This window comes from Hevea brasiliensis, chromosome 9 (genome assembly GCF_030052815.1).
Source record: "Hevea brasiliensis isolate MT/VB/25A 57/8 chromosome 9, ASM3005281v1, whole genome shotgun sequence".
NCBI classification, from domain to species: domain Eukaryota; kingdom Viridiplantae; phylum Streptophyta; class Magnoliopsida; order Malpighiales; family Euphorbiaceae; genus Hevea; species Hevea brasiliensis.
In genome coordinates, this window is record NC_079501.1 from 90,570,924 (window position 1) to 90,643,012 (window position 72,089).

Below are 72,089 nucleotides of genomic sequence, written 5' to 3' on the forward strand. Positions count from 1 at the left end.
ATAAAAAAGGAAAGTAAGTGATTTATTTTTTTTATATTTTGATTAAAGAAAAAGTTAGTGAAAAAATGATTACATTTTTATTATTATGTTCAGATTAAATAAATAAAATTATATTAAAAGATAACTATTGAAAGAAAATAATGATATAGAGTAAAAAAATAAAATTTAATATTATTTTCCACTATTTTCTGAGTATTTTTCACAAAAATTTTCACAATTTTTTTCCCTTTTCCTCCTTATATAAAGAGGAATTGGATTTTAAATTTTTTATTATTCCTTTTTCCTTCTAACAAAATAAGGAAATTATTTTTTTTCCTTTTTCCTTTCATTTTATTCTCTTTTTTCACCCTTTAGAATTTAGAATAAGGTTTAAGTGATTTATTTATTTTCAATATTATGATGAATATAAAATAAGGAGAAAAAATTATTATATTTTTATTATTATATCATATTAAATAAATAAAATTATATTAAAAAATAATATTTAAAGAAAATAAGGGCATAAAAAAAAATTAACATTACTTTTTACTCTCTTCACCCAATTGAGACAAAAAATAAAATTGCTCAAATCATCACAATATTTTCATTCTTTTCTTTTTATAAAACAAGAAAATTAAACTTCTAATTTTTATTTTTTCTTTTTTCCTTTCAACAAAATAAATTCTTATTATTTTCTTCTTATTTTATTTCTTTGTAAAATAGGTGCTTATACTTTGTTTGGATAGAAATAGAAATAATGTAGCAAGACCTTTTTTTTTATAACTTTTTATTATTTTCGAGAAAAAAATTTAAAAGTTTTAAAATGAAAGCCTTCTCAATTCGTCTATTTGATAATTAAAAAAATTTTTTTTTTGAAAATCTATAAAAATTATATCTAAAAAGAAATCATCGAATATCAAACACAAATTCAAAATTTTAAAATTTTAAAAAATCTCCTTAACTTTTTAATACTTGCTCCCAAACAGATCCTAATGAGGCTGTGTGCGAACCAGCTTTGCTACGAACGGAGAGAGGAAGTGGAAAAAAAAAGCACAAAGATTTTCCAGTGAATTTCTTTATCTTCTAAAACACTCCGTCATTTCCAATGCATTAGCAGCAGCAGCAGTTTTTCGACGAAGAGATTGTCTTCACCGTAAACAATCAACCAAGAGAAACGTACGAGATCTTCATAGAAAACTGTTCAGGTACCTTTTTTTTTTGGGTTTCAGATTCCGGAATCCAAATCCTGGAGTTTGTTTTCTAGTCGATGATGTTAGGGTTTTGATTTGATGTTTCTTAGGGTTTGACTTTATTTTTTGTATTAAATCTTATTTAGGGTTTTGCTTTTTAGGCGTTAAATTTTACTTATTTAAAGTGAAAAAAGTTCGGTTTTAATGTCAGAGCCAAGGTATACATTAGTTTTAGTGTATAATTTCTTTTATATGTATGGCATTGCATGGTACTGGTAGGGGTGGTGGAGAGGGATGTTATTGAAGGCTAATGAAGGGAATGTAAAATAAGATTTAGGCGGAGTTTGTTTCTTGGAAAATATCTTGTATGTGCATTTTCTGAAAAAGAAAAATCTTATTTTCTGATTTTTAGTTGCAATGTTGAAAAACAAAGGAAATTTATTTTAGTGTTTGGAGGACACTGGAAAATGTTAATTTTCTTTCAATTTATAATACTATAAAAATATTTAGACAATAAAAACTTCATTTATTTTTATTTTTTATTGTTGAATATGAGAAAAGAAATTACATATAATGGTGAATTATGACAGCCACCACTGATCGCTGCCGTTGGTCAAGGACGACTGGCGATGTTGGTAGACTAATTGGGTATTCGTTTATTTTATGCATTTATAAATTTCTTTCTTCACATTTTTAATAAGTTTGTTAAAGTCTAAAGAGGCCCTTTTCCTGTGAATTATTTTCTGTTAACCAGTTTTTTTGTGTCCCAAATGCTATAAAATGCAAAAAATATTTCCCAAGAAAATATTTTTTTTCCGAAACAAGAAGCCTTAGTGAAAAATGGGTGTGAGGAGGTTGATGAATACCAACTTCCATTAACCTTATCTACTTCCAACAAGGTTAGAAAGCTAAATTCTGTTTAAATATCACCCTTTACTCTTCCTCAAATCCGCTTTAATTCACAGTGTAAATAAAGAGATAATGGAGAAGAAATTATTACTTTTTAGCTATACTTCTATAAATCTTAGTTTGGAGAGAATGAAATCCACTGTAGCTTTTATTTCCAAATATAAATGTCTTAGTTTTTTCATATTTTCTTTCTGCTGTTGATTCCTTTCTTACCTGACTAACTGTTCTCTTCATTCTGGGTTTGTTGCATTTCATTTTAGCCCTTTACATGTTTTAATTTTCAGCTTCTTAGTTTGTCCAGTATTTAGGTTTATCCTGATTTTCCACAGTTACTTACCTTCAATCGTATGTAGTTGCCCTTGTTTGATGTATTTTACCATCAATTTTTTACATAATTTGCTATGTCATTTTGATTTTGATGGAAGGTGGTTGTGGCAGAAAGTCTTTATGCAAAATCTGAAGGCAAAATGGTTTTGGAAACAAATCGTCTGGTGAATGGGGATTCAGAGATGAGTCTTCACAAACAAAGTCATGGAGTTTCACGTAATGGCATTATTGGAAGACATGAAAGCTTAGGTTCTAATGGAACTCGTGCTAGTTGTAGTTATGATGAAATTTCTGGTGATGAAGATATCCTAACAACACCCTCCAGAGACATGAATGGCACTATGGATGTGGACACATTTCCTGATGTTGTTGTATCAGTAAGTAGAATATGCCACATTGATTTCTTAACATGTTGAAGAAATGTAATTGCCTGGGACAGTAACTAATAACTTCCATTATATCCCAATTTGTAATGTGACTTTGTCACAGAGAAAGACAAAGCAGAGAGAAATGACTTCTCAAGATATGTACAACAACCAAGACTTGTTTGATGATGACGATGATGACAGTGATTGGGAGCCTCTACAAAAGCGTGTGCATATCATGAAGTGGTTTTGTACCAACTGCACGATGGTTAATCTCAATGATGTTGTTCATTGTGATGTATGTTTAAATTTTGTTTTTTTTATTGGGACGCTAGTTTCAATATTCTGACACTTTTTGTCTATTTTGATGGTTCATTATATTTTTTGTTGCTTGTAAATCTGTATCTGCAGCAACTCAGTTCTGTGATATGATGATTTCTGTGAGTGATTTGGTGCAATCTCTTCCATGCAGATATGTGGAGAACATAAAGAATCTGGTATCTTGAGGCATGGATTTCTTGCTTCGCCATTTTCACAAGATGCAGGTGTTACTGAGGTCCAGACACAAGTGAAGGGGAGAAACAAAGGTGGTTATCATGCTTGTCTCATCGGAATGAAGAATTTTTTGCAAAGCAATTGTCTAAATGAAAATATTTTTTGTGGCCTATTCTGCATTACTAAAAATAATCAATATTATAGTTAATGGTTGCTGCATCTTTATTCAAATCAACATATCCTGTTAAAAGCATCTACATTTATTCTCTGCCCTTGATAAAAGTTAACAAAGTGATGATATTGCATGGGTTTGATATACTGTTGGAGGTTCTGGCCTACAAGCAATTTCTCTAATCTTGATTTAGTTGTACAGCACTAAATGCCCATAGTGAAATATCTAATTGATTCAAATATGTGTGGACATTATCTGAATGTAAGGGTGTAGCATTTGTTTTGAAAACTGAAACTGCAGTTTTTATCTAACTTAAATGTGTATTAACTAGTAAATGCCTAGATGTATTTTTTTCAGCTGCCCACTATCCTTACTTTGTTACTGTCAAAGAAACTGGTTGATTTTTCCTCTTCAGAAAGGCATTTGTTTTAACCTTAAAATTTGTTGAATGGATTTCTGGGATGAATGTGTATTTATTATTGTCCAATTCCGTGAACTTTTACTTACTGACTCTTGAAGCTCCTTAACATTTATGTGCTTAGTTGATTTTGAGCTAAAGGAATTACCCTAGAAGGGTGACCTGGAATGGCAGCTTTGTAGGCAACTTGAACAGGACACGGTATTCAAATTTCCAGAGCAGGTTTTGTTAACCTAGCTCTGATGCCATGTTATTGAGAGAAGAAAATTTGATTCTCATTTTTCTAAAGTGAATATATATATATATATATATATATATATATATATATATATATAATTAGGAATCCTTTGCAATTTAGGAATCCTCTTCTAATACAATTCTACAGGCTTTCTATAATAATTTTAATTTAACTTATTTGTACAAATTTGGAGATTCTATTGATGTTCAGTTTAAGTTGGACTGTGTGTCAAATATGCTAATATGTAGCTTATTGTTTGTTAATTAATTATACATATTTAACGGACTTCTCTGCAGTTTCTTGGCATTTGAAGGAATGTTTTATTGCCATTCTTTAATCTATGAATAGACATTCTTGTTGAAAAGGCAGTCTATGTTACAACAGGGTGAATTGATACTCATCTTAAAAAGGCCTCCATTTTACAATATAACATTTGCATTGAATTATGTTGAAGGAATTAATACTTACTTTAAGCTGATCCCATTGAGATAGCCTAATTTGGCTGGAGATTGTTTTCTGGTATGATAACGTGCCAGCAACCCTAATTTTTCCCCTTTTTTTGTAGACACTTATGTACAATATTCATCCTCAAACAGTTGCACAGCAGTTGGTTTTGATGAAAGAATGTTGCTACATTCAGAAGTATGGTGCTTTTCTTTTACTTACTTTGTTCAGATTGCTCTTTTAGACATGCATGTTTGTGTGCAGGAAATTGTTGCGATTTGCTTTGCTAGTTGTTCATGTAATTTCATTGCTTTGTTTTGGTGATTGCTATGTTAAAGTAGATTGAAATGAAGTCACATCCGCATCCAGAAAGACCTGATCGCCTGCGAGCTATAGCTGCTAGCCTTGCCACTGCTGGTATTTACACTCCCCATGATTTCTCCTTTTGGACCAACATATTGCTGAGTCATTTATTCATTTTGCCTAACAATTTTGCCTCCTATACCATCTATGATAAGCTTGATGACAATTGTGAATGTTTGCAGGTATATTTCCTGGAAGATGCTACCCAATTCCTGCAAGAGAAATTACGCAACAAGAACTTCAGATGGTGAGTGGTCACATTTTCTTTCAGGTATTATATGAGCTATTTACACTGGCATGCTGATGTTATCTCTGTGTATTGTCTCAGAGGCTTGTTGTCTAAAAGTTTATAAAGGGCAATTGATGGCTACAGGCTTGCTCATACCAATCTCCTTGGTTGTGCAATGTCTAAAATATTGTGCTTGAGCTGTTTTTTTTTTTTTTTTGGCACTTTATACCTTTCTTTTTTTCTTGGGATGTGGTGCTGCCATGTATTAGTTGCTTGATCTACTGGTTTGTCCTTTTCTCTGATAAAGAAAAGGTATTATAAGGTCTTGAAACAATTTTAATACCTTTTATAATTTCATTTTGGTATCTCTAGGTTCATTCCTTGGAGCATGTTCAGGCTGTAGAACTTACAAGCCGTATTTTCTCTAGGTATGCCGGTGTTTTCTTTCATATCTCTGAATGTATCTTATGAGTCTGCATTTGTGCATTTGATTAAGGACTGCTTTGTTCAGGCTTGAAGTCAGATAGGTTTTATTCAAGCTTAGGTTGGAATTTGGGAAGCTTACTGCCTTGAGTTCAATCAAAAGCTTCGGATTCATGCAGTGTGTCAAAACAGCTACATGCGTACAATTTTTTGGGTCGAACCTTATTTTATTGAAATATTTGGTCAAAGACCAAAGCACAATAATTTTGTGTGGATGACTTCAACATGCCTATTAATCGAGTCCGTAATGAGAGTATTAGAGAAAATGTAGGAGTGGTGCCAATTGATGACAAGTTGAGAGAAAAGGGGATTGAGGTGATTTAGTCATGTGGAGCGTAGACATACGGAGGCTCCAGTTAGACAAGTTGAGCACATTATGTTAAAGGATAGAAAGAAAAAAGGGGTAGACCTAAATTGACTTGGAGGAGAGTAGTACAACATGACTTGGAAGCATTACACATTTCTGAGGCTTTAACCCAAAATCTTTTAGAGTAGAGAAAGCGAATCCATATAGTCGACCCCAAATTTTTGGGATAAAGGCTTAGTTGAGTTGAGTTGAGTTGCTGTTGCAAGATATTACACATATATGAATGTCAAAGCTTTTCTGAACCTATTAAACAAACATAAAGTGGGATAAAGTAATGTGAACTATTTTCCCCTAGTTCATGTGCTAATCAAGCAAAATTTGGCCCTTCTTAAACCTGGTTCATCAATAAAAGGAGCCTTGATAATCTTGGCTTCTGTAGCAAATAATCAAGTTCAAACTAAGTGGCTAATGAAGCTGAGCTTGTTTGCATATCTAGATCACATATATCAAAGGCCGAGTAAATATTGAAAGTGTCATATCATGTAATAGAAGTTGCTAGTTATAGAGAATACCTTTTCTGTATGGAGCAGCATTTGAGTGTCTGCTTTCTATATCTAGAGATCTATTGTCGCTGATTCTCTCTTTATTGGAGTCTATTGTGTAATGTGACGACAATACTTGTTGGAGTAAATAAGGTGCCAGTGTGCCATTATTTGTAATCGGAAACTTTCTGGGTTTAGTCTCGGTGTTTGATGATGTAGTTTATATGGAGTGAAAGGTGCCTTTGAAGGAGTTGAGATGCTTATTCCTTGAAAAATGAGTTTTTCAAGTTGTTATATTTCATGGTGTAGATGTCACTTCTTTCTGCTCAGGCTTCCTTCTTTTATTTTTAAATTTGTTATGGATTATTTCTTTTTTACTCTGTTTTGTTTGTCTTTTCTTCCTCTCACCCCTGGGGTGTTTTTGTGTTTCTTTCCTACTATTTTTATTCTGTCTAGAAGTCTGTCAAAAGATTGTGTCTTTCTGGTTTCCTTTAAAAAAAACAAAAAACCCTTCTAGGGCAGTATTTATACTTGACTTGAAGTCTCTAAACAGGACACAACATGCTTATTTTATTTTAACTTTATGGATGTTGATTATGTGATGGTTGATTCTTGGTGGTTTGTTTTTTATGGGCAGCTACTTCACTCCTGACACATATGCTAATGAGCATTCAGCTTGTGCTGCTAGGCTTGCAGCAGGATTGTGTGCTGATCTTGCTTCAGCAATTTTTTCTGGACCTGCCAAAAATGGTTTTGCTTTGGTATGAAGGTTTACATATTATGCAAGTTATTCAGTATTACGAAGGTAATGCAAGGAACTATACTGAGTTTTCTTTTGTATTTTTATTGTTACTTATTCTTGAATCAGGTTCGACCTCCTGGCCATCATGCTGGTATAAAACAAGCAATGGGATTCTGCCTCCACAATAATGCAGCAATTGCTGCATTAGCTGCTCAGGTCGCTGGTGCCAAGAAAGTGCTAATAGTCGACTGGGTAATGTCCTGTTAACTATGATTCTCGTTTTTAGTTGATTATTGAATGTCTCATGCTTGTGAAAAGTGAACTTCTCCCTGCCGCCTGCCCTTTTTAATTTGTTAATCTTTCTTATGATTATTATAGGATGTTCATCATGGAAATGGCACTCAAGAAATATTTGAGCAGAACAAATCGGTGAGCTTCATAATGACAAAATGTTGTGTGTGTATCAATCACTGAAACGCTACTCATGATAAAATGGTTTGTTAGAGGAGGTGAAATAGTGTAGGCCTTCGTCACTTTTGTGACTGAAATGAATAAAAAAAAAAAGAAGCTAATTCTAGTGTTGTACATCATACTTTTAGTAAATTTTCACAATTTTATCATTGGATCACATATATGAAGGGTTATGAAATATTCAGTTAGAACTTTGTTTTAGTAGTGCAAATTATTATATGACTAAACATAATTTAAGCTTTTCAAGCATGCTTTTGGCCCAATCTATCTTCTTTGCTGTTAAAAGGTTTTGTGTTGCTGTAAATAAGTCCTTTCTTTGTTAAGTTTAATTTTTGTTTTGATGAGCTATATCCTATAGGTATTGTACATATCCTTGCATAGACACGAGGGAGGAAAGTTTTATCCTGGCACTGGAGCAGTTAATGAGGTATTTTAGCTATTTTATTTTCTCGTCTTAATATGGTAGATGAATGCTCCTATTTAGAGGTGTAAATTTTATGAGTTTTGCTTCTTCTCTTCATATGGGTCCAAGATTTAGTGTTTGGCTGTGTCTTTGTACTAAGCCTGTTTGAAGAGCATTGCCATACTTTCTAAGATACTGAATTCATGAATGTTTGATTTAGCTTTTCACATAATTATAACTGAAAATACTTGTCCGTGGTCATTGGTATATTCCATATTTTGTCTGTTGCAACCATGATAATTGATTCTGGAAAACACATTCAACTTCATGTATTCGTATTTTAGCTACAGCTTAATATTTAGCTATTGTAATGGAAAGAAAATAGTGGAAGTCTGATTTTTTGCAATTTGATACAATTTATATCACTGTTTCATAAAATGCAAAGTGTCATTTTCCTTTGTCTAGAAGGCCCTTTGGAGGGGCGATGAATATTCTATTGGCTGAAATTGTGAGATTGATCGTGTTTACTAGAGAATCTTTAGACTGTTTCACATAACAAATAACAAAAACTCCATTGATTCTTCTGCAGTGGGATGTGGAAATTGACACTGCACTTAAAATAAGTGTTGAGTTATAATCAATAAAGTGGGTTACTTGAATTCCTGGCCTTAGTAAGGTGAAAATATATTAAAGGGACCAACATTTTATACACGTTACAGGTATGAATGAAAGGGATCTGCATTGTGTTGCACTCCCCCTCTACTCTATGCCCCCTGGATGTGGGCCACCTTTTTCTCTCCTCTGTTTATTTGATAGAGGTAACATTTTATCACTATTATTGCTGGGAGTTCAGCTGTTTGTCTTAGATAAGCCGGCCTTGGTAGGTCCAGCATTCTACATGCCAAAAACCACAGAAAATTTCTGCAAATGTGGAAGGATGCCAGGAGTTGAAATTTCGTTGTCAAAACTTTGAAGTCTTTAAGACCATAGTAGGTGCCATCTGGTGAAATTTGTGGTATTTTTCCTTGAATGGGTATGATGAGAGAACAAAGTGATTTATTTTGGAGGCCCAAAATTGATGATCCTAAAATGGTTTGATTTCTGAGTGAAGAAACTGCTGAGTTAGCTTTCACTATCTAGATCAGGGCCATGCCATATATTGGTTTGATGAACTAAGCCTCCTCTCATGACTATAAGAAAATTATAATTGCTTCCTGGTTAACATGAATTGATGCATCGGTATTCTATTCTTCATGAAATGGGTGCAACATGTCTAAAATGGGAAATGATGTCATATGACCAATGTTGGAAGTTGGATGCATACATAATATCTTAAATATGCTTGCACTTGCTTGTTCATGTGGGCAAAATAAATATAATTTTAGGTGTCTTTTTCAATGCTGTAAATTATGTAGCTGTATGCATCAAGTTAATGACTAAAAAAATCCAAAACTGTACCTTTTCTTCATTTGCAGGCTTTTAAAATAAGCAAAAGTCTCATAGTAACAATTATACCCTATATCAAATTTTGTTTCCTCTCTACACTGTATGCTAATGATGGCGTGGTAGCTAACTAAAGTTGATTTGAACACACACACGCACTCTCTCTCTCTCTCTCTCTCTCTCTCTCTCTCTCTCTCTCTCTAATGTTAATTAAGATCTCTGGTTACATAAAATATTAAAAGAATATAAACAAGAAAAAATAATATTAAATTGAAACTATTAAAATATATAGAAATTATCTATAATATATATAAAAGTTGGGGGGTGGTGGGAATAATTGGATTGCCAAAAATATCCATGGTTGAATTTGATAATATGACAAATTGCCCTCTATTTTGATCGACTTAAAAATAATATAAAAATTTATTATTTAAAAGTCTTTAATTTGATTGATAAAATTTGTTTTCTATTTAAATTCAAATTGCCAAAAAATAATATAGAAATTTATTATTTATCTATAATATATATGAAAGTGGGAAGGGGGATCTTGACAAATTGCCTTCTATTTTGATTGGCTTAAAAATAATATAAAAAAATTTATTATTGTTTAAAAGTCTTTAATTTGAGTGGTAAAATTGATTTTGTATTTAAATTCAAATCGCTAGAAAATGATATGGAAATTTATTATTATTTAAAAATCATTTATTTGATTGTTTAAGTTGATTTTCTATATTCTATTTTATCAAGGCATATAATTCTATTAAGAATTTTTTTTAATTTAATTAAAAATTAAATTAGTTAATATATTTTAATGAATTTATAGGTTATAAATGAATGCGTACAGGGTACTATGTTAATAAAACTCTAGGGAAAAGGATGGGAATATATAGAAATTGGAAAACATGCTATATGGAAATTGGGCAGCAATGCTTCTGCCCTATAATAATCTAATCGAGAGATATATCTTTTATATGTCATAGTACAAGTAATTTTTAGTCAATATCAGAGTAGTTAAGGAAATTTTTAAAAAATGCATAAGCTTGATTAGTAATATTATTAAAATTTAAGTTTAGAAAACATAAAATACTTTATTTCTTTTATAAATTTTTAAATTTTGAAAAAAATGAAATTCTTCAATTGATTTATAGTAGTAAATTATTTATGCAATATTTTGATATTTCTTGAATAAATAGTAGTAATCTCATTAATTTTCTTGTATTATTATTAAGTATTTATCTTAGTTGTTAGTCTAATATAATTGAGATGTTTTTGAGCTTTATTCATCAAATGGGTAAATACTTAAATTAAGTTAAAGAAAAGGTTAAATTGTTTAGATTTAATTCCTTATCCTAGGACTGAGATTGGGAACTTTGATTGTTAGCTTAGATTGTAAACTTACATACCAAGAAATAAGATTGTAAACTTACCATTTAATTTATGAGAATCAATTTGAAGAGTTAATTTCATGGTTATTTATTTTTCTTAAATTTTATCTTGCCAAAGCTTAAATTTATACTTAGTAAAAATTATTAAAGCCTAAAAGTTTCCTTGATATTATTTTTTTAATTATTTATGCATTTACCTAAAAATGATTAAAAAATAGCTAAAAATTAGAAAAAAAAAAAAAAAACAAGAGCTCACCTTTTAATCTTCTTCACTTCAAAACTGCCTTGTCTATTTGATGATCCATGTTCTTGAGATAAAAATTTGTAGAAAAATGAATGATTTCACTTGGGTTGGTTGTGGAGAAAGTTAAGAGAAAATGGCTTAGTTGCCTAGGGAGAAAATGAAAAGCTGCTAAAATGAAATAGCCAAGAGAACTTTTTGTCCAACAAAAAGTTCTCTCTACTGCATTTCACATGAAAAAGGTTAAAAAAAAAAAAAAGGCTAAGAATTCTGAGTTGGAAAAGTAATGGCTGTTATGACTATTACTTAACGGACGGTAACAGCTGTTACCTTTAAATAATGATTGTAATGGCCTTTACAGTTACAAATTTAAAAATCCATTAAATAATGGTGGTAACGTTAAGCCGAAAAACCTTACCTAACGATTGTTATTCGTGGTAGTGTTAGATTGAATGTGATACAAATAAAACATCTTAATTGGAACGAGTCATCTAGGTTGAAAAACCTACTAGCTACTATCTGGTAGTGGTTATATTTATTTATTTGTTGGCATTAAGGATTTGAATCCAACAAGAGAAAAAGCAATAATGAAGTGAGTTTCTTTTTTAGATATGGAAGGAATGAGACAAAGCGGGGGGGAAAAAGATTATTAGAAATATCTCATTAAACTAACAGTCTGCAATTTCATATATTAAAATTGATGTTAGAGTTTCGTATTAAGCATTATTAACTCAATAATTAGTACTACATGGTTGTATAGGAAATGAAGAATTTTGATAATTATTAGTGATGCCTTAAACTACAAATTATCCTCTATTTTGATTAGCTGAAAAGTAACAGTGGAATCGATTATTATTTAAAAAAATCTTTAATTTAATTGGTTAGATTGGTTTCCTACGTAAATTCAAATCCTATATTATTAACGAATATGATTCTATTAAGAATTTTTTTTGTAATTTTTGAAAATTAAATTAATCAATATATGTTAAGTAAAATAAGAATCCTATTAAAAGTTTTTTCTAATTTACTTAAATGCTTTATGTTACCGTGTATTACAATTTGTAAATGTATTACTTAATGAATAATATGAATATTTAAAGTTGTATATAAAATTGAGCTTAAAAATAGTATGTTATGGAAGTATTGAGTTAGTTGCTTTTGCTTGGATAGAGTTTTTCTATTGTGGAAATAAAGGCTATTGATTTTCGTCATCTTTTTGTTGAGGTAATATTTCATGGTGCCTTTGATATGTTTTTATTAATTTTAAGGTTTATTATTAATTAGCATAAAATTTTTCTGAAATTGCATATAGAGAAAATTAAATTATGAATACGTAAAACGTGCAATGCATGTAAATAATATTGGTCTACATAAAAGTGGGAAAAAGAGAGGAATGATGAAATGAATAAAAAAGGACGTAATTATTTTGTATTATTTACAATGTTGCAGTTTTTTTTTAAAGAGTACAATATTACAAATTCTAATACTATTCAAATTCTAATTATGATAATTATCTTATTACCACTAATAAAGAAAAAAAGGCAAGACATTTCATCGAATGGTTAACTTGCAATAGCAGAAGTTTTTGCTTATCAAAAACACTGCACTTTCGCTTCTCGTGCTTTAGCAACCAAAACAGAATGTGAGCACTATTATCATACCTTTGGCTTCTGAAACGTCACCGTTCCCTATGACAATCAATTTTTTCCTTCTTTGCTGGCCTGAAAGCTTTTTATTATTATGTGTACAAAACAAAGGAATTATCATTAATTCTTCCAGATTCACTATCATTAATTTCATTACTGTGATTCCCTATTTTTTCATTATTGTATAGTAAAAAAAATTTTAAATTATATAAATAGTAGAAATAAAGAGGATAGTTTAAAAAATAGTCTTTTATTTTGAGTAATAAACTAAACGTATAAAAAAATTTTAAAATATGGACAATGTTATTTATAAGTAAAATACGGTCATGATAATTTGGTATCTTGACAATGAAGGATTAAATTTAATTGGCTACTAAATATCAATATAATGGTTTTAAACAGCCGTTATTTACAGGTTTTTCAAGGGGTTGTTACCCTTTACCTTGTTATTTAAAGACAGATGCTGAATTGTATTGGTAATAGGCATTACCACCGTTACATAATGGGAACGGTTATTATTTATCGTTTAGTAATGGTAACGACCATTGTCTCACTAATTTAACTGATAAAAAAACACATGGATGCTGTGTTTTCTTTAGTTTTTTTCATTCTCGGTGTGTTAAAGCCTTCTAACTATTATTTCTATAGCATTTTCTCTTAAAATTTTACCTAAACTTTCCTTTCTTTCTACAATCTCTTCCTTATTCTTTTTTAAGATAAGATCATCATAAATATTTCTATTCTCCATTACTTCTTATAAATGGTGAGTATTATTTGTTCTTTTTTGCATATTTGTTGAAGAAAATTTTGTTTGAAGTTAGTTTTGTTGTTAAATTTATAATATGAAGCAGTGGTTTGCTTGATCTATGTTTGTGTTTTTTTTTTTTAATTTGAATTATTTTTCAGAATGAATTTTACTAAAATGCATTGTTAACAACAACAAACTTGATGTATTTATGCTTGTGTCTAACAATATTTACTCATTTTATGAATTTGTAAATTTTTCAAAAAAAAAAATTGCGTAGCGCGAAGCCGTTACTGTTATGTTACGGCCGCTATAGGCTTGTTTCCATTATCCATAACCGTGACCGTGAACGTGGCTGCAATTGCGATTTAAAACTAATATTATATATATATATATATATATATGGAGACAGAGACAGAGAGAGAAAGGCACACACAGATACACACACATATAGAAATTAAAGCACGAGTATCTAACCGTGACCGCGAACGTGGCTGCAATTGCGATTTAAAACTAATATTTTATATATATATATATATATATATATATATATATATATATATATATATAAATGGAGACACAGAGAGAGAGAGAGAGGCACACACAGACACACACATAGAAATTAAAGCACGAGTATCTACAATGAGTATTAATGTGCAACGCGTGTTAAAAAAAAACTAGTTTTTTAGAATGTATTTGAATTAAATTACTTTGTTGTGGTTATTGCTTAAATTATTTGATTTAATTATTTTAATAAATATAATTAATTAATCAATATAAACATTTCACGTCATTAAGGCATAGGGATGAAGCGTAAGATATAAAGGATTGTTGAAATTGTTGCCAATGTTAAAGTTCATGGCTGTTATTGATAATTTTTAAGTGGCCACAATTGAATAATTGTATATAGTTTTTTTTTTTTTTGTCATTTACCATTTTTTATTGCATATTAACCCTTGATGCATTTTTACATCCCTTGGTCTGTTTTTTTAATCTGTTTTTACATTCCTGAAAATTGTTGAAGCATTGTTCAATGTAAACACCAATAGATGATGTTTTGATTCCCTTTTAGCATGTGGTTTAGATTAGGAAGAATGTTTGCAGATGACATTTTATTTTTTCAATTTTTTACTTTTTCTTTTGCAGATCGGTACTGAAGGTGCAGCAGGATATTGTGTAAATATTCCATGGAGTCGTGGAGGGGTTGGCGATAATGATTACATTTTTGCATTTCAGCATGTTGTGCTACCTATAGGTTAATATCTCACGTTATTCATGCATCTGCTTTCATTTTGGTGGGGATGGTGGGCAGCATGCAGTATTGGTTTTGTAATATGAAGGCCTTCGAGTTAACTATATGTCGATGTGAAATATTGAAGGTCTGCATGTTGATGTGGGTGGGTTGAGTGGTGGTCAACTGCCTATTATCATAGCTCACCAGTGTTTTGGGAAGTACTTTTTATTTTAAAATTTACAGAGGGCATTGCATGCTATCAATACTGTTTTGTTAAAGCTGCTGGTTGGTGCTCATGTCCATCTTTTCTTTTGTTGTTCTTCTTCTTCTTGTTTTTCTTCTTCTCATCCTCTTCTCTTCTCTTCTCTCTCTCTTTTGTTAATATTAATGTCATTGCTGTGTGGTCTTGCCTTTTGGAATGGTCTTCAACTTGTAGTTGCTGCTGCTCTGGGATAGGATAAAGTGGTTGAAATGGGAGAAACTGGAAGTTTTAAATGCTTCTAATAAATTGCGTACTGCTTCTGTTTATCAATCTGTAATGTTCCTTGTGTCGCTTTGCTATAAATTTATGGTGCTTTAACCATATTAATGCAGCTGCTGAATTTGCGCCTGATTTCACCATCATATCTGCTGGATTTGATGCAGCAAGGGGTGATCCTTTGGGCTGTTGTGATGTAAAGACTTTCCCTTTTACCTAATTGATTTTTTATACTTTCATAGTACATCATTTAATCAAGCATCGCTACTGCCAAAGCTATTTGATTGTTTCCGTTGTGTTATCTTGTCAAAATGTCCAATGACTGTTAATTGTATAACTTGACCAGTTGTGGATGTAGTCCTTTCAAAACACTAGACTTTTTTGCCAATTCTACTTTTTTGGAATTTCTTTTACGTATACTTTTGTATCTTTTGTTACATAGACATCTTAGCAATGTTGTTGCAGGTAACTCCAGCTGGCTATGCACAGATGACTCATATGTTGTATACTATCTGCAGGGGAAAGCTGCTCGTAATTCTTGAGGGCGGGTCTGTTTGTTTGCACTTTTTTTGGCCCTTATATTTCTTATCAATTTATTTGTTTGTCCTTTTTTTTTTAAAAAAAAAAATCTTTGGTTGAGTCCGCATTGATAATAAACTTTTGGTTGCAGCTATAATCTACGCTCCATATCATCTTCTGCTACTGCAGTGATTAAGGTGAATCCTTGTATATCTTAAATACACAAACTCACTGTGCTTGGAACATTGCCCATTGGGCACTAGATAATAGTGCTGGTCTGATCCATTTCTCTCTCAATATGAATCATACTGATATTACAAGATTAGAGTTGTTTTCACTTGATGGGTGGGGATTGTTTTGAGAATTCTCCTGTACTATTGTCCCAATTGTGCTTTCAGTACCATTCTTTTCTTAGACTTTCTGTTGTCTAATTCTTCCTGGCTTGGTTTTTGCCAAAAAAAGGTACTGCTGGGTGAAAGCTCTGAATTCGAATTAGGCAATACTGTCCCTTCTAAAGCTGGCTTGCAAACTGTTCTGGAAGTCTTGAAGATTCAGATGCACCATTGGTCTTCTCTGGAGTCTAGTTTTGCAAAATTGCAGTCGCAATGGGAAGCATACTGTTCTGAGAATAAAAGTGAGAAGTTCCCAGTCCTTACTATCAACTTTTCAGTTAGAGTTAAATGGTTGATGGTTTAAATTTACACTTCTCTTCTCTTGGGTGCTTTGAAAATGTAAAGAAGAAATTGATCTTCAATTCAGAAATATATTTATGTCTGAAATTAATCTTTCTTGACCTTTTCCTGCAGAAGAACAAATTAAAAAGAGACGGAAGACTGCAGCACCAATATGGTGGAAATGGGGGAGAAAGAGCTTATTGTATCATTTACTTAGCGGGAATCTTCGTGTAAGATCAACAGCGGCTGTCTAGATCAATCTTCTCCTTGCTCATCCCTTTCTTGTCCTTCACTTTTGTGAATTTTTGTATCAGTAGTTGCAATATACAACTTGTTTAGGATACTGCGTCTAACTTGTACCATCTCCTTTTTGTTGCTTTGGTTAAAGAATCAATGGTTCCATTTATTTATTTATGGGTGAATTACCTTAGGGTTTGTCGTTAGTTGCCCAACTCGTTCTGTATTTTGACAATTACATAAAAAAACTTTTTAACTTTTATTTTTATCTTTATTTTTCATAACGGTTATATTTTTCCTCCATTTCTCTCTTCATCTCTATCCCCTACCTGTCTTCCTCTCCCTCTGTCTCCCTTGTCTTCATCTTCATCTAGACACGTTCTTCACTCAGCTGATCTCTTAACTGAAGCATTTCTCTTTCTTTTTCCATCTCCTCTCTAACTTTGGCAGATTCTCTTTTCAATTCCTGGATCTTACTCTGCCTCCTCTAATGCCTGCCTAACTAATCACGAACTTGTTTTCTTCAGCCGGAACGTTCAAAGCCACTCCCTGCATTGTTCAACTATTCTTTGCAAGGTAAATCGGTCTTGGCTTGAAAGTCTAAATGATAAGTCAACGACGGCGATACTTTGAATATTTGGTATTTGCTTGTTTTTTTCTTTGATTTTCTTTACTTGTGAGTGTTCTTTGAATCTCCAGTACTTTTAAGATGCTTTGCTTTCTTTTTTCCCCCTCTTCCCCTATGATTTTTGTACTGTGATGTTTATCAGATGAGTAATTTATGCACATGGGATTTTGTAATATTCTTTGTTCAAGCTCTTGTGGTATTAGTGGATGAAAGTTTGCGTAAACAGTTATGAATATTTTATAAAAGTTATTAAATTTTAATTTTTTTCATAAAAATTATTAAATTTTAATTTAATTTTATAAAAGTTATTGTGTCTAAAAATTAAAAATTTTTAAGTTAATTTATTAATTATTTTACAGATAAATTTATTTTATTTTATTAGTTTTTAAAAAAAAAAGAAAAAGAAAATAGGATGTTTAAAAATGCATATATTTCTCTCTTTTCTTTGTTTCTTATCCATTAACAATTATTAATTAATTTTATTTATAAAATAATTATCAGAATAATAGATTAATTTGAAAATTTTTAATTTTCAGTTAGAGTGATTTTTATGAAATTAAATTGAAGCTCGTAAAGTTTATAGAAGAAATTAAAGTTTAATAACTGATATAAAAACACTCGTAAAATTAAAATTGAGTGATCATGCGTGATAAATACCATTTTTGATCAAAATGAGAGGTTTATTTTACTGTGTTGTATAATTTTACTTGTGACTTGCATGTATGAATACATTGAAACATGCAATTTTTGTTAATGGATGGTTGTTGCCCATTCATGTGCCAAAAAAGGGTCAGATTGCCATTCAATTTCTTGGATCTGATGTGGAGCTGTAATAAGAAAATCAACAGATGACCACCAACTTACTATTAAAGGCACCCCACCATCTCTTCCTCTTACAATATGCAAATTATGTTTGATGTTATTTGGCATTGCGGTAGTTGAGTAGAAAGAACCAGAGAAATGGAAACGATAGGCTGCAAAATACCGTCTGTCCTATATTGAAGAAAAAAACAATAAAACTTTACCAATGGTAAATTTCCTTGAGAACTTGAAGGAAAGAGGCTATGGCCTAAAGGCTTTATTGAGGATGAAAGAGAGTAAATAAAGGTAAAGAGGAGTAAGTAACTTATTTACCCTTATTTGGAAGGTGGTAAATTAATAAAGGGAAAGAGTAGGATAGGTGAGGCATAATCATTTTATTTCTTGCACTTCTTAGATTTATCTTTTATTTACCTCTAGCAAATCACAAAGAGTGTACGACATCTCTCTTTACCTATTTATTAATTCACCATTTTTCAAATATGAATATTTTTTTAATTATTAATTCTCTTTTCTCTTACCCTTCCTCACACTTACATTAATTATCTTTCTCTCACTTTGAGCTAAGGGTATGTTAATTTGCTGGTGCCTTGGATTCCTTATCATCCAGTGCATGTGTTGGAAATGCAGACTACAGAATTTTTGTTAAGGGAAGACAGGATTTGCAGTTGTGCACCATTTCATTTTGTTTGAGCAATGGATCATGGAAGTCAATGAGAACTAAGAATGCTGCTCTTTGCTTGGTTTGGGTTGGGTTAAGAGGAAGCATATCTAAAAGTGTTTGCTTTCTTTAATCTCAGTTGAGTTAAAAATCTAACTCTTTGTTTGGATCCTTAAGTTCGTAGGGAAACAGAGAGGAATCAAAGAGGGAAATAAAGAAAAAGAAAAGGAAATTTAATTTACTCTATATTGTTTGGATAGATTATTAGAATAGGAGAGAAATGCAATTTCTCCCTTAAAAGAATAACTATTATACACCATTTTCTTTCTTAATTTTTATGTTGTAGAATGATATTTTAATTGATGCTGTCCATGAAAATTCTTTATGGGTATGGATTTACAAAGCTGATAACAAATGGGTCAAAGGTCCACTTAGGGTGTTCTTAGTGAGGACCCTCCGACGCTCAAATTAGAGCTCATATGAGAGAATATTGTATCAGATTGATTAGAGAGAAAGAATGTACCTTGTTATTATGATGTGATTCCTTTATAAAGGCTTTAGATGGTGGTTGGTTATAGAAAGTGTAACACCCCCGTTTGCATAGCCTGATAGATTTTACTGTTCCGGTGACCGGTGTCGGTCCGGACAATTAAGGAGATAGAGCCACACTTAAGACAACTTGAGAAGCCATAAACACAAATAATTAGTAATGTTTAATTAGTTAACTATAAATAAGAAAAACAGAACATAAGAGGTTAAACGAGCCGAGAATCACAGCGATGAGTGACCTCCTCGGGAACGACTGCGAAGTCGTTTTAAACTCAAATTTGGAACCGTAAAAAGTGACGCTGCGGTCCTTAGGACCCTTATAAACACAGTGGAAAAGAGAAAATCATGAAAAAGAACTGTTAAGCCAATCAAATAATTAGGTCAGGGAGTCAGAAGAAATATAGAATTATTTGCAAACCGGGATGAACCGACGAGGGGCAATTTGGTCAATTGACCCCGAGAGCTGACTCCTGACCTAACTGTCAAATAAAATCGGAGAAAAGAAAATTTCGGAATTGAGAATTAAATTAAAGAACTAATAGAAAAAAAAAGAAAAAAAAAAAGAAGAAGAAGATAGAAAAGTCAAAGGTGATGACATCATGAATGATGTCAATAAGAAATTAATTAAGTTATTTATTAAATGGGATTTTGTGGTCTTCCATCAACTAAAATAAATTAAGAAAAGAAAAAAATTAACAACAAAAAGTCATCTTCATCTTCTAAAAAACGTCACTCTCTTCTCTCCCTCACAAAACCACCATGAAAGCTCATTTTTGAGCTTGAAAAACTAAAATCCAACCATACAAAATTGTCCTACCATAACTAGACCTTGTTTGGGCAACTAAGAAAGAAGATTCAAGGAAAAGAAAAGAAGAAAAATTTGAAGAAAATGAGGAAGAAAATTCTGCTCAAGGTATAGTACTATAAACTTCAATTTTTTTTGTTTAATTAGTGTTAGTGTGGCATCAAAAGCTTGTAAATAAACTTGAAATGAAACAAACATGGGAGAAGGACTAAACTGAAATTTCGGCCAGCTTAAAGAGAGTATGGATTGCATGAATTTAATGGGTTTGAATGAGTTTAGGAACCCTACTTAGTTGATTGATTATAGTTTAAAGTTTTGAATTTAGTTAATTGCACAATTGAAGTGAATTAGGGTTTGGAGGCTAGGGTTTGTGAACCAAATTTTGGAGAAATGCATAAATGATGACCTTGGTCTATTGTGAGATGAAAAATGGTCAATAATGACCAAAAGAGATGTGTGGGAATTGTTGGAATGAAAATCAAATTCATAGGTCAAATGGTCATGCTGCTGGCAGCATGACCAAACCCATTTTGAAGGACCAAAACTCAAATTTTACAAGTCCAATTGATATGCCACAAATTGGGGATGAAAATAGACATAAAAGAGCACAATTTTCGTTAAGGAACCATGCCCAAAAACTGACCAAAACTGGGTGAAACAATTGACCAAAGTGAAATGAGAGCAGGCTGCCACTGCACCAAACTGACCAAATGAACAGTAACTGTTCATTTGGTCATAACTCGAGCTAGGAAGGTCAAATTGACCTGAAATTTTACCAGCAATTAGATAAGGTATAGATCTAAAACTGTTATGAAGAACACCACCCCAAATTATGCCATTAACCCATTCAAATTATTGAGCAAAGTTGAGTTACCAAACCTGCAACTCTGCAGAATTTATATTGAGCAGTAATGTTTGAAGGGTTATAACTCTCTCTACAAAACTCCGATTTAGGCGATTCTTGAACCGATGGAAACCTAAGACATAGTAAAACATTTCGTATGAAGAAAGTTAGACCAAATTATGAACTTAACTTGATCAAATTACTGAACAAAGTTGGACCAAAAATCTGCCAGACCCAAAATACCAGTATAAACAGTGCACGTGAACAATAAACTTATTTTGGCTATAACTTGAGCTACAAAACTCCGATTGAGGTGATCCAAAAATGAGAATACACTTAAGACAATAAGAAACATTTTCTATGAAGGAAGTTTTGTCAAATTCCAACAGTAGATCGACCAATGGAACAGTGCAACTAAGTGCACCAAAACCGAAAATTGGCAATTTTGCCAAAATGACCTAAGCTTTGAGAAAATGACAAAAACCAACAAGTTTAATGATCAAAATGTGGTATGTGAGTGAAGTTGGAGTTCCCATACCTATTAAGCCTTAGAAAGTCAACTATTTGACTTGAATAGTGCAGTGAATAGTAACCCGAAACACAAAAATTTCGAGAACGTCGAATTTAACACGTTAGAACTAAGTAAATGTGAAGTTAAATTTATTTTGGATTTGTGTTAAGTTCTAGTACTGAAACATTGTAAAATTGTGTGTTTCAGTTGAAAAGAATATCGGGAAAGAACCCGAGGAACCGAGTCGAGGCTAAGAGGCGACTCGCTTGAGGTTTGTGCACAACATCACCATGTTTTAAAGTTTATTGATAAAGTGAATGAAATATGTATTTTACATTTGCTTCGAATTGTTGAAAATTTATTTGTGACATTATTTATGATGTTTTGACTTAAATTGTTGAAAGTTATTGTGTATATTTGAAATGAAAATGTTTAGCAAATTGTTAAGATAAGTTTTGAAACCACAGTGTCATGACCATATATTTGAACACCTCACTAGCATGACTAGTGGGGGTAATTAGTTTCGAATTTTGATTCCTTCTCTGGAGAAGTATTGAGGTGTGCCAGTAGAAGAGGATGTGAATCGATATCTATATATTTGAGCTAGCTAGCCTTGTGATATGATTTCTCTTTAGCCTCTGGCTATTGAGATTCTATTTGTTTTGAATGGCATGATCTATCTGTGGGTTTTATGAAATGTGTTTTAATACTTTGAAATGAACTTGGTTTACATTAAAATTTCATAATTCATGTTTTTGTGTTTAATGCGTATGTTTAGTCAAATTTTTGAATAAATGTGATTTATATTTTGCATAAAGATTATTTTAGTATGTTGTGCACCACTGAGTCCTAGTACTCAGCGATAGCTTCTATTGCTGTCGCAGATACAGAGACTAGAAGAGCAGCAGACTGAGCTGCTGAGGTGTGAGGAGCATCAGCTTAAAGTTTTCGGGTATAATTTATACCCCAATTGTAAATACTTCTTTTGATGTATATATTGCACATAAATGTATGGACATGTAAAAATGGGTCTTGAGCAGCTTGTACAAAAATTTGTATGAAGTTTGTAATAAAGTTTAGTTGTATTTCTTTTGATGTAAATTTTGTAAGAATGTATATAAATTGTGTTGTCACTAATGAAATGTATTGCTAGTATGTTGAGAAATTTATTGAGTTTGATTGTGAAATTTGAAGTAGTGGTTGAGAAAATTTTTAGAAGTGCTTTTTACAGGCATTTGAAGAACGGTTTTCTCAAAATACAGAGGAAACTCTGTCAAAATTTTTATAGAATTTGCGGAAAATTAAAATGGACCAAAATATTAACTAGTTTTAATTTCAACTAAATGTTTTAAGTACTTACTAGAAAATGCTCACCACTTGTCAAAAATAAGAAAATTATTTTAAAATTCCTTGTAGGGTACTTAATGAGTTATCGGTAGGTAAAGTTCGGTAGTTCATTAGGTATTCTACGGGATCATGTTATGCCTTACAGAGGGGTAAGGTGTGACAGAAAGTCAACAGTGTAATAATTAGCTAGCATAATTAGAGGGATATGCATAATTATGGGCAGTCTTTAGTGAGGTGTTTAAATGAGCTTCCTATTTGAAGAGCTACTTGTCTGGATGAGCTTGAGCTCTCTTTTGCAGATCTGAACTACACATGGCCGATCTCTGTCTACATTGAGTTAAGCTTATTTGTGGTTGAGTTGAGCTAGCTAATCTACACATAGTTGAGTCGAGTTGGCCAATCTACTAATGGTCGAGCTAGCTGCTATACTCATGGCCAAGCCGTGCTAGTTGATTTACTCATGGTTGAAATGAGCTGCTGATCTACTTGTGCCGAACCGAGCTGGCCAATGTACTCATGGCTGAGCCTAGCTAGCCGATGTACTTATGGCCAAGTCGAGCTAGCCGATCTACTTGTAGCCGAACCGAGCTAGTCAATCTAGTTGTGCCGAACCGAGTTGGCTAATTTACTCATGGCTGAGCTGAGCTAGTTGATCTACTCATGGTCGAACCGAGCTAGCCAATCTGCTCATGGCTGAATTGAGCTGGCTAATCTACTTGCTGAATCGAGTTGGCCGATCTACTCATGGCTGAGCTGAGCTAGCCGATTTACTTGTGGCCGAACCGAGCTAGCCAAACTACTTGTGCCAAACTGAGCTGGCTAATTTACTCATGACTGAGCTGAGCTAGCCGATCTACTCATGCCCAAACCGAGCTAGCCGATCTACTTATAGCCGAACTAAGCTAGTCAATCTACTTATGGTGAGCCACTAATATGGTTTGGCTCATGAGCTATCTAAGAACTTGAGTTTCTAGGTCAAGTATATATTTTGGGGAGCTATATCATTAGCATCCTCCCTCCCCCCCTCTCGCCCCAAGTACGAATCTTTAGGTTCATTTAGCCATCGTTACAAAATTTTTAGAGTGCAGAGTATCGCCTTTAGATCGGCTATTGAAACTTGTCATCTTGAGAATTACAGTTTTGAATTAGCTTCTTTGGTGAAGATCACCTTAGAGTGCATTTTCAAGGCTTAGTGAGCAAAAGGTAGCCTTAAGAGTGCCTCCTTAGGTCTTATGTGGGAGAAGACCTCCTAAGTGCCTTTTTACAGGTCTTATGTGGTTGGAGATCTCCTGAGTGCCTTTTTACAGGTCTTATATGGGCGAAGATCTCCTGAGTGCCTTTTTTATAGGTCTTATGTGGTTGGAGATCTCCTTAGTGCATTTTTTCAACTTTGTGAGCAGAGATCTTCTGAGTGTCTTTTCAGGTCTTATGTAAGCGGAGATCTCCTGAGTGCTTTTTTACAAATCTTACATGGTTGGAGATCTCCTAAGTGCCTTTTTACAGGTTGGATATCTCCTTGGTGCCTTTTTCAGGTCTTAGGTGCCTTTGTAAGCTCTTTAGTGTCTCTTAGAGGCAGGCAGGAGTTGCTTCGGGCCTATCTTTAGTCTTCATTACTTCAGAGCCTTTGCATGAGGTTTTTTTACCTTTGATTGTAGGCCCTTGGCCTTTGTTCTGAGTATGTCTAGTGTTTGATATTCATTTGCACTATAATTCTTGCACAAACATATTTATGAAGATAATTCATATAATGTATGTTGTAAATTTATCCAAGATATCTTCATAAATAATATTATAAATCAAATGTATAATGTACATTTCCAAGGGATTTACACTTTTTTTTTTTTATCAATAATAGAGGTCTTTAGGCTTAGAGAATATTTAGAGTAATATGGCATGCTTGTACATATATTTGCATATGCATGGATATCAAGTGAATTTAATTTTGATTAAAGTTTAGAGTCTATACCATTATAAGCAAGAGTCATATCAAGGACTAAAATAATGTTGGAAAAATTTTAGATGCCTCAATTTTACCATTCATCTTGTAAAAATAATAAAATATATAATTTAATCTAATAGAACTTGTATAGTTGCCCTTGATTGATTTTAGAAGTTGATTTCTAAAACCAATTAACACTTTATTAATTTAGATCTTGACATTAATTTCAATAAATTGAAAGCATGGAAGCAAATATTATAAAAATTCTTGTTATGAAAGGCACAAAATCATGGAACTTCATTCAAGCGGTAAATGGTGGCATTTATTAATTTTGAGCAAGAAGAATACAACACTATCAATGGACTTTCCATGAATTTGAATAACTTAAAAGTAGTCACACTATAGTGGCAAACATGTAAATAAATCAAAAGCACATAACGATTGCAATTTAGTAAATAAGATGAAAAATATATAAACTTTAAAATGAGTTATCTTCTTCTATGTTGGGTTAAAAGACAAAATCCTTTTAAAAATTAATATTTCTCATAAGTTCGAGAACCAAAAAAGTTTAAATAAATTGAATATAGTTTTGAACAAAATTTTCAATTCATACCTAACAAAACTCGAATTTTTTTTTTAGTGAAATAACAAATTTTTCTGGCTGGGTTGTCACAAGCCACAAGCCATCCACTTGTTTGATTCCTTCTCCCATTTTGAAATCAAAACATAAAAAGTAGAAAGGTGGTCGGATCTAGTTTTTTCAACAGAGATAAAGAGGGAAAGACATGGCTTTTTGTGTCTCTTCCCACAGACAGTGCCACTGATGCAGTTCATGAAAATTTCTTGTAGGTATGGATCTATAAAACAGATAACAAATGGGTCAAAGGTCCACCAGGGGTGTTCCTAGTGAGGACCCTCCAATGCTCGAATTAGAGCTCATATGAGAGAATATTATATCAGATTGATTAGGGAGAAAAAATGTACCTTGCTATTGTGATGTGATTCCTTTATAAAGGCTTTAGATGGTTATTGGTTATAGAAAGTCAATTGTGTAATAATTAGCTAGCATAATCAGAAGGATATGCATAATTATAGGCAGTCTTTAGTGGTGTGTTTGGATGAGCTTCCTGTTTGAAGAGCTACTTGTCTGGATGAGCTTGAGCTCTCTTTTGTGGATCTAAATTACGCGTGATCAATCTTTGTCTACGTTTGGTTAAGCTTATTTGTGGTTGAGCCGAGCTAGTTGATCTACACATAGCTGAGTCGAGTTAGCTGATATACTCATAGCCAAGCCTAGCTAGCTGATCTACTCATGGCTAAGCTGAGCTAGTCGACTTACTCATGGCTGAACTGAGCTAGCTGATCTACTTGTGCTGAACCAAGCTAGGAGATCTACTTGTGCCGAACTAAGCTGGCCGATCTACTCATGACTGAGCCGAGCTAGCCGATCTACTTGTGGACGAAACGAGCTAGCCGATCTACTTGTGCCAAACTAAGCTGGCTAATTCATGGCCTAGCCGAGCTACTCGATCTACTCATGGCCGAACTAAGCTAGCCAATCTACTCATGGCCGAACCGAGCTAGTTGATCTACTTGTGGCCTAACCAAGCTAGTTGATCTATTTATGGCAAGCCACTAATACGGTTTGGTCCACGAGCTATCTATGAACTCGAGTTTCTAGGTCAAGTGAATATTTTGGGAAGTTATATCATTAACAATCATTTCTCTCAATTTCTTTTCATTTCCCACCATTTTGGAGAGATATTTTGGGTTAAAATTTTTTCTCCTTACTCTTCCTTTTTCTTCAATTTTCTCTTCTATTTGATGTCCAAATAAGAAAATTTAAAGAAATCAAATTTCTTTTCATTTTTCTTAATCCAACCAAAGGGTAAGTGAAATCAAATTTCTTTTATTTTCTCTTCTTTTCATTTTTCTTAATCCAAACAAAGGGTAAGTGATAACCAATTGTGATTAAAAATATGGATTTCTTCTGTTTCATAAGTAGCAACAAGACATTTGACAGCAGTCTCAAGGAGGGTAATGATCATTGTTGTTATTCTTCTATCAAATACACTAAGCATTTAAAGATTTAATACAAATCCTGAGTGATAAATGCACTACTTATTTATACCCAACAATGTAATATGGATGACATGATAATTATTTACGTTACTGCTCTTCATCAACAAGTCTCTATTCTAATATACATAGCTAAAAAACGTCTCCCTTGGCATTCATAGCAATCTCTTCAGTCCTCCAAGTAGGGAAGAGAAAGAGAGAGAGAGAGAGAGGGAGAGGGAGAGAGATACATCACTATTGATGCATTGTTTGTGGTGGTGCCATTGGGTAAGGGACAGGAACAACATAGGAAGGATGGTGTCCAGGAGGAAGCATAACAGGAGTCCCAACAGCTGATGCCACATGACCTGGAGGAGCAACTGGATGCCCAACTGGTGCACCATACATTCCTAAACCAGTCATATGGGGTTGAACCCTCAGCTTCACTACAGTTCCTATAGCGGCGGCGGCACCTGTGTCAGCTTGCTGGCCAGTAATGGGTGCTTGATGAGGTGAAACATCTCCATTGTTCACACTAGTAATGTCATGGATGCTAGACCTCCTTCTGTCTCTGTTCATTGAGTTCAAGCGAATGAAGTATTTCTGAGCATGACTGGCTACTTGAGTAGGAGTCCTTGATATCACAAAGTTTCTTGATATGCTTCTCCAATCACCTTTTCCAAACTTGTTAAGACCCAGCAGAAACAACCTGCAAAAAAAAAAGATTAGGCCAATTAACAAAAGATTTATTTTATGGGTCTGGACCAATTAATCAAATCATCATATAAAAGCAAATCTTCAATTGGAAAATAAATGAGGCAGTTTCAAGGGCAGAAAGTGCATACCTATGCTCTTCTTCTGTCCATGGAATTCCTTTTCTTCTTTCTTGGTCAGACCTTGATCTTCCTTTCCCACCATGTCCAGAAGAGTCATGTCCTAACCCCAAAACCCCACTTCCATAACCAGAATTCAATCTCTTATCTCTAGCCACTGCTCCAGAATTTCCATGAGAATCCTTAGTTGAAGATGTTGCTTCCTCTCCTCCATAATTAGGAAGGGGTATATTTCCTGCCTCTATTGCACAAACATCCTCAACTAGTAATTGGTAGTGTTGTTTCAATTCTTGAATACTTTTACCAGGCACCATAGAAGCAATCTTTTCCCATAGCTCTTTGGATTCTTCATCCTCCTCAGTCCAATGGGTAGCAATTGCATTCTCAAAAGCTTTCTCTTCTTCTCTGCTCCAAGTAATTGAAGTTTCCATGTTCAAAGAATCAGTGGGAATGAATGATAATAGTGAAAAAATGTTAAATGGATGGTGCATTCAAATTTTCTTGTTATGTGGGTCTGTTTTTACTAGGAAAGGAAAGAAAAGAAAAGAAAGGAAGATAAAAGGAAAAGAAAAAAAAAGGGTGCGCAGGATAAACTAGAGGGGACATATGTGTGTGAAGGATTAGAAAGTGAGGTAGGACATCAAACTATCAATTAAAAAGGACCACTTTGTATGATCTGTATAGGTAATTTGTCATCTTCATTTCACACTCCTAACAATTGTTTTCATGAACAGTGTGTTTGAAAAATCTTAAAATGAAAGAATTTAATGGAATTTTTTCTGGCTTTGTTCGGTAATATATTGTCATTCCAGTTGTTGTCAGCCATTTTAGTAGCTTTCAACAGTTTCACCAGCCGTTAGTTATTATACAGTGACTTAAAATAGAAAAATTAGATAAAAATAGTTGTTTAATTAATTATAAACCACTATCTCAACCTCTAAATACTATGTAATTGAACAATAAGAGAGATAATATTTTGACTAGGGTTAAAATACCGTACGCTACCTACTATTGCCGAACAATACTTTTATCAATTCTCATGTTTGAAAAGTTTAATACAACTATAATTCAATTTCTTTGACTAAAAACATATTTTGAAAGAAATAAATTCATGATAAAATTGACATGATTTTGTAAAATTCAATTCATTTAATGAAACTTTCTATTAAATACCTTAAGCATCTCTACTTAAGTTATGTTTATATCTTTATAAATAAAGAACAAAATATAAAAATACTTCATTTTACTCATCTATTATTCTAAATAATCCAATTTAAATGAATTGTATCATTTTAAAAAGTATTATAAATCTATGAATTTTCTTACATACTCATTTGAATTAATTTCTTTTAATAGAATATAATAAAATTTTATCCTAAGAATCATTTCAAATGGGGTGAAAAAGAAATTATAAGATGCATTCAATGTAAAATAATTTATATAAAACGATAGTAAATTACTTATGTGAAATTATTATTTTATTATACCATTTTTTTTTTTTATAAAACTCAATCGATTTATTCATATTAGTTCAATTTGGAAATTCACATTCTCGTCACTTTGCCTTTGATAAAATCAAATCCACTGCGAAGAAATTTATAAACTGCTCTACCGTAATTCTTAGTGGATGTCCCAATTTTAATTTAATGGTACAACCCAATTTAAGAGACATATTAATTTTAAATGATAAAAAATAATTAAAAAAAAACCAAACTAAACTTAATTATATCAAATATTAGTCTGAATTTCTATTAGATTAATTAATTTAATTTAATTCTTAAAACATTATACATAGTAGAGTAACACTATTTAAGAATGAATACTGAAATTGAATCCTAATTATAATTTTCTTTCTTTAAAATTATAAGAAAATATGATTTTTTTGATTATTTTATTAAAATAAAGTATATTTTAATTTGTGAATGATGACTCTTAGATAATAAAAAAAATTTGCTATATAGCAAATTTTTTTTATTTAGATGAATTATAATATATATATATATATATAATATTAATAGAATTTACATATAAAATAAGTACAATATATATATATTTATATCTAAGACTCCGTTTGTTTCACAGAAAATATTTTTTATACTTTTTAGCATTTGGGGCATTTCAAAAAAGGTTAATGGAAAATATTTCCCTGATTTAAAAAAAATTAAATCATTTTTAAAGAAAATAAATTCTTCTTCTCAAAAGAGAAAATTATTTTTTATTTTTTAAATTTTAATAATTTTATTAAAATATAAAAATAATTTTATAAATATAATTACAATCAAATAATAAAAAATATTTTTATATATAAATTATTTTTTACGAGTCTTAAATTTATAAAATATCGAATTAAAACAAGTTTTTTTTTCTTAGAAATAAAGTAAAAAATAAGTTTTTTTTTTTCCTAGAAATAAAGTAAAAATAAGCAAAATTAATGTAGAAAATTTCTCTTCAATTGTGGGCTAGGGTTGTCGTTGCTTTTTCTCTCTACCATAGTGGCATATTTGCAATGATGAAGTTTGTAAAATTAGTGAAGGGAGGAGGGTAGGTCCAAGAGAATCTAAACTACCAACACATCATGCACGCTTTGGCCTCCCTGTTGGAAAGCTAGTGCTGTGCACGATTCTTAAAAATTATATCGAATTAAATTTATTTTAATTTTTATTAAAAATCAAATGGGAGCTCACCGAATTAGAATTAAATTTATTTATATATTTTTTATGATTTTTTTAATTTTATTATATATTTTTAATATAATTATATATATATATATATTTATTTATGTATATATAATTATGAATTAAATATAACATAACATCATATTTTATTTGTTTACCTCTTTTTAATATATATAAATATATTAAATTATTTTATAATTTTTAATTATAAGTGTGTTATTATTACATAATACTTAATTCATAATTATATTTATATCTTATAATTAAAAATTAAATAATTAATAAATAATTAAAAGATACATTATATGATATATTTATATTATTATATTATATAATATACTTAATTTTAAATTTTATATATATATAATTTAAAAATATATTATATGATATATTATATATTAATAACCTACTTTAAATCTTAAGTGTTAACGAAGTATGGTTTTTTATATAAATAATTGCATAAACTTATTTTAAGAATTGAGAATTGAATTAAAATCGTAACGAGCTAAAATCAAATTAAAATTTTCAATTTGATTTCGATTCCTACACAAATACCGAATTAAAATCGAAACTGCATACACTTAATTGAAACTATGATCCTTACATGCCGTTTTGCTCTTTTTTACACATATTTTCCCCCTAATATCAAATTCACTGCCAGTATATTTGAAAGTTAAAAATATGTAAGAATTCAACTCAATTAATTTTTTTAATTATATTTAAAAAAAAGAGAATAAGTAAAAGAATTTAATTCTTTTAATTTAAAATTTATTTTAAAAAATAAAAATTATGTCAAAAATTATATAATTGTGTAAATATTTAATTAAATTTTTTGTTTATATATAATTTATTTTAAAGGAAATCTATTTAGTAGAGGTAGAAATTTTATACAACTTATTAATTTAATCTAAATTTATCAATCAATTTTTTAAAAAAAAAAAACTCTTAAGCTTTATTATAATTGAGAAGCATAACGGTTAAAAAAATTTTATTTTTAAAATTTTTATAATTATGTCATTTTTTTAACTTGAATAATCATTTGTAATTTTATTTAATAATTAGAATCAAAAGTACTTACATGACAATTGATTATTATGATTTTTTTTTAATATGAGAACTACATATGTGAACTCATATTTCAATAGATATTGTTTTAATTGCAATTATATATATTCACAAATAAAAAAAATCATCTTATTTAGTTGCCATTAAATACTTTAACTTCAATTTTCACCATGTAACATTTGAATTTGAAAAATAATTATAAAAATTCAATATTATTATTATTATTTTACCCTTATGCCTAATTCTAAATATATTAAAAGTTTATGAAATTAAATCTCTTTTAAAAAACATAAAAATAAGAGAGATTTTCATTAAAATAAAATATACCGTTGAAAATCTCTTTTAATGAAAATGTCATTAAATTTCGATTTCATAGGCTCACCTTGTATGGTCAATGGATCATGTACAAGGGTTCCCTAACGTTCATCTGAACAGATTAAGGTTCATTATAATTATGGTTTTTCAGAAGGATGTTCAGTCAAAAAGGGTCTGAAATGATGTGTCCTACATCGAAGGAAGGTGAACTTTGACAGGTTTATAGGCGAAGTTAAGCAGATTCATATTATTTATCTATTTAGCCATTAATTAATGAACTAAAATGTGGTCTACAAAGAACTCAAGTATTAAAAATGGTATGAACGAAACATTAAAGTAATCATAATGATAAAACTCAAGGATGAGAGTATTCATAATTATAATATTTAGTGACAAAATAATAATTTATCTTTAGTAATATTAAAATATTTTCACTCATCCTCAATAATAAAAATTGAGAAAAAAATGAATGGAGAGACAGAGTGTATAATAAAATCAAAGATATTTTCTTTTATTTTTTAAAATATCACAATCTAAATATTAATTATAACATAATACATGAATAAAAAAATAATTTAATAATAATAATAATAATTAATATTTCATAAAATTATATTTTTAATTTGAAAAATTAAAACTCGAATTTCAAATTACAACGCCTATATGAAAATGCTATGGGAAGGGAGAGAGGAGGTTGATATTTGATTAGTTTTATAATTATGTTTTTGGTTAATTGCAATTCCTCCAATTCAAAGGCTACAGTGGTAATCACGCGCTGTAGGGCGATGCAGAGAGAATGGAGAAATAGAGAGTTTTGTATTGGTGTGGGATATGAAGACGTGGCTTACTTTCCATTGCTAGTTGTGGCTAAAACGCGCCACAGGTACGCCTTTGGCTTCTTCTGAGCTTGGATTCTCTCTCCATGGTCTTGAATTTCTTCACTTGCCATCGCAAAATAACAGTAATTTTTATAGAACGTCACTAAATTTTACTTCTATTTTACTTTCTTTTTTTTAATTTTAATTTATTATTAAAAAATTTTTAAATTTTAATTTTATTTCATAAAATTTTATAACATATCAAAATAATGAAATTACATTTTTTTTCTTTTCTTATACTCAATAAATATCGATCGTTTCAATCACTATCTAGATTTATCACAAAAATATCAATGTCGTCAGAATGATATACTTTCTGAAAAGGAAAAAAATTTACCCTTTATTAAAAAATACTCAAACTGTATTTGTAAAAGTCAAAATATAATTTAGAAGATTTTTTAATCTAAAAATCTGTTCTTGAAAATCTATTCTTGTAGGTTAGAAAGATTTTTTGTGAAACAAAATTAAAATTTAGGGATTTCAATAACAAATTTAAGTTTCTTATCTTTGTTCTAATGTTAATGAAGAAGAGATTACATCAAGTCAAAACCATATGAACACTTTAAACTCTTCAAGAGGAGATGTTTGATGGATTGAAATTAAAACTTATTCTTATATGAGAAGGAGTTTATATGAGATGCATCCAAAATTCTTTACAACCTAATGAAAAAGAGTTGTGAGTTATTATTAGAAGACACTCCACATCAGAAAATTAAACTAAATAGTGTCAGCCTCAACCATCATTCTCATTTGCCAATTGACAATTTGTACAAGAGATAAGACTGCAATCTAATATCAATCTTCCTTTCATTATCAGCAGGAATCTAATGTACAACAAAATAGAACTGAAAGACCAGTTCATACTTGAATAATAATCACATATTTTTAACAGTAAGGACTTACCTAACTGCTGCTGCTGTAGGAGTAGATGCTAGAATTTCAACAGTGACAATCCCTCTATAAGGTTCTTGCTTCTCTAAAAATTCTTACAGTTGGGGTGACAAAAACAAATGACCGACATATTTTCTTCTGGAAATGTTCTTGACCAACACATTTCAGTACTGCAAGGCAAAGAATAAAAACATTGTTTTAAGTATAAAAATCTACAGGGGAATTTTGCCCCAAGTAATTATACAGATCAACAACTTACGATGTCAGAACAAAAACAACACCAGTCCTTATTTTACAGTTAAATGGAAAATGATGTGCATCCTACATTAAAAAGTTCACAAAGTACAGAAGTTCTTCCAGATGCTTCCATCTCATGACCTTCTTTCAAAAAAATAAAATAAAGAGCAACATTCAAAACCTATAATAAGTTGCATCAACAAAAGTTTAGCGGCTGCCAAATATTAGAACGCTACTTCTTTTATCATTCTTCCGGTTCTGAAGAAGCATTGCAGAAGCCAAAGAAAGCTTGCCATATTCACCTATTTGACCTTTAACAGTACCTGGGCAATAAGAACATGTGACACACCAATCCCCATAAAAGGAGGCTATTTAACATTGACAAAACCCAAACTAAATTTGGCACACAACCCAAGATAGCTAAAAAGAAGACCGGTTAAAACCATTTAACACATAAGAAAAGGCATCTAGCTCCATTATCTTCTGAGGAGAACCCATTCTACCAAAAACACCTTACTTGGGGGACAATTAATACAAGAAAGAGAAACCTCTCCATCTCCTTAATCCTCATAGGAGGTTCATCTTACCCTCTTGCTTTCTTCATTGTACGCATTTATTTTAATGCCATTTTATCAGTGTTAGAGCCAAAGACATCTCTGGCCCCATTCACATCCATTGTGGGAAAGACCTTTTCAAAAAAAGCAAAGTCTTTTCTAAATTCTAACTAAACATCAGGACCACAGAAGGATCTTCCAAAAGCAGGCCAATCAATAATAAGCAGTAACTTAACGATTATTATGATTCATCTGGATAGAGCTTTGAAAATCAAATTGAGTCATGCCACCCTTTCTAAAACTTTGCCTGGACATATCAAAAGCAGGATCTTTTAAAATAGCACTAACTAGAGACAAGCAGCGACTTCAGAACTATTGTGATTCATTCTAATCAAACTTTTTATCTCTGCATGCAAGTGACTTCAAGATTAAATCATTTATGCGTGTGCATGCGTATTATAATTATAAAAAAGTCAATTACTATAATTGAATAAAGATTACCATGGTACATACATGTAGCTGCAGCCACAATAATTTCTTTTTCAAAAATTTTTTAACTTTAGGAATCAAAAATTACATTAAATGCATGGATTTGCAAAATTTTGACTAAAACCAAGTAAAAGCAACTAATAAATCTTTATACACTGTTTACAAGTTAAGTTCATCATAAATCCAAAGATGTAACATCTAACCTAGTCATGTCACCAGTCAACCCCAAAAGAAGCCATGATTCTAAACGCAATTTGCCAAATAGAAAAATGTAAAGATAGAAGGATTAAGTTACATCATTCAAATAAAATAAGCTGAATATAGTCTTGTGAGCTAGTATTTAATTTTTGGCAAGCAAAGTCAAGTTTAATATTTGAAATCATAATAGTTCTGTAATAAAGTCAACTGTTTAGCATGAAAAATATGACAAAAGAGCAAAATTAGGTATAATCACTGCAAGAATTTATAAAGGTCTGAAATATTTAAGACCTTTGATTTAATGCTACGAATGGCCATTGCCATTGCATAATGTTTGTCACCTACACCTTTTCTTTTCCCTGTCACATAACAGGGGAAAAAGGTAATAAACGTCTAAAATCCTTCATGTAATGGCAGTTACATTAAATTAAGGCCATTATTTAAAAACAATGGGTGCACAAATTCATGAGAATCCACGTGCAAAACATTTTTATCCATTAAGCAGTATACACTGAGCACCAACGAGGTTTCATCTTATTACAGCAACTCAACTCAACTAAGCTTTTATCCTAAAAATTTGGAATCGGCTATATGAATTCTTTTTCTCCACTCTAAACGATTTTCATCTTATTACAGCTTAGGAAAAAAATAATTTGTCCATTGTCCTCATTTTTTTACAAAGAAAGCATCTTTTAACCAAGCATCAATGCTATGTTCTGCATCTCATGCTAGGCATTTCAATAGTACAGCTCTCTTCCTAGTGGCACAAATTCTTGCTAATCCAGACATTTGCTTGATATGATCCATCTCTTCTGATGACATCATCTGTCATAAAAAATTCTTTACAAAAAAATGTCAAATTCCTATGATCATAAGCCACCCTCTTTTGATATTTATCCTTAGGGAACAGGGCTATAGACCTATTCTTTCTCATGCAACAGGGCTGTGGACCTTTGCCCAATTGCCTTGGTGGGAAATAGCAAAATAACAGCAAGAAAAGGCAGGACAGAAAGAGAGAGGGTATTGAAACTCAGTCAAGCCTGCACAGCAAATCTGGAAAAAGATCCATTTAGATTGCTATGATATAAGCTTTTCCTATGAAAACCCAGCAGAAACTAAAGCAAGTGGACCTGACAATTCTGGCTACAACATGGCAGAATCTTGATATCTTGTAAATTTCTAGTGGATTCACAATGAGATTCCACCTAAAATTTTGCACACATGCACGAGAGAGAGAGAGAGAGAGAGAGAGAGAGAGAGAGAGAGAGGTCATTGCAAGCATAATATTAATTATTAAATTGAGTAAATTTCTGATAATCTTATCTCTATTCACATTGTTGCTTGTGTATCCATTTAATTGGGAATTGACAATAACATCATTAATGAATCAAGTCAAGCATAAATAGAGATCTATGCCTATGGAATCCGCAGATCTCTACAGGCAGGATTCTTCAGTGATTTCCATAAAAACATGAATAGTCCGACTCCTTCAATAATTACCAAAATTTTATTAAATGATAAATTCAATCTATCAAAATTCCTTAGTTTGAATAATCACTGTGACAGAATAAATTCACACTCTGAAACTTAACATTAAGCAAGTCATGAATACAGCCAAACTAGTATAGGCATAATCAACAAGAACAACTCAACTCAACTAAGCCTTTATCCCAAAAATTTGGGGTTGGCTATATGGATTCTCTTTCTCCACTCTAAACGATTTTGGGTTAAATCCTCGGAAATGTGTAATGCTTCTAGGTCATGTTGTACTACTCTCCAACAAGTCAGTTTCGGCCTACCCCTTCTTTTCTTTCTATCCTCTAACCTAATGTATTCTACTTGTCTAACTAGAGTCTCCATATGTCTACGCTTCACATGACCAAACCACTTTAATCTTCCTTCTCTCAACTTATCCTCAATTGGCACCACTCCTGCCTTTTCTCTAATACTCTCATTACGAACTTTATCTAGTCTAATATGGTCACTCATCCACCTTAACATTCTCATTTTCGCAACTTTTAGCTTAGACACATACGACTCCTTCAGTATCCAACACTCACTACCATATAACATGGCCAGTCGTATGGCTATACGGTAAAATTTTCCTTTCAACTTATTGGGAATCTTGCGATCATATAAAACTCTCATGGCACGTCTCCACTTCAACCATCTGGCTTTAATCCTATGACTAACATCCTCCTCACATCCGCCATTTACTTGAAGGACTGAGCCAAGATATTTAAAGTGATCACTTTGAGACAGTACCACTCCATCCAAACTAACTCCTTCCCTATCACCAGTTTGGCCTTCACTAAACTTGCAATCTATGTATTCTTTCTTCGTTCTACTTAACTTAAATCCCTTTGACTCAAAAGACAAAAAGCTAAATGAAAACACAAATCTATATCTAATGCATCACAAACTTAATACCCTCAAAATGTCAATACAACAACACAACTAAGCTTTGTTTGATCAAACTGTTGATACATTTAAAAAAAGAGATGAAAACCCTATTGCTTGCAAAGAATGGAAGAAATGGGATTAATACGATTCGCGGTTATTGGAAAATTGAAAAAAAAACCAGACAATGTAAAAACGACATAGTAATTCTGGGAAAAGACAATTAACTTCCACCATCCTGCCCTTTTTCTCAGTACCTACTAATCACACCACTAAGTAGTGGCTTTGTCATATGCAAGATGAAAACAAATTGCCTGGATAAGCATTGCATCGCATATTAAAGCACCTTGTTGAAGGAATCACAAGGAAGAAGCTAGGAATAGAAAGTACAATAAACGGATATATCAGCAATTTAGCACAAAGAATTACTACTCAGTACAAAATAGTAAAAAGCCCTCTATAGTTCTCCAGTCCTTTGTTAAATATATTATTAGAAGTAATTCATTTTGCAACTCCATATAGACTCACATCAATAATCACAATAATACTGAGAACATGATTTAAATTATTCTTGGGCCGCTCCTATGAACAGAAATATAGCAGGCCTAACATGATTCAGAAAATTATACGATATACTCCCTCAGATAAAAAAGGTCACTCAATTGGGCGAAATTAATGCCTTCATTGATGTTTGCAAGAATGGCACAAGTGATTATTATTATTATTATTATTATTATTATTATTATTATTTTAAAAAAGTGAAATTAAAAGGAAACAAGGACTATTTAGAGAAAGTTATATATGAAGGGAAAAGGAGATATGAAAAATCATTTACCTCAATTTCTCTATTGAGATGCCTTTCAATGGAATTGAAGGAATCAATAGCCTCCAATTCAGAAATTTTAGATGGGAATAGTTGTATGTAAGTCTTCATTCTTGCTTGCCTCTATAGTCTATGTTGTTCTTGTTCAGCAACAACATGCCGTCTTTAAAACCGTGGAGTAAAGTTAGGCCCTTTCAGAAAACGCCTGAACAGTGATGAAAAGAAAAACTTAATAACTGTTATGGAAAGTCAATCACTATATTATTTCTCTGTATATTCTGTATTCTATATTCCTATTTAGGATCTCTTATTTAGGATTTCTTCCTAATTAATATAACACAATTATAGGAATCAATTGTATATATATAACCATGTACAGATTAATTGAAATTAAGGAGAATCATCTCTTTCTACATGGTATCAGAGCAGGTTCATTAAGGAATCTAAATCTGGAATTTTTTTTTTCTTGTCTGTTTCTAGACTGAAATCCACTGTTACCCTAGGTCATCTATCTAGGGTGATTATTTGTTCTCACCACCCAGCTCAGAAGAGACTTTGGCCGCCGACCAACCGTCCCTTCTGATCCGGTCGCCGGAATCCAAGCGCGTGAGGCTCACACGCCTAACTCAGGTTCTCGTCGTTTCTTCACTCGCCGGAGCGTGAAGGCGCGACCGCCGGCCGTTTCGACTCCGATCAGTATCGCCGGCGTCACCTCAACCCCCTCATTCCACCACTGTGGGCTGTTGCCTGATCCAGTACACCATTAAAGGACTTCTGAGGTTTGACTCTCAGATCTTATTTCGGTATTTGCTTGATTTGTGATTTTGGGTTATTTTGCGGCTGTAAGCACTTTGAATTAGCGTTTCGGTTAGTTTTCTTTGTCTCAACCAATGGCGAACAATAAGAATGTTATTTCTGACGTGATTCCGGTGATGACTACGATCACGGAACACAAACTTAATTGTTCGAATTACCTGGAGTGGAGTAAGACTATTATGGTCTATTTGCGTAGCATTGATAAGGATGATCACCTTACTAAAGACCCACCTACTGATGATATACAGCGAACTTGGCTAAGGGAGGATGCTCGATTGTTTTTGTAGCTTCAGAACTCGATTCACAGTGAGGTAATTAGTTTAATTAATCACTGTGAATTTGTTAAGGAATTAATGGATTACTTAGATTTTCTGTATTTTGGTAAAGGGAATATCTCCCGTATTTATGATGTTTGTAAGGCATTCTACCGTGCTGAGAAAGAGGATAAGTCTCTCACGGCTTATTCTATGGATTTTAAACGGGTATATGAGGAACTTAATGTATTGTTGCCTTTTAGTCCTGATGTGAAAGTTTAGCAGGCCCAACGGGAGCAACTGGTTGTTATAAGTTTTCTTGCAGGCCTTCCTTCAGAGTATGAGACTGCTAAATCTCATATTCTCTCCAGTTCTGAGATTTCCTCTTTGCATGAAATATTCACACAGGTCCTTCGCACTGAGAGTACTCAATCTTCACAGCTTGCCAGTAGTGCTCTTATTAGCCATAATCTAGATGGACAACAGGGTAATAGAAGAGGAAGTAGAGAAGGAATTACAGGCAACAGAGGTAATCAGCGTAATGGGAAAGCTAGTTCCAATCAGGACTCAAGAGGAGTCATTTGTTATTATTGCCATGAACCTGGCCATACAAAATATAATTGTCCGCAACTTCAGAGAAAAAATCAATGATCACAAATAGCAAATATTGCAGTAGAGGATTCTACAGTATCTTCCTCTGAGAAAACTGTTTTGGTATCTGCAGAGGATTTTGCACAGTTTTTCCAGTATCAGGCATCTCTAAAGCCTACCAATTTCCTTGTCACTGCGATCGCCGAGTCAGGTAAATCCACTACATGCCTTGAGTCTTCCTCATCGAAATGGGTTATTGATTCTGGTGCTACAGATCACATGACGGGTAATTCTAGTCTTCTATCTGCTTTTCAGTCTAATCTCAATTCCTCTACTATTACTTTAGCTGGTAGTTCTACTTCTTGTGTCATAGGTTCTGAAACTGCAAACCCGACTTCGTCAATTTCTTTATCATCTGTTTTGTGTCTACCAAAATTCTCTTTTAATCTACTTTCTGTTAGTAAACTTACTCGTAACTTAAATTGTTATGTTTTTTTTTTCCTGACCAGTGTTTGTTTCAAGATCTTACAACGAAACAGATTATTGGTAGAGGACGTGAGTCAGGTGGTCTCTACATTCTGGAAAATCATGTACCGCGATCGCTTGTTTGCTCCAGTACCTTAACACCTTTTGAAACTCATTGTAGATTGGGTCATCCTTCTTTGTCTACCATGAAGAAGCTATGTCCTCAGTTTCAGTCTCTATCAGTACTAGAATATGAGTCGTGTCAGTTTGCAAAACATCATCGTTTGCCTTCTGTGTCTAGAGTCAATAAACGGGCTTCATCCCCTTTTGAGTTAGTTCATTATGATGTTTGGGATTCTTGTTCTGTTACTTCTAAAACTGAATTTTGTTATTTTGTTAATTTTGTTGATGATTACTCTCGTGTTACCTAGTTATATTTAATGAAGAATCATTCTGAGTTGTTTTCTATCTTTTATGTCTTTTGTAATGAAATCAAAACTCAATTTAATATTTTTGTGTGCATATTAAGAAGTGACAATGCAAAAAAATATTTTTCAGCACAATTTCAGTCTTATATGACAAAAATGACATTCTTCATCAGTCTTCCTGTATTGATACCCCATCCCAAAATGGCATGGCCAAAAGAAAAAATCAGCATCTTCTTGAGGTAACTCGTGCTCTTCTTTTTCATATGAAAGTTCCTAAACACTTTTGGGTGGATGCAGTTTCTACGGCATATTTTTTTATTAATCGTATGCCGTCTTCTGTCCTTAATGGGGATATTCCTTATATTGCTTTGTTTCCTACAAAATCTTTATTCTCTGTTGAACCCCGTATTTTTTTGTTGTACTTATTTTATACGTGATGTTCATCCACAGATTACTAAATTGGATCCGAAGTCTCTCAAATGTGTCATCCTTGGGTACTCCCGGCTCCAAAAAGGGTACCATTGTTTCTCTCCTACTCTTAATCGTTATCTTGTTTCTGCAGATGTCACTTTTTTTAGTCCACTCCATTCTTTCCTCAATCATCTGTGTATAAGAGTCGGGGAGAGGAGGATGATTTCTTAATATATACTGTCCAACCTATGTCTAGTCCTCTCCCACAGCCTGTTCCTTATGTTTCTAGACCTACTCGACCTCCCGTTGTTCATGTTTATTCCAGGAGATTGGAGATTCCTGACTCAGATCCTCCACCAGCTACTTCATTGGGAAATCCTGTACCTCATACTGATCATGATTCTGACCTAGACTTACTCATTGCTCTTCGTAAAGGTAAGCGTTCATGCACTTACCCTATCTCTTCTTTTATTTCTTATCATCAATTGTCTTCTGGTTCTCGGTGTTTTGTTACTTCTTTTGACTCTGTTCCTAGCCCTAATACTGTTGGTGAGGCACTGTCTCATCCTAGCTGGTGTGCTGCTATGAAAGAGAAAATGGATGCTTTAGATACTAATGACACATGGGAACTGTTGCCTTTGCCCACTGATAAGAAAGCTATTGGTTGCAAATGGGTATTTAAAGTAAAGGTAAATCCTGATAGTTCAGTGGCTAGGTTAAAAGCACGCCTTGTGACAAAAGGATATGCTCAGACATATGGGGTTGATTACTCCAACACTTTTTCTCTTGTAGCTAAACTTACTTCTTTTCGCTTGTTTATCTCTTTAGCAGCTACATATGATGGGCCCCTGCACTAATTAGATATCAAGAATACTTTCCTTCATGGTGATCTTCAGGAAGAGGTGTATATAGAGCAACCACCTGGGTTTGCTGCTCAGGGAGAGTTGGGTAAAGTTTATAGACTTCGGAAGTCTCTTTATGGCTTGAAACAAAGTTCTAGGGCCTGGTTTGGGAGATTCAGTGAAGCAGTACAAGAATTTGGTATGCAAAAGAGTAAGTGTGATCACTCAGTATTTTATAGGCAATCTGAGGCTAGTCTAATTCTCCTGGCAGTCTATGTGGATGACATTGTCATTACTGGGAGTGACTCTACAGGTATTTCATCTCTTAAAACCTTCCTCCAAACTCAGTTTCAGACTAAAGACTTAGGATTGTTAAAGTATTTCTTGGGTATTGAAGTTATGAGAAGTAAGAAGGATATTTTCTTGTCTCAAAGAAAATACGTCCTCGATCTATTGATAGAGATAGGAAAATTAGGTGCTAAGCCTTGCAGTACACCAATGACTCCAAATTTACAATTGTTAGCAAGGGATAGTGAGTTGTTTAAAGATCCAGAGAAATACAGGAGATTGATAGAAAAATTGAACTACCTTACAGTCACTCGTCCTGACATTGCTTATGTCGTTAGTGTGGTAAGTCAGTTTATGTCTTTCCCAACTATTGCTCATTGGAAAGCCTTGGGACAAATTTTGTGTTATCTGAAGGGCGCTCCAGGAGGAGGTTTGTTATATAGTAATCATGGGCATTTGAATGTTAAATGTTTTTCAGATGCCGACTGGGCTGGATCTAAGGTTGACAAGAGGTCAACTATTGGATATTGCATTTTTGTTGGAGGAAATTTGGTATCTTGGAGAAGCAAGAAGCAGAGTGTAATTTCTTGATCTAGTGCTTAATCGGAATACAGAGTCATGGCACAATCAGTATGTGAGGTAATGTGGATACTTCAATTACTAGATGAGACAGGTTTTAAGACCTCCCTGCCTGTGAAATTGTGATGTGAGAATCAAGCTGCTCTCCATATTGCTTCTAATCCGGTGTTTCATGAGCGGACCAAACATATTGAGATTGATTGTCACTTTGATTGTGAAAAGATTCAACAACAGATCATCTTAATAGGACACATCAAAACTGGAAAGCAGTTAGGAGATATTTTCATAAAAGCTCTAAATAGAGCTAAGATTGACTATACTTGTAACAAGTTGGGCATGATTAACATCTATGCTCCAACTTGAGGAGAAGTGTTATGAAAAGTCAATCACTATATTATTTCTCTATATATTCTGTATTCTATATTCCTATTTAGAATTTCTTATTTAGGATTTTTTTTCCTAATTAGTAAAACACACTTATAGGAATCAATTGTATATATATACCCATATACCCATGTACAGATTAATTGAAATTAAGGAGAATCATCTCTTTCTACAATAACAATCACTGAAAACTTGAATTGACCTAATTAGAATGAAGGAATCAGAAGCATCTGAACAAATTGAAAAAGAAGGAAGAAATGGATCAATAAGAAATATTAATAGTGGTATCAACTATTCATTGCTCGTATAAGACCAACCAATTTGATCTCATCCGCTTTGATAAGAACTTCCCCACACCTCTTGCTGATAGGCTTGCCAAGAATTCAAAAGTGTTAAATGGGGGGAGAGGAGGAAGGTTAACAAATGGAGAAGACCCTTCTGACGGTGTGGTTGCTCTAAATTATGGGCCAAAAGGAGCCAAGAAGTTGGTGGTGAGCTCCAAGAAATGCTGTCGCAATATCTCATTATTGACAACCGACATTGATTCCTCAACCCTTGGACACATCCCTGCGTCAATAAGTCCATTCAAAATAGAAGTGTAGAGCAAGTCGATGCAGCATAAGTGCTCCAAATGACTTCCTAATATTCTGCCATGAGGCAAAGAGGACCATCTCTCTTAATTTAACAGCATTCAACAGGCTTGAACGAGAAAACTTCTTCAAGGAAAGCTGCTGAAGGCCCAATCCTTCAGGTCTTCCAGGCATTCTACCAGTAGATGACCTGTTTGAAAAGGGAAGCCTTTTGAATTAGCAGGAACGCTTCCCACCAAAACAATGTGGGGAATATTAAGAAGTGCTTTGGGGAAAAACCAGTTTGTCACTTCCAAAACTATTGGAGGGAAAGTGTCACCTTGTTGAAGTGAATTCAAATAAGCAAATCCAGGATCATGGATGGTGAAACACAAATCAACACTACATAATAGTGGTGCAATCAAACTTACAAGACTTGCTACTGCCTGACTGCACTGGGAAGGTGTTGGTCCTATGATAAGAATGGGCTCGCCAATAAGTAACAACTCCCATAATACCCATAGTTGCAACAAAATCACCCGGAACGTACCAAAAATATCTGAATCATGAAAAAGTCCCCGTGGTATTGACTGATTTGTTGGAAGAAAAGGAGCTATATAGGAAGAGGACTCTTCAAACATCCCATTTTCCAGGGGCAAGCTATGAGCAAGCAGCAAGTTAACTTTAAGCATGGCATTCCCAATAGAAAGCTCCACTACATGGCATTCCCAATAGGAAGCTCCATTAGCTTACCAGGTACAGAGTCAGGTCACATTGAAACAAACATAAGCAGCAATATGCTTAAGAGCTTTCTTTCCCATGACGAAATATAAAGGACCCATGATTTGTAACAAAGGCCTAAAGACACCAGAGTATGGATTATAAGATAATATCACTACATATTTTTGTTCCCCACCACGCTTTAGCCTCTCATCGTGTCTTTGCCTATTAAACACATATCATCAATTCCTGTTATCTCAGATGCAGTCACATTGCTTTGTTCAGAACCCTTCTGCCTCCGAATACGGAAAAAGAATATGCAATCGTGAATGCTTGAAAGAATCTGGTGCTGGGCAACAGAATCTGGAAATGAACTAAAAGCAACGTCAAGTTCCTCTTCATTTGTGAGAAAACCAGTTGGGTAACACTCTTTAATGAGCTGACCTTGTTCAAGATCAAATCTAATGATACAAAAAGCAACCACCCACTGCTGCAAAGCTTCTGGATCAATTTTTAAATTAAGCTCTGGTTTAACAGAAAATGAAGGCGATCGACTAACTTCTGGGTTATTCAACAACCTAATTCATCCATAAAAAAAAGCCAATTCTCTTCATCTTCAATCACAATTTCCTGCACAATCTTCATGGTTTTTACAGGCTAAGGGGACAGCTCCTCGGCTATTCAGCTGCTTTTCCAGTCAATTTCTTCCGGGATTACTCCTCTTAAGCAAATGTAATGAGAAAATCCAAGCCTACAAAAAGAAACCCTTTTCCTTAACAAGCAATGCAAAAACGATGCAACAAAAGCATTGTTCAATAATCAGAATCTCAGAGAACTAAAAGTGGGAATTCAGAAACTTACCTGAACTGAAGAACCCAGGTTCAGTTATTGCATGAATAAATCTGGAAAAGCCAAAAACGGATACCCGATCAGCCAAACAAAAAGGGGTCTGCATCAGAATAGATGAGGTTAGAAGAAAATGTAGTTTTTGGTGAGCTTCCTCAGTAACTGAATGAATTGCAGAGAGGTTATGGAATTATGAGCGTAGATGGTGAATATGTAAATAATTAATGGGCTTTTGCTTTCAAAAGGGAAGAATTTGTGGGTTTCACAGAAAAACAAGCATGCGTAAGGTCTCTTCCAAGCTCAGTTAAATTTTTTTTTTTTTTTTTTTTGAATTCCAAGCTCAGTGAACTCAGGAAAATGGCAGTTTTAATAAAATTATAATCTTGTGAATGTGAAGGAAAATGCTTGAGGCTTTCAATAAATTTTTTTTCATGGAATTTAATTGTATTTCATATTTTATCAGTATAATTTGAAAAAAAAAATTATACAGTTTTAGGCTACAACTAATTCTATTAAATTTTAAAAAATGCTCATATTAATAATTTGGAGAAATTATAATTTAATTTACTATCAAGTGGTTTGGCGTGCATTTACTAGAATAATTTTTTAAAATTTGTAAAAAATATATATATAACTTTGCCTAAGAGGGCAAATTGTCGAGCATTGAAAAAAAAAATAGACTAAATTAATTTAGTCCATTAAATATTTTATCTAATTTATTATTAATTATATTAAAAATATAAAAAATAATATTATAAATTTATAATATAAATTTTATCATGAAATAGTCTCATATTTTATAATATTTATTATTTTAATTATAATATTATCATTTTAAACTATCAATATTCTAAGAATATTATATATTTAAATTAAAAGAATTTAATTGAAATTTTATTATTATATTATATTATTTTATAATTACTAAAAATTAAAAAAAAATAACCTGTACAATTTGACATCTAATTAGTAATGGCACCACATATGTTGTTATATAAATATCCTATGTTACGTGAATTTAATTTATATTTATTAATTTATTGTTAATTAATTTATATATTAATTAATTATTATAAATTTATTGTGATGTAAAATTTTTGATAGAGTAAAAAAAATATTTTTTTAATTATATCATTAAAGATAGTTTAAAGAGTGAAAATAAATAAATTTCAATAATTAAATTATACTCAACATAAATTATATAAAATTTAATTGAATTTTACATTTTAAATTGTGTCATACTAAATTGAAAATTTTATTTCAAACGAATTTGACTAAAATTTATTTAAATTGAACTCTAAATTAATTTATAGTTGAATTGTATCAAACATTATACTACTTTTTGGTACTATACTTTATATTATGTAAAATCTAAGGGAATTGACTTACTAACTTATTGATTTTCTGGTTGAAAAGGTGTGGTTTTAGAAATTTTGAAATCTTTAAAGATTTTAGGATTTCTTCATTTATAATAAATTAGGGTAATTTTAAAAAAAATAAAAAATAGAAATTTGTTTTTATATAAGTTTGTCAAATGGAAAGCTAAAAGTCATATTTTTCAAATGTTTTCTAAATAAAAACAATTACTTTTTTATAATCAAAATTATAGTATACTTTTGCTTTAGCTAAAATTGAACAATTAATTATCAAAATAATTATTTTAAAATAATAAAAAATTAATTATTTTATTATAAAATAAATAAATAAGCCCTATTACAATTTTATAATATTTTTTATTATGAAAGATATGAACAATTTTTTTAATTTTTAATTAAAAAATTATTTATTATTATTAATGTAATACCCTGATTTTTTTTAATAAAATTCTTTTTATAAATATTGATAGTATTTTAACATTGTATATTTGATTTAGATAATTTATTGCAAAGTGAGATAATTTGTTAATAATTTTATTTAATTTATAACTAATAAATTATATTACATGATGTTAAATTGTGCTTAATCCTACTTTTTTAGCTAAGAAATAAATAATTTATGTATTTGATTGCTTTAATATCATTTAGTTATTTTAATATATTTTATAAGATTATTTTGAAGCTTTGGATTTAATCTTTTGGACTATTGAATTTTGATTATAATTTTATGTTTTGACATTTTTAAATTTAGTATAATTGCTACTATTCTTATTAATAATATTATTATGTTTAATTAATTTATTAAGTAAGAGTTTATTTTAAATATAATAATATTTTAATACTATTTTGATTAAGGGTTTAATAAAGCTATTTTAATACAATACAATATATTTAAAAGTTAAAAGTATAAATAAATAAATAAATATATATATATATATATATATATATATATATATATATATATATATATATATATATATATATATAAAAGAAAAGTTGAATGAAATTACAACTTGCTGCAAAACTTTGGGCAGGGTGATTCAGTGGCAGGTTTTTTTTTATAAAAAAAAAAAATCAAATTTCGAAACAGCATTCCCCCTCCCCCCTTTTTCTTTCTTCTCTCTCTCTCTCTCTCTCTCTCTCGTAAACTCCCTTTCTCACCCCATTTTTGCTCTGGCCAACCACCATCACTACCAATGAGCCACCTAGACTAGACCTAATCGACCGATGACCTTCCAACAGCCATGAACAATGGCCAAATATGCACAATGACGTGAAGATGGAGGAGAGAGAGAGAAGGGGGGGGGGGGGGGAATGCGCACGATAGCCAACTTCATATGCTCATTTCAGTGCTGTAAGGCTTCAAATGTATGTGATTCTAGTGGCAACGACTTCCCCTCACTACCAACTTTCTTTTCCAACCAATGGATCTCGATTTGGTGGCTGAAGGAGAGAGAAATGAGAGAGAGAAAATGGGTCTCTCCAAGGCTTTCCGATGAGATTCCCGACAATCTAACCATTGAATCGATGATTCAAGACCACTGTTGAACTCAAAGCGACGAAATCTTTGAGATGGGACTTACCCCATTTCGATCAGACTCGGTTGGAAAAATGCGATCATCGGATAGTCCAGATCGCTTGGTGAGATTTTTGACCCTTTTCGATGCTCGTAAATTAAATATAATTACATGATAATTATTAACAATTTATGGGCTTCGTTTAGGTGCGATCGAATCAGCGATAGCTCACCAGCACTCAGGACCAAGTTTTCGACCCGTTTTGATTGTCCGACGAGTTATCCCAAAAAGGGGTTATATTTATAATCATTCCTAATGTTTTTGGATGTTCCAAATGTGTTCTAGGTAGTAGGCAAAGGTAGTCTCTAACTCAAATTGTGTAGTTTGTTCCTTATTTAAACTAGCTGGTCAAAATTATAAAATATTCTTGACTTAGTAAAACTAAGTAAAATGAGTTAAATTAATATAACAATTGTTAGTAGTATGCCCTAGAGCATATCATTTAGTATGTATATTGTATATATTTTATTAATAAAAAGTAATTTTACTTTTCCATTTACATAATGCATTTATGTGTAATAGAAAATATCCATTGATATTTTGTTAGAAATTTTATTCTTAAGTTGTTAAGAATATGAGTGACAGTATTTCTAGCACAAAGTATTATAAATTGGTTCACAGTCGAGGATACTTCACATAGGACATGACTTATCCTGAAAGATTGTATTCATGTTTATTCCCAAGGTATTTATATGAGATATAAATAAGATGGAATGGTGAGTCTCATGCCACATGACAAACATGATAGGCACACATGATAAGTAGGCCGAACTAGTGACGCATATGACAAGCACATGGAGTTTACTCTTGTCAATGCGTTGTCATATATCATATCAGTGCATATAATCTTTAGACCTGAGATAACACAGTTATCTTGTATATAGGTGGTTTGAGTTTAATACTGCTTTCATACTTGTACTGTGTATAGGTATATGGGCATGTGTTGGCTCCTACTAGTTATATATGGAGGTAGGTGTTGATTAAGATGGAATCTGTTACCCTAAGTAAATATGGATAAAGTCCTATGTTCATTTAATTATTCTTGATGTTTCAAGTTCCTAGCCAGGATAGACAGATTTAGTCAGAAAAGAGTTTCTGACAAGAAAATCTAATTAATCAAGAACTAGAATTAAAAGAGAACATAATGTTCATAGCAAATGGGGTTTGACATTAACCATGACTCCGGCTCGAATTGGGATTTTGTAACAAAGAGGTTTAAGTGCATGATAACATATGATTATAGATTCATTTAAGGTATTCCTTGTTACTGATTGGGTGGTCATGACATGCTATGCTAGGTGTCAACCATGGTCTACGAGATGCCTAAAATGATTTAGAGAAATCATTTATGGTAAGAAAGAGTTCTGATGATATTGAGAGTTAATATCATATCTCATTGCCAATTAGTGATGAGCCTAGTGAGTCACACATATACACAAGTTAATCACCAAGTTAAATATGATTTAATTGATTAATTAAAGAGTTTAATTGATTAATTAAATAGGTTTGGTTTGCAATAAGATTGCAAAGTCCCTAGCATGGCTTGAAACTAAATTTAGGTTATTGGATGTATAATATAAGTTAAATTTATATTTAAAGTATTTAAATATAAATTTAATAGTGAGAAATTAATTAATAGAGATTAATTAATTAATTTATATTTGATATCAATTGATTAGAAGAGGAGAAATAATGATTTTGGGTTGAGAACTCAAAATTACAACATAAGAGTAATTTGGTCATTTCACATGGTGACATGTGGCACCATGAGATGGTGACACATGGCACCATATTAGCTTGTCATTGGTCTTCCTATCATGTAAGATGATCAAAGTCAAGATTAAGTCTAGTTTTGACACTTGGCTTAATGTGATTGAGTTAATTAAAAAATAAGATGCAATGTGATAGTGACATGTGGCATAGGGTTTAAGTGATTTATTACCTAATTATATAAAAGGGAAAAGAATGAAAAATAAAACATAACACTCCTCTCCTCAAAGGTGGCGGCAGCCAACATTCTCCCTGTCCTCTTCTTCTTTTCTCATCAATTCAAAGAGAATTGCCCAAATTTCTTTGAATTAAAATTGCTATAAATTGTTTCTAGTGTTCTATACATACATACTACCTCTCTAAAGGCAAAAACCCAATTTACAATTGGTTGGCAAAGGCTTCAGAAGCAAATTGGGAGCTGCCCATTGGTGATCTTGGTGTGGACAAGCTAGAGAGACAATACTTGGGGTCCTAGGTGCTTCCTAAAGGTGTCAATCACATCCATATTGCATAAAAGAGGTTAGTGCTCAAACTCCTCTTTTAAACTAGGGTTTAAATGAATTAATTTGTTAATTCACAATCTTGAATGGCAAACATAGATCCTAATACATATTAAAAGTGTTTTAATATGCAATTGAGCATTGAATTTAATTAGGCACATAAGAAATGTGGCATGATGCATATAACCCTAGAAGAAAATTTTTTGAAATACAATACTCTAATGAACAACTTTCATGCTTCCGCTCCTTCAACAATGATGTAAAGGACCTCCAGGAATATTTTCATAATTTTTAAAGTATTGAAAGTAATTATTTGGACTGTAGAGGAGTTAGAAACTCGAGTTGAAGTTTGGAGGATTAGGTCTAGATTAGGATTCTTGTAGGCTGAGGCCCTGTGTGTTGCTGTTATTACATTTTTCTTGCAGGGAGGTTAGGTCTAGTTATAGGGGAGACTTTGCCAAAATTTTGGCAGGACGTTAGAAATTATTCTTGCTTTTTTAATTAAACTAATTGGTTAATTATGTCAATAAATTGATAGAGGTCAGTGTGTCCGTATAGGTGATTGGTGTCAGCTAGCCTTTCTTCTCTCTAGCCGGACCATTTGCAATCGAGTTGACCAGTCTATGAGTTAGTTATTGATTATTTTTGTAATTTTAATATTAATTGTATATCTGACACGTTCATGCATTTTATAAATATTTAATTATGCATATAAATAGTTAATATATTAGGAGCATTTTGGTTGCTACATATATAATTATTGTTATTTATTGTCATTGCTACCCTAAGGATAATTTAGAGTTGAGTGTGTTATTTATAAATGGTGTATATGGACGTGGATTGGACGGGTAGTCATGGCATGAGTTAGTCTCGCTAAAACCCAGTCCTTATGGATATGGAAAGATAGGGTGAGGCACGGCTTCGAGTTGATCTCGTTGGCCCTCGCATTTAGATTTAAGCAAAAGTCCAGCTTGAGTTGAGCTCGCTGGTAAGATTTGGATTGAGAGAGCTGTATAAGGGATCAACTCCCAGATTTATGTATTGATGTGATATATTGGGTGCATGAGTAGCTCTAAATTATCTTCTAGTGAGAATACTGAGTGAATTGTTTATTATATGTGTTGTACATGCATTTCATAGTAGAATTGCACTAGTTTTTAGGTAGTTATAGAAATTACACCTATAATCAGTATCTAACCTCTCTGAGTTGAATGTTCATTCATGTTCAAATATTTTTTTCCCTAGGTTTTAGGAGGAGCAAGTTTAATTTTTTTTTTAGTCTAACTTGCATTTTCCTTAGCAAGTTGTGGTGCTTTTTAGTTAATAGTTTTCATTTTGTTTATTTATTTAGTTATTCATCCATTTATTTGATTATTAGAACTCCACTGTGATACTAGTGTATATTTATTGTATTAGTAATGAAAATTAAATGGTTTATGCATGCTGTTATCAGGGTTGAGCTAGGGCTCTAGTAATTATGGATTTTGACCGTTATTGGGTTAAGCTAGCCCAAACTGATTTATAATATTTTATTTTATTTTTATTCTGTATATTGGGCATTAAATTTGGGTCTGGTTATGGGTTTGGAAATAGTAAGGCTTACTTTAGGCCTAAAAGGCTTTATGTCAACCCAGGTCCTAGTGCTAGTCTGACCTATAGAGTTAGGTAATGGCAAATTTGGTATTAGAGCTTAAGCTCTAGATTAATGAAAAGGTGTGTACCTAAAGTTGTCACATGCAGAGTATAGGATCTTATATCATCTTCTTCTGTAATTCCTTATTTCTAGATTCTGCATTATTCCTTAGGTAGGATAAGAGTGCTTCAATTAGTGTCTCAATTTTCATGAAGTACATGATAATGTGAACTTGAGTTCATAAACATGTTGAGGTCTGCCATAGGGATACATACTCCAAGAAATATCATGTTCCTATCAGAATAGGCCTAAATGGTGTGCCTATCTAGTGTAAGGCACGAGCACATAAAGGTAAGTTATAGCAGTATAGCTACCCTATAAAGGTACCACTGCTGATAATTATCAGTGGATAGCCTAGTTATAGCAAGTTTATGGTATCAGTGAGTTAAAGAGAGATAAGAGGTTGGAAAACCTGGTCTGTTGGAACGTATCTTAGTGACATATGGAATGTTCTCGATGTTTGTGCTATAAGTTACATATTACAATATCAACATAGGATTATTCTATAGAGTTGTGTGAATCCCTAATGTGTTTCCTAAAGGTTTTTGCAAACAGCCTCTGGTTTAGTACAGTTATGCTAGAATAGAATTTTATTTCTGCAGAGGAGTTTGGAACTCCTAGTTAGGGGTTTAGACCTTTAAGCTAGAGTATCAAAGGTCACAGTAGGGTGATAATTAAAGTCAGAGACTAGGTTACTCTCGTATAAGCTAAAGTTATATCAAAAGTTGCCATAAGATTAGAGGTTTTAGTATAGTCCCAGAGTAAGGGTAGCACCTATAGAGTGGGACCATCTAGTTTCTAATATGGGGTCTTAGACAGTTTTGGCATTACAATGGATATTTTGCCTAAAGTTTAGTGAAAATAGTATCTTCTTTGTGTGGAAGCAAGGCATAGAGTACGACTTTGCTCCCCTAAAAAGAGAATGAATGCTATGAATGATGTTCATAGCCTATGAAATAACACTTTAATGTGTTTGCAGTATGATAAGAAAGCAGATAGCCTAACACGGTTATGGCAAGGTGGCAGATGCAGTGCCTTTTTTACAGCCAGTTGTGATACAGGGTATGGTCTTGTCTTTTCTGGAGAGACCGAAGGTTATTAGCAGTGTTGGCGACCTACAGAATGACGTCCCAGTTAGAACTATAAGCTGTGGAAGAGAGTTATTGATTCAAGTACCCTAAAGAGGGCACAAATCCCACTTTGGGAATCATAAGTGATAAGATCATAATGTATGTAAAGCTTCTGAGTTAATAACCAGTTTGGGTACCTAGTACCTTAAGTTTGGCTACATGAGTTGAAATGGAAAAATAGGATCCTTGTAGATCTTCACTTTGAGGTAGTAGAGGGTAGTTTGTAGTCTAATGGGAGGAATAGGGATTGTACAATGAATGTACGAATCCCATTTTCTAAGTTCCTCCTTAGCTCTTACTGCTTAAGACAAGAGTATACTCTAAGCAGAAGGGCAGTAAGTCAGTAAAGGTAAATCATAGGATATTAGTAGATAGAAGAAGTGCAAAAAAGAGGGTTAAAATAATATGTTCAAATGTAGCAGGGGAGATAACCTGAATGCCAGTGGAAGTACCAGCTAGAGTGGTCAAAGGACCAATTCTGAGTAATATTGAGGTGTAGATGACTTGGTAGAGATAGTGAAAAAGTACAAGTTTTTAACATGAGAGTTAGGTCAAGAAAGAAAATAGAGTTAAAGAATAAAATAGTCAAAGTTTGGTTTTGGATAAGATAAAGGAGTTGGAAAAAGAACAAATTGAAAGGCTCAAATTAGGATAAGATTAGGAAGAGCAGAGTCAAGACACAGAGGAGACAAAATGCAATTCTAGTTAGTGCAGTGTTAAAAAAGCGGATAAAGAGCTTAAAAAAGGACAACATTAGGCAGAACTTTTATCAAGGTATAAAACCCAGAAGTGCAAAACTTAGAGTAGGTTGTAGTTAGTGTAGTGTTAGGAGACAGAACATAGAGCTCAGAATTGTAGGATCTGGAATAGACTTCATCTATTTTTTGCCCTAAGGTAGAATAAGGGGTAATAGGGACAAAGACCTTTTAGATTGTTAATAGTATGAGGAAAGTTAGGTGCAATATGCAACCAAAGTAGGGAGTAACTAGAGGGTGTGCAATGGTAACTCGAACTGTCTTATCAAACAAAAAAGCAAAGTCAGTAGGTAGTAAGTTGAATAAAACTCAACCTAATGGATTCAAATATGCATGATGAGCAAAAAAAAGAGGGATAATGGCATAAAGATTTGATGTTAGAATTCAAAATGGTAAGACCTCGAGTCTATAATCGAGGGTTAGGCAAGCTTTTTTTTTTTCAGTGTAACCAACATGATAACTTTATAAGAAAACATAAGTGATAGTATGATAATATGTAACAGAACACTAGTAGAGGATAGGATAGGACAAGATAGGTATAGATGTTATTCACAAATTATTAGGAAGTACAATGATCAGAGGAGTGATTCTTAGTAAGATTGGAGTTAGTTCTAGAAGAATCTATCAGTGCTTTATCTTCCAAAATATAGCAAAGTATGAAGGGGTACTAGACAAATGATTATAAGTATGGAGAATAAATGGAGAATAAGAAAAGATTATAAATTCGAAGATGATATGCCAGGTGGAACAGTAGTACAGCAAAGGGTAGGCGCAATTGATGTCTTATAAAAGAGCATAATAATTGCTAAGTATGATAAAATTTACGGAGGAGGATCAAGAGATATGTGTAAATTTGAGGTAAAGTTGAAAATTTATAAGCAATAAATGTGACTATATCAAAGAGAATGAACTCATTAAGTATTTAGTCAGGAATTGTGGCAGAACACACATTTACCACTATCCTATCAGTTTGAGTGGAACTGATAGGTTCAAGGACATCTATCTAACCATGGTAAGCAATTTCCTACAAAGGATAATAGGGGAGGACGATATTCTAATAGTCAAGATGGGAAAAGAGGTACAAAGAAATCTTCCATGGTGAATTTCATGTGCTGCAAAGCATGAGTAGTGGATTGACATTGTAGTGATGTGTATACCATGAAGGATGTAACACCCCTATTTGTATAACCTAGTACATTTTGCTGTTCCGGTGACCAATGTCGGTCCGGACAATTAAGAGAATTAGAACCACGTCTAAGACACCTAGATAAGCCCCGAACACAAATAATTAGTAATTGCTAAATAGTTAAATATAAATAAGAAAAACAGAACACAAAAAGTTAAATGAGCTAGGAGTCACAGCGATGGGTGACCTTCTTGGGAATGACTGCGAGGTCAATCTAAACTCAAATTCCGAACCGTAAAATGTGACGCCGCGGTCCCTAGGACTATTGCGAACACAGTGGAAAAGAGAAAATCACAGAAAAGAATTGTTAAGCAGGTCAAATAATTAGGTCAGGGATCTGAAAGAAATATAGAATAACTTACAAACCGGATTGAACCAGCGAGGGGCAATTTGGTCAATTCACCCCTAAAACTGACTCCTGACCTAATTGTCCAATAAAATTAAAGAAAAGAAAATTTTGGGACTAAGAATTTAATTAAAGAACTAATGGAAAAATAAATGAAAAAAAGGGGGGAAAGTGTTATTACATCACTTGGATGACATCATAGATGATGTCAAAATTTAATTTAATTTTTCCTACAAATTTAGACTAAGTCAAATAGCTAATTAAAGACAAAAATAACATTAAAAAAAAAAAGAAGTCACTCTCATCTTCCTCAAACCAGCCAGCTACCTCACTCTTTCTCCCTCCTCCATTACAAAGCTCCATGGAAGCTTGAGACCAAGCTTTTAAACCCCCATTGAACCTCACTTTGTCCTCAAATTCTCCGCTAAAACTTATTAGACCAACTTGAGAAGGTGATTGAAGAGGAAAAGAAAAGAGAAAAAGGGAAGAAATTGAAAAATTGAAACTCAAGTGGAGGTAAGTGATTGAATCTAAAAATCTTAGTTTATATGTTGTGTTTGTAGCTCAATTAAACTAGAAATCAACTTAAAATTAAACAAAAATAATTGTTGAGGGACCAAACAAGAATTTTGGCCAGCCTTAGTTAGGGTTTGAAATGAATGAGTTTGAGGTATTTGAATGGTTATTTGAGGTGAATTAGGTGTATAGATCATGAATGTACACTTTAAAATGCATTAGAGTTGAAATCTATGTAATTAAGGTTTTGAACATATGAAAAATTAGAGAAAAAGTTGAGAATTGGTCAATTGATATAGTTGACCTTATTTGAGTTGAGAAATGGTCAATTGTGACCATTTGTTGTGTGTATGAATTGTTGGAAACATGTTTCAATTTGGATTGGTTAAGGTCAATATGCAGATAGCTTGACCTAGGTCCTTTTCAAGGACCAAAACTAAAAATTTACCAACCTAATTGGTGTAAGGCTAATTGAGAATAAAACTAGACACAAAATGAACCATTTTTTATTTAGGAATCATGCCCAGAAAGTGACCATAACTTAGTGAACAATTAGGCTAAATCCAAAATTGGGCATACTGATCTGTACAAAAATGACTAAATAAACAGTAATTACGTAAATGACCATAACTTGGTCTAAGAAGGTCTAAATGACCTGAATTTTATAGCGAAAGAAATCTGAGACATAGCCTTACAACTTTCATGAAGAAAACAAACTCAAATTTTAACCATAACCTATTTGAAAAACCACCTGCAGTTAACCCACAAAAACTGCCAATAACTAGGAATTTGCCCAGAATTCTGGGTAATACCAAGTCTGGCCAGCCATGTTCAAATGGCCATAACTAGGGCTACAAAACTCCAAATGGAGTGATTCAAAAAGGGAAATAAAGTTAAGACAATAAGAAACAACTTCTATGAAGAAAACTTAGTCAAATTTCCAAAGTAACTTGACCAATGGAACAGTGTAAAACAAGATACCAAATCTGAAATTTTAGAATTTTACCTAAGAGACTTAAGATTTGAGGAAAACAACCAAAACCAACAAGTTAAGTAACCAAAATGTGGTATGTGGGTGAAATTAGAATTTCCATACTTATTAAGCATTAGAAAGTCAACAAATTGACTTGAATAGTATCATGAATAGTAACCCCGAAATTCAAATTTTTAAGAATGTCAAGTTAAGCATATATAAGCTAGATATAAGTAGATTTGAATTTAGTTTTGTGCTTATGATAAATTATGATACTGAAATATTGTAAAATTGTGTGTTTCAGTTGAAAAGAATACCGAGAAAGAACCCGAGACATCGAGTCAAGGCTAAGAGACGACTCGTATAAGGTTTGTGCACAACATAAACATTCTTTAAAATTTCTTTGCAAAGTGCATGAAATGATTTGTGGTTTATTTATATTGTAAAATAATGATTGAAATGTATACTATGCTTTTGATCTAAATTGTTGGAAATTTGATGATATGTGATTTAATTGTCAGTAAATATTTGATAAATTGATAAGATAGTTTTGAAACCACAGTGTCATGACTATATATTTGAATATCTCACTAGCATGACTAGTGGGAGAAATTAGTTTTGAATTTTGATTCCTTCTCTGGCTGAAGTGTTGAGATGTGTGCCAGTAGAAGAAGAAATTTGAATGGGTACCCATATATTTGAGCTAGCTAGCCTTGTGATTTCTCATAAGCCTCCGACTATTGAGATGAATATTATTTTGAATGGCATTATATAACTGTGTGTTTTTATAAAATTCGTTTTGAGACTTCCTAAATGAAATTGTTTGGACTAAAAGTTTATAAATCACATTTTGTATATGTCTTTCATTTTTAGTACTGTATTTAAATAAATGTGATTTGAAATATGCATAAATATTATTTTAGTATGTTGTACACCACTGAGTCATAGTACTCAGCGATGGTTATTATTGCTGTCACAGATATAAAGACTAGAGGAGTAGCAGAGTGAGCTGCTGAGGATCTTAGAGCCACATCCCTGAAGTTTTGTTGGGTATATTTTATACCCTGATTATAATATTTAGTTTGATGTATGTAAATATATGTACATGTAATAACTGGTCATGAGCAACTATAGAGTTTGTAATAATATTATTTTAATTTTGCTAATGTAAAGTTTGGTTGATGAATTCGTAAATTGTTTTCACTTTAATGAAAAATGAATGGAATTACTGAGTATTATAGTTGATGATAATTGAGTTGAGAAATTACGTTGAAGTTTGTTGTGGTAGTAGTGAGTTTGATTTAAAGAATTATTTGAAGTGTTTTTATAGGTTTTTGAAGAACCGTTTTTTTAAAATACAGACGGCACTCTGTCGAAATTTTTCTAAAATTTGTGTAAAAATAAAATGGACAAAAATTTGAACTAGTTTTTAAACTTCTATTAAATGTAAGAAAATGCTCACCACTTCCAAAAAGTAAGAAAATAGTTTTAAAATCCCTTGTAGGGTACTTAATGAGTTATCGATAGGTGAAGTTTGGTAGTTCATTAGGTATTCTATGGGATCATGTTATGCCTCACAGAGGGGTAAGGTGTGACAAAGGATGTGCTGGTAGGAGCCAATTGTAGAATTAGAATTCTAAAAGTAATGGAGTAGCAATCAAGTTAGGAAAAAAAAAAGTCTACGAGTCATCAGAGACAATGGCTTTGCTACATAGGGGAAATGACGGTTAGAACATTACAACAAAGTTAGAAAGAAGCAGAACGTTTTCTATGGTCTTTGTTAGGTTCAAGGCACAAGTAAGTGAACTTGTCCAATCAGTTTCTTTTGTTTTCCCTGTTTATCCAAGATTTAAGGATGAATTTTTTTAAGGGGGTAAGATTGTAATATCTTGATTTTTTTTTAATAGAACTCTTTCTATAAATATTGATAGTATTTTAACATTTTATAATTGATTTAGATAATTTATAGCAACGTAAGATAATTTATTAATAAGTTTATTTAGTTTATAGTTAATAAATTATATTATATGATGTTAAATGGTGCTTAATCTTATTTTTTAGCTAAGAAATAAATAATTTATGTATTTAATTGCCTTAATATTATTTAGTTATTTTAATATATTTTATACAATTATTTTAAAGTTTTGGATATAATCTTTTGGATTATTGAATTTTGATTAAAGTTTTATGTTTTGAAAATTTTAAATTTAGTATAATTATTGCTATTGTTATTAATAATATTATTTTGTTTAATTAATATGTTAAGTAAGAGTTTATTTTAAATATTAATAATATTTTAACTATTTTGATTAAGGATTTAATAAAGCTATTTTAATAAAAATACAATATATTTAAAAATTAAAAGTATTATATATATATATATATATATATATATATATATATATATATACATATATATATAAGAAAAGTTGAATGAAATGACAACTTGCTATAAAACTTTAGGCGACATGATTCGATGTGTGTTTTTTTAAAAAAAATTGAAATTTCAAACAAAGATTCCCTCCCAACCCCTTTTCTTTCTTCTCTCTCTCTCGTTAACTCCCTTTCTCTCCTTGTTTTTGCTGTGGCCAACCACCATCATTGCTTGCGAGCCACCCGGATCAGACCCACAGCGACCAGTGACCTTCCAACAGCCATGAACGATGGCCAACTATGCAGCAGCAGCGTGAAAATGGAGAAGAGGGAGAGGGATGCGCACGGCAGCCAACTTTGGGTGCTCATTTTGGCACCATACAATGTTGAATGGATGTGATTCCATTGGCAACTGCTTCCCCTCATTGCCAGTATAACACCCTCACTTTAGCTAGTCCGTGCATTCGACTGTTTCGGTGATCAATGTCTGTCTGGACAGTCAGAATATCTGGAACTATATGTAAACTAGAGTGAGGAGTCATAAATAATTGAAATAATGGTAAAGAAAAATTTTAGAAATAAAATTACAATGAAGTTAAATAAGCCGGTGCCCCAGTGATGGGTGACCCTAACGGAAAGTTGCTATCTTCATAGCTAGTAGCCCTAAATCAGAGGGAAATCTCGTGAAATAATTTCTGAGACATCAGAGAAGAGTTATGGCACCCTAGGTAGCATTAGAATGTTTAAAGAAAGGTTAGGAGAATTTTTAAGATTGGTACAGACAATTTTAGTCCATAAAGCAAAATAAGGGCATTTTGGTCATTTCGTCTTCAGAGATGATTTTTGACCAACTTGTCCAGTTAAATAAATAATTATTATGACATAAAATATAAATAAATATTGCTAAAAATTTAATTGAAAATGAGTAAAAAAGAAAAGAAGAGAAAATTTAAAAAATTGAAATTTTGACATCACTATGATGTCATTAACATGCCTCCGCCAATCATAACACAACAAGCATACTTAAAGTCATTAAAAAGAGATAAAATGGGATAAAATGAAAAACAAGATTATGCACTTCATCCCCTCCAACCAGCCGATCCTCCCCTCTCTCTCTTCACACCATTTTCATTCAAACTTCTCACTAGAAAACCTCTTGAAAAATCACCATAAATAACAAAGCTTGCTTCATTAAAACTTCTCCTCACACCTTAGATTACCTCTAGGAAACAATTTGAAGGGGTAATTAAGAAGATTTAACAAGTTTGGGAGAGCTCAAGTTGAGGTTAGTACCTATTTCTTCTCTTTTTCTTTAGATTTTGTGCTAGTAACATTATTTATGCTAGGAAATTGAGAAAATTAAACAAATATGTGCATGTTTGGGTCTCTACAAATTTTAGTAGCTTTATGGAGGGAAGTAGTTCTGATTATTTTGATGGATTAAAGTGGATTAGAGGTGGTGTTTGAAGTGTATATGTAGAGTGATAATGAATTAGTATGTTTAATTGATGTATGTGCATGAATGGACATTTGAGAAATAGGGTTTGAGGCATGAAGTTAGGGTTTTGCTCATGTGTTGGTGAATGGAAGTCCTAATGGTCAATTAGTGACCATTTGGCTATGTTTGATGAGAAATTGAAGTGAATTATGGCTTTGGATTTGAGGTTGGGTATGCTACCTCATAGGACCTGCAGGGCTGGATATGAGTCTAGCAAATTTGGACAGCTGTAACTTGAGAGGTGTAGGTTCAATTGGTGCAAGACTAATTGAACATGAAACTAGACACATAATGGCACAACTTTGATGAAGAAACCTTGCCCAGAAAACAAACTTAGAATACCCTAAAAATTGATCAAATCCAGGTAACTAACCTGCTAGTCCTGGAAATTGACCAAATGAATAAGTTAGTGTAGAAATGTCCAAATGACCTAAATTTTATATCAATAGAAAGCTTAGACAATTTAGAACAACTTTCATGAGGAACACCAACTCAGATTTTGAACTTAACTCATCTGAATTGCTAGCCAAAGTCAGGGTACCAAAACTGCCAGAATCCAATTCTGCCCAGAAATTCTGGGTAGAAAGTAATCTGGCCAGCCCTTTAGAAATTAGCATAACTTGAGCTAGAAAACTCCAAATGGAGTGATTTAAAAAAGGGAATTAAAGAAGACACATAAAGGAACAACTTTGATGGAGACAAGTTAGCTAAATTATTACTGAAGCTTAAACCAATAGAACAGTAAACATAGGACACAAAAACTGAATTTTTAAAAATACTTTTAGGAGGCTTTAAATTGCAATTGGCAATCAATGCCAACAAACTTAGAAACCAAAATGTGGTATAATTATGTATCAAACATTTGTATACATATTATGTATGAAAAAGTCAAGAATTTGAGTGAATAGTGACATATGAATAGTAATTTCAAAGACATAAGAAATAATAAAAGAAATTAAAGAAGTCATTATGAGTACTAATATATATAGTGTAATTAGTGAATTGAATAAATGAATCAAATGAATGTAAGCATGAGACATTAGTTCTCATTATTGTAGAAAGGAAAAATACTTTGTGTGCAATGGTATAGAAGGATAATTGATGTGAATTGCGATTATAAGAATGATCAATTGAATGTATAAATTATAATGAAATAATAAAATATAAGAACATTTAATAGTACTAGTGTGCCCATGTATTACCTAAACACGTGTGTCAGATTGGATAGATTGACATGCCAATAGGGTATTATTTTAGCAGTACTGCGTAAGGCTTTATGTTTGTATTCATGGCTTTATGTCTGTATTCATGGCTTTATGCCCACACTCATGGCTTTTATGTCCGATTACTTGTTATCATGGCTTTTTAGCCATACTGATATGTTATCATGGCTTTTTAGCCATACTGACTGCATATGTGGTTGACGTACTTAGCTTACATGTCCCATGGCATGACGGCCCAAGACACTGCGGTGTCCAGTGCCAACGATCCGTTATCCAATTTAGTCAGCCTGTCATAGGTTACTTGGGCAGTGAAATTTATTGAAATAAGTTAAGAATATTAGCAATTAAAAATATTAAAAATTAAATAAATGAGTAAGAAGACCTAAAATAAATTAGATTAGTTATTTAGTGGAAAGAATTGAAATGAACTGGACTGATGTTAAAAATTTATTTATTATAAAATGACTCTGAGAGCCTCAGTTATTATGAAATAATCAAAGATAACCTAGAAAGTATTGAATTAAACGATACAAAAGATTAGTAATAGAATCATAATTTAAATAAATGCTACAATGAACTATGTTTTATTTCCATCTGTATTTTATATATTATTTTCTTTGTTATATTATTACACCATTAAGCAGCAATGCTTAGCGCGATAGATTTATTTTCTTGCGCAGGTATTGAAGCTAAAACCCAGTGGACACTAGACTGGAATTTTGGAGTTCGGATCTGCAGAGTGTTTAAGGTTGTCACTTCCTCAGCAATGCATGTAGATAGGGCCCATATAGGTCATATTATATATTTTGTGTATTGTAAATATTTCTTATGTTGTAATGTAAACTAGAAAATTGTAATTAATATTTGTGTTGTAAATTCATAAATCGGTTAGTTCATATGTGATTAAATTATAAATCATGTAAATTTATGTAATTTGAGAATTTCTACATATGAATTGAGTATGAATGGAAAGTGTATGGATTTGAATACAGAATTGAAATATATGGATGATATTCTAAACAACGAGATTTTTATTGTAAAGTATTATGCTGAATTTTTCAAGCAGGTGAATAGTAAAATACGCCAAACGAAAATAAAATAGGGGAAACTCTGCTGGTTTCTCTTTTGAAAAATAATTGATATTAAAATATAACAAGAACAAATTATTAAAGGAATAAAGTAAGATAAGATAGGGTGCTCCGGTACTGAGTGTGACATGTCTTGCTTGACTACACTGTAGACGGGTGAGGGGTGTCACAACCAGCTTTCTTTTTCGACCAACGGAGCTCAATTTGGTGGCCAGAGAAGAGAGAACTAAGGAGAGAGAAAATAGGTCTCTCCAAGGCTTTTTTCCCAGATCCCTGACAACCCGACCGCTGGATCGACAATCTGAGATCACTGTTGAACTCAGAGCGACAAAATCTTCGAGATGGGACTTACCTCATTCCGATCGGATACAGTTGGAAAAAGGCGATCATTGAACAATCTAGATAGCTTGGTGAGATTTTTTACCCTTTTCAATGCCCATAAATTAAATATAATTATATGATAATTATTAACAATTTATGGACTTTGTTTAGATATGATCAAATCAACGATGAACTTCGGATAGAGTTTTTAGCCTGATATGGGTATCCGGCAAGCTGTCCCAGAAGGGGTCATGTTTACAGTCATTCCTAGTATTTTCAAATGTTTCAAATGCGTTTCAGGTAGCAGAATTTACAAATATAGTCTCTAATTCAAATTGTGTAGTTTGTTCCTTGTTTAAACTAGTTGGTCAAATCTGTAAAATATTCTTGGCTTAGTAAAACTAAGTAAAATGAGTTAAATTAATATAACAATGATGTAAAGGACTTTCAGGAATATTTTCATAATTTTTGAAGTGATGAAAATAATTATTTAGATTGTAAAGGAGTTAAGGACTAGGGCTAGAGTTTGGAGGATTAGGCCTAGATTAAGATTCTTATAAGCCCTATATGGATATTATAATTGTTGTTGTGGGCTTGAGACTCTGTGAGTTGCTGTTGTTGCGTTTTTCTTACAAAGAAGTTAGGTCTAATTATAGGAAAGACTCTACTGAAATTTCAGCAAGACGTTAGAAATTATTCTTGCTTATTTAATTAAATTAATTGGTTAATTATGTCAGTAAATTGATAAAGGTCAGTGATGGTGCCTCTGCAATCTAGTCGATCAGTCTGTAAGTTGGATATTGATTATTTTTGTAATTTCAATATTAATTATATATCTGACATATTCATGCATTTTTAAAATATTTAATTATGCAAATAAATATTTAATATATTAGGGTATTTTGGTTACTGCATATTTAATTATTATTATTATTTGTTGTGATTGTCGCCCTAAGGATAGTTTGGAGCTAAGTGTGTTATTTATAAATGGTAATTATGGATATGGATTGGATGAATGATTGCAGCTTTAGCTAGTCTCACTAGAACCTGGTCTTCATGAATATGGAAAGATGGGGTGAGGCATGGCTTTGAGTTGATTTCCCTGGCCCCCACATTTGGATTTAAGCGAAAGTCCGACTTGAGTTGAGCTCACTGGTAGGATTTGGATTGAGAGAGCTGTATAAGGGATCAGCTCCCAGATATATGTATTGATGTGATACAATGGGTGCATGAATAGCTACATATTATCTTCTCGTGTGAATACTGAATGAATTGTTTATTATATGTGTTATATGTGCATTTCATGGTAGAATTGCACTAGTTTTTAGATAGTTATAGAAATTACACCTATAATCAGTATCTAAACTCTCTGAGTCAAACGCTCATTCTTGTTCAAATATTTTTATTTCAAGTTATAGGAGAAGCAAGTTTATTTTTTTGAGTCTAACCTGCATTTCATGATGTTTTTTAGTTAGTAGTTTTCATTTTATTTATTTATTTATTTATTTATCCACTTATTCAATTATTAGAACTCCGTTGTGACACTAGTATATATATTTATTGTATTAGTAATGAAAATTAAATGGTTTATGTATGCTGGCATCAGAGTTGAGCTGGAGCTATCCAATTGATGGATTCTGACTGTTGTTGGGTTGAGCTGGCCTAAACTGATTTATAATATTTTATTTTATTTTTGTTCTATATATTAAGCATTGAATTTGGGTCTGGTTATGGGTTTGAAAATAGTGAGGCTTACTACGGGTTTCAGGGGCTTTATGCTGACCTAAGTCTTAGTGTTTATCCAATCGATAGAGTTGGGTCATGACAATCAATAGATAAATATGTTTTTTATATTTGAAAATAAAAACTAGAGTTATCTTGGAAAATAGAAAATAATAAATTATTTTCCACAAGTCTATAAAACTTTGATCACTCTAAAAAAGCTTACTTCAAAAAAATTCTTTTATGCACCTATTACTTTAAAAATTCTTACCTTACCTCCAAAAGCTCCATGCTAAACATAGTGTAAAAGGATGATATACATATTTCCATCTAACATGCATTCCATCCTATATCAACATGTATCTAATACACTCTAATATATATTACTACTTTCGTCTACTTTTACCTGTCATTTAAGGTTTTTATATAATAATTAAAGAAGTAATTAGATCATCTAAATTATAATAAAATACTTTTTAATTTGACTAAATTACCCTTTATCTCACCTAATTATAACATAGAAAGAAAGTGTTAAGATGAGTTTTAAAAGAGGGAAATTTATTATTTAATCCCTAGGTTTTACCACTAATAATGATTTGGTTTGAAAATTGAACTATTTAATCTCTAACTTTTGCTTCTATCAAAATTATAAGTCTCTCTGTCTAATTTTGTGTTTAGTCTCATTGATTTCAATGGTCTAAGGGAAGATAAATTTTTAAAATGGCTAAATTATCCTTTTTATAATATTTCTCTCTCCTTCTCTCACAACTGCTTCTCTCTTCCTCCTCTTCTCTCTCTCCCTGCCAAATCACAATCCCTAATCTCTGCAAATCCACCTCCTCTCTTCACCAACAACTTCATGTGTTTCAACTCGACTCAAATCCGGCCACACCAAATCCTCCCATAGACCCCTAAACCCAGAAACTGATAACCTCTGCCAATTGAATCTACGCAATGAGCCTTCTCCCAGGATGAGCATACACACATTCCGTCTAGTCACGTGACCTCCCACATGCACACCGCCTTAGCTTGAACTCATACATGCGAAAATGATCACATGAGAAGGGCATCCACAAGCAAGTCCAGTTCATCGCTCAACGAGTCAAGCTCGTTTGATGGAAGGTACCGGTGGAGTGCTATTAAGGAGTCAGGACAAAGGGAACTTGCATTTTCGCATTTCACAAATGGTGATGGTAAGGGTGACTTTGGCTCATCGAAAAAAGGATCCCAAGTAGGGATTTGGACGGTCATATTTGAATAGGAATAGAGTGATGCTTATTGTTGTTCTCTGATGGGTGTAGGAAAAGCTTGTTAAAATTTCCACTTGATTTAATGGATGATTACTAGTGGATTTTCACTATTATTTAAAAGTGAGAACCTGTTTGATTGTAACCCTTTGTTTGGATTGGGGTTATGGTGATAAGGGAAAGTAAGGGATAGTTTTAAGAAATTTTTTACTTGTTTGGGTTGGAGGGTTGAGGGATAGGGAGGGTTTTGGGGGGTTTGAAAACCCCTTAAAACCTTCCAATTTCTAACCCACCAATTTGGTGGGTTGGGGAGGATTGAAAAAGTTTTTATTTTTTGATTTCCTATATTACCCATATCAATCCAAAATATCCCTTCTTACTATAAAATAATAAGTTTCATAAAAATGATAGTTTTGTAATTTTTATATTTAACCTTAACTTCTAATACCATCCAACCAAACAAAACAAGGTTATAAAACCTTCATTTATGTTACCTTTCTCCCAAATATAAATAAAACTATTATCTTATCTTGTTATATCATATCTTTCTTTACCTTACCTAACCTTATTTTACTAAACCTCCCTTCACCCCATCCAAACAAACCCTAAAAGGTGAATGCCCCTTTTGAGAATAAAATTTGAAATGCTCAAAATGTGGGATTTGGTGTTGCAATTGTCTATCACTGTCTTCAAGTGGTGTGGATGAGATGTAGAGGCTCGATACCTATTTATGGCGAGGGAGGAAAGAACTATATTGGCTGTGGGGGGTAGGAGTCAAGTGTGTGGAAATAGAGCCGAGTTGTGCGATTAATAGGTTGTGTAATTGTGTAAGTTTCTCTACTGTAATCACTAAGTTTTTCCAAAAATTTGCCTCTTTTATTTGTTGATGGAAAGAAATTTGATGTTATAATTATTGATTGAAATAAATTTTTGTTGGACAATTTGTTCCTGTAATTGAAGAGTGAGATATTTGTTAGTGGAAATTCTTCATTAAGTTTTTGTTGTAATTGTTCAATTTATTGGGTAATTATTGAAATTTGTTATTAATTTATTGAAATTATGTAACTTCTTGATTTTGTTCTTGTTAGAATATGTTCTTGGATTTCCTTTATATAACAAAGATTGACAGAGTAATAGAGAGGAAGGAAAAAATGAGGGAGCTGTGAAATAAGAGGAGAATTATGAGCTTTAATTAATTAATTATTAAATAATTAATTTTAATTAAATAAAGAGTATATTTGTCTTTTTACTTTAATTAACGGTAATATTGGATAGAGGGACTTATAATTTTGAAGAAAGCAAAAGTCAAGGATTAAATAATTCAATTTCCAAAACTTAGGTATTAAATCATTATTAATAGCAAAATCTAGGGACAAAATAGTAAGTTTTCCTTTAAAAAATTGTGCAAATAATTATTGTATTGAGTAGAGATATCCTCTAAAATGACAGATAATTATGAATAAAATAACTTCTAAAAAAATAATAGATAAAGCAGACAGAGAGAATAATAGAGAGTTAAAATTTAAGTGAAATAAAGTTTATATAAACCCTTACTTTTTTTAACGAGCTTTTCGACCAAATCAGCCCACAGCTTTCCATTTAAAATCAAATAATTCAAATTATTTATAAATAATAAAATGTACAGTGAAATAAAATTTTATAAGATCACCCTGATCAATTGCTGTGAATATCTATTGTTTTTATGATTTTTGTAATAACTCCATCTATGGGCTATTACTAGTGCTAAGGATCGAGTCAGCTTAAGATTGCCGAAATCCATATCAAGCCTAGAACATGGGAAACATACATACATTCCTACATCTCACCATTTAAACATACTTCAAACTATTACACCTTAGTATTTTCATCCATATATAAGCATTTATAATATAATAATGATTCACAATTTAAACCTTAACATACATAAGACCTAAAATATAATGGTTCAATATGCATACTCTCAAAAGGAGTTTACACAATATATACATCATTATATTTAAAAAAACATTATATTTTTCCAATTTTTCCTTTAATCACTATGACAATACTATCCATTCATAAATTACATGTCCATCTACCCATGCATCATACATAAAGAAGGGCTGAGACTACCCCTGATGCTTTCTCTTCAAGGAACTCTTCTAGTCCTATAACCCTGCACCTGGGAGTTAGGAAAATAGGGTAAGCTTACACAAGCTCAGTAAGTAAACTAATCATCATTAATTATATCATTCATTCATACATGTGCAATACATCATTCATATGGATTTTCACATCACAAATATTTTCAGTAAGATGGACATTATCATCACTAACTCCCCAAATGTAATATCCTCCAATTTTAGACGTCAGAATATATGTCCTTAACGGAATATTTTGGTGAAAAATTAAAACTTCATTGACTAAGGAGTGGCGGTGAGATGTAAAATTTTGTTCATGTGTTTTTTAAAATGTTCAAAATATATTTAAGAATAAAAATTTTTTTAAGGGTTTTATTCTTTAAAAGTTTTAAAGAAGTTATTTTGGGCAAAAGGAACTTCAGCAGTCAAAAGACAGACTTTCAGCAGCCAAAGTCCATTTTTGGTTTGGATGCCCAATTTGTCAGAATCAACTCCTACAGCCAAAATTGTGAACTTCGGCAACTGAAAGTCCCCTGACTATCAAGGGTATAAAAGGGGTCATAGCTCATTTTCAAGTCAAAACACTTGGTTTTCTTTCTTTCCTCTCTCTCTCTCAACTACTGGGGGCACACAAGGAGCTCTTTGAAGAGATTTCCTTGAGTTTTTGAAGATCTGGAGGTGGATTCTTCCATTTAAAAGTGGGAAAGAGTATATTCAAGCTTTGAGGCTTTGGTTCTCCACCTCCAAGCTCCAAGAAAAGAGGTAACCTTCTTTTCTTCTTGATCTAATGGAAAGATCTACGAAAGTTGATGAGAAATTAGGTTTTTAAAGCTTTAATTTCATAAAAAGTTATTTTAAGTTAAGTTTTTGAAAGTTTATGCTATGTTAGGTTGGGGAAAACCTAGGATTTGAGTTTTTATGACTGTATGTGGGTTTTAAGCATGTTTTCTAGTTGTTCTATGCCCTAGAGATGTGTATATGTGATAACATTGCATTTTGGAACCATGCAATGAGTTTTAAGGCTTTTGGGAGAATAGATTTGTAAGTTTTTTACTTAGAAATTCTAGAAATTCTCAAGTTCAGCTGCTGAAATCCAGAGGTTCAGCAGCCGAAGCTTGTATTTTCTCAAAAAAACTAGAAATTTTTTAGGTTCGGCAGCCCAAGTCCTAGACTTTGGCAGCCGCAGTGGCTACCATCCAAAATGGGCACCTAACGTTCTAAGGTTCGGTAGTCGAAACTCAAGACTCTAGCATCTAAACTTGATTCTGCCTACTTATTTTCTCCATTGATTTCAAAATTCCAAAACCTACTTTTAGGTTCCTAAGAGCCTAGAATTAAGAGTGAGCATTCGATTTGAACCGAATTACATATTTTAAAAACCGAACCGAACCAAACCAAAATTGATGAAAAACCAAATTGAACCGAACCACTCTATTTCGATTAGATTTGATTCAAATCGATCGGTTTTGATTTTTAATTATTTTTTAATTTAGACTTGATTTTCTAGTTATTTGATCTAATTTTGACTTTGATTTGAATCTAATAAACATTAATTAATGAAATTAAACAATTTATATATATATATATATATAATTAAATATAATTCATAAATTCCTCATAAAAATAAATTAATTTAAAAATCGATTCGGTTCGATTTGGTTGAATTTGAATAAATAAAATTACTGTTCAGCTCAATTTAACCGATTTTTTCTCTTCAAAACCAAACCGTACTGAAATAATTGAAATTTTTATAATATAAAATCGAACCGAACTGATTAAATTTTAAAACTGAACCGATTAAACCGAATTGACTCAGTTCATAAGATAGCTCCCATTTGAGTAAGGAGGTTGATAGGCTATTAGAGGTGAGTAAATCTAACCTTAATAAAATGAAAATTATTTACATGTAATTAATGAACATCTTCATGCATTATGTCATATTTATTTAGAATGTATCTATCTAGAATATGAAGAAGTTGCATAATTGCATAATTTGCAATTGGTGCATTGATGGATATTGAATGACCCATTACTCGCCCTCATGTTATGTTATGTAACGTCACATACGTTTTGAATCCATCAGTAAATCCTAAGGGGAGATCTTGATGTTGCCCTTGAAGGGAGATCTGATAGTTGCCCCTGGGTACATGACACCGGTCATATTTAAAAAGAAAGTTTAAAGAGTTATTGGTAATAATGTCCATCTTACGTGAAATATCTGTGATATGAAAATCCATGTGAATGATGCATTGCTCATAGATGAATGAATGATGTAATTAATTATGGTTAGTTTAGTCACTGAGCTTGTGTAAGCTTATCACATTCCCCTAACCCTCAGGTGCAGGGTTGCAGGACTAGAACAGCTCTTTGAAGAGAGAGCATCAAGGGTAGTCTTAGCCCTTCCTTATGTATGATATATGGATAGATGGACATTAATTTTTGAATAAATAGTGTTGTGCTAGTGATTAAAGGAATTTGGAAGTATGTAATATTGTTTAAGTATAATGATGTTTATGTTGCATTAATCCTTGTGAGGGTGCACATATTGAACCATTACACTTTGAATCTTATGTATGTTAAGGTTCAAATTATGAACCATTATTATGTTATGAATGTACATGTATGGATGAAAAAACTAAAGTGTAATGGTTTGATGTATGTTCGAATGTTGAGAGGCAGAAATGTACATATGTTTTTCAAGCTTTAGGCTAACTATGGGTTTCGGCAGGCTTAAGCTGACCCGATCCCTAGCACCAATAACGGCCCCTAGCTTAGGTCGTTACACTAAACTTTCCTTTTAAACATGACTTGTGTCATGTACCCAGGGGTAAATTTTAGATCTTCCTTGAAGGGCAACATCAAGATTTTACTTATAGATCTATAACATACATAACATTACATAAACATAACATGGGGGGAGTGCACCAACAGCAATTTATGCAATTATGTAACATCTTCGTGTTCTAGATACATACATCTTAAATAAATATGACATGATGTATAAGGATGCTCATTAGTTACCAATAAATAGTTTTCATTTTATTAAGGTTAGAGTTACTCACCTCTTGTAGCCTATCAACCTCCTTACTCGAACGAGTGCTATCCTTAAATCCTTACCCTTCTGAGTTCCTCAAGCCTGATCCTATAAAATCGGACCCTAGAGTGTTATATAAGGCTCTAAAACTCTATACATAACATAAACATCCTATCTAGGCCCTTAAGAATAATGAAATTAGGTTTTGGAACCTTAGAATCAAAGGAGAAAATAAGTGGGCAGAACCAAG

At 32.2% G+C, this 72,089-nt stretch overlaps 2 protein-coding genes and 1 pseudogene across 3 annotated transcripts; 1 reads left to right on the forward strand and 2 right to left on the reverse strand.

Moving 5' to 3' along the window:
- Positions 1-977: 977 nt before the first annotated feature.
- LOC131183289 (histone deacetylase 15) lies at positions 978-16,947 on the forward strand. 2 transcript variants are annotated; one of them, XM_058153932.1, is made up of 18 exons: positions 978-1,184; positions 2,517-2,782; positions 2,895-3,068; positions 3,243-3,357; positions 4,659-4,735; positions 4,879-4,954; positions 5,083-5,147; positions 5,502-5,557; positions 7,099-7,222; positions 7,330-7,455; positions 7,582-7,632; positions 8,033-8,101; positions 14,684-14,792; positions 15,366-15,445; positions 15,715-15,797; positions 15,920-15,965; positions 16,231-16,402; positions 16,575-16,947. In XM_058153932.1, the coding sequence occupies exons 2-18, from the start codon at positions 2,546-2,548 to the stop codon at positions 16,694-16,696; spliced, it is 1,782 nt and encodes a 593-aa protein (XP_058009915.1). In that variant the 5' UTR covers positions 978-1,184; positions 2,517-2,545; the 3' UTR covers positions 16,697-16,947. The 2 variants fall into 2 exon arrangements, with proteins under 2 accessions (XP_058009915.1, XP_058009914.1); XM_058153931.1 differs by having other exon boundaries at positions 979-1,184; positions 2,504-2,782.
- Positions 16,948-26,810: 9,863 nt separating this feature from the next.
- On the reverse strand, positions 26,811-28,274 carry LOC110633962 (transcription factor MYBS1). Its single transcript, XM_021782813.2, has 2 exons — positions 27,686-28,274; positions 26,811-27,549 (listed from the first exon to the last, which is right to left on the reverse strand). The coding sequence occupies exons 1-2, from the start codon at positions 28,162-28,164 to the stop codon at positions 27,096-27,098; spliced, it is 933 nt and encodes a 310-aa protein (XP_021638505.1). The 5' UTR covers positions 28,165-28,274; the 3' UTR covers positions 26,811-27,095.
- A 5,115-nt stretch (positions 28,275-33,389) lies between these two features.
- Positions 33,390-45,128, reverse strand: LOC131183290 (uncharacterized; annotated as a pseudogene).
- Positions 45,129-72,089: the final 26,961 nt, after the last annotated feature.

Excerpts from the sequence above, each read along its gene's own strand:
- LOC110633962 (XM_021782813.2), bottom strand. The coding sequence starts at position 28,164 with ATGCACCATCCATTTAACATTTTTTCACTATTATCATTCATTCCCACT. Across the intron at positions 27,550-27,685 it reads TGGACAGAAGAAGAGCATAG|GTTGTTTCTGCTGGGTCTTA; the intron begins GTATGCACTTTC and ends TTTTTTTTGCAG.
- LOC131183289 (XM_058153932.1), top strand. The coding sequence starts at position 2,546 with ATGGTTTTGGAAACAAATCGTCTGGTGAATGGGGATTCAGAGATGAGT. Across the intron at positions 7,633-8,032 it reads TATTTGAGCAGAACAAATCG|GTATTGTACATATCCTTGCA; the intron begins GTGAGCTTCATA and ends TATATCCTATAG. Across the intron at positions 15,798-15,919 it reads CTCGTAATTCTTGAGGGCGG|CTATAATCTACGCTCCATAT; the intron begins GTCTGTTTGTTT and ends TTTTGGTTGCAG.